Genomic DNA, 72,089 nt, shown 5'->3' with positions numbered 1-72,089 from the left:
ATTATTGAGAAGAGTGTTATTCAGTTTCCACGTGAATGTTGGCTTTCCATTATTTATGTTGTTATTGAAGATCAGTCTTAGGCCATGGTGGTCTGATAGGATACATGGGACAATTTCAATATTTTTGTATCTATTGAGGCCTGTTTTGTGACCAATTATATGGTCAATTTTGGAGAAGGTCCCGTGAGGTGCTGAGAAGAAGGTATATCCTTTTGTTTTAGGATAAAATGTTCTGTAGATATCTGTCAGGTCCATTTGTTTCATAACTTCTGTTAGTTTCACTGTGTCCCTGTTTAGTTTCTGTTTCCACGATCTGTCCTTTGAAGAAAGTGGTGTGTTGAAGTCTCCCACTATTACTGTGTGAGGTGCAATGTATGCTTTGAGCTTTACTAAAGTGTCTCTAATGAATGTGGCTGCCCTTGCATTTGGTGCGTAGATATTCAGAATTGAGAGTTCCTCTTGGAGGATTTTACCTTTGATGAGTATGAAGTGTCCCTCCTTGTCTTTTTTGATAACTTTGGGTTGGAAGTCGATTTTATCCGATATTAAAATGGCTACTCCAGCTTGTTTCTTCAGTCCATTTGCTTGGAAAATTGTTTTCCAGCCTTTCACTCTGAGGTAGTGTCTGTCTTTTTCCCTGAGATGGGTTTCCTGTAAGCAGCAGAATGTTGGGTCCTGTTTGTGTAGCCAGTCTGTTAGTCTATGTCTTTTTATTGGGGAATTGAGTCCATTGATATTAAGAGATATTAAGGAAAAGTAATTGTTGCTCCCTTTTATTTTTGTTGTTAGAGTTGGCATTCTGTTCTTGTGGCTGTCTTCTTTTTGGTTTGTTGAAGGATTACTTTCTTGGTTGTTCTAGGGCGTGATTTCCGTCCTTGTATTGCTTCTTTTCTGTTATTATCCTTTGAAGGGCTGGATTCGTGGAAAGATATTGTGTGAACTTGGTTTTGTCGTGGAATACTTTGGTTTCTCCATCTATGGTAATTGAGAGTTTGGCCGGGTATAGTAGCCTGGGCTGGCATTTGTGTTCTCTTAGTGTCTGTATAACATCTGTCCAGGCTCTTCTGGCTTTCATAGTCTCTGGTGAAAAGTCTGGTGTAATTCTGATAGGCCTTCCTTTATATGTTACTTGACCTTTCTCCCTTACTGCTTTTAATATTCTATCTTTATTTAGTGCATTTGTTGTTCTGATTATTATGTGTCGGGAGGAATTTCTTTTCTGGTCCAGTCTATTTGGAGTTCTGTATGCTTCTTGTATGATCATGGGCATCTCTTTTTTTATGTTTGGGAAGTTTTCTTCTATTATTTTGTTGAAGATATTAGCTGGCCCTTTAAGTTGAAAATCTTCATTCTCATCAATTCCTATTATCCGTAGGTTTGGTCTTCTCATTGTGTCCTGGGTTACCTGGATGTTTTGAGTTAGGATCCTTTTGCATTTTGTATTTTCTTTGACTGCTGTGTCGATGTTCTCTATGGAATCTTCTGCACCTGAGATTCTCTCTTCCATTTCTTGTATTCTGTTGCTGATGCTCGCATCTATGGTTCCAGATCTCTTTCCTAGGGTTTCTATCTCCAGCGTTGCCTCGCTTTGGGTTTTCTTTATTGTGTCTACTTCCCCTTTTAGTTCTAGTATGGTTTTGTTCATTTCCATCACCTGTTTGGCTGTGTTTTCCTGCTTTTCTTTAAGAGCCTGTAACTCTTTAGCAGTGCTCTCCTGTAAATCTTTAAGTGACTTATGAAAGTCCTTCTTGATGTCCTCTATCATCATCATGAGAAATGTTTTTAAATCTGGGTCTAGATTTTCGGTTGTGTTGGGGTGCCCAGGACTAGGTGGGGTGGGAGTGCTGCGTTCTGATGATGGTGAGTGGTCTTGATTTCTGTTAGTAGGATTCTTACGTTTGCCTTTCGCCATCTGGTAATCTCTGAAGCTAGCTGTTTTAGTTGTCACTGTTAAGAGCTTGTTCTTCAGGTGACTCTGTTAGCCTCTATGAGCAGACCTGGAGGGTAGCACTCTCCTTAGTTTCAGTGGGCAGAGTATTCTCTGCAGGCAAGCTCTCTTCTTGCAAGGCAGGTACCCAGATATCTGGTGTTCGAACCAGACTCCTGGCAGAAGTTGTGTTCCACTCACTAGAGGTCTTAGGATCACGTGTGGAATCCTGTGTGGGCCCTTGCGGGTGTCAGGCGACTCAGCTGGCAAGGTAGCCAGGGCTTGAGTGGAGTGGAAGGGGTTTGTGCCCCAGATCAAGCCCGGGTAGCCTGCTTCCCTATGTACCGCAGTCTCAAGTTCCGCGCGATTGGATTGGGGCAGGCACTGTGATCCACTCACCAGAGGTCTTAGGGTCCCGTGGGGAGTCCCGTGTGGACCCTTGCGGGTGTTGGGCAAGACTCTGCTGGCAAGGTAGCCCGGGGCTCGAGTCTCGAGTCGAGCGGAAGGGACTTGTGCCCCAGATCAGGCCCGGGTAGCCTGCTTCCCTATGTACCGCAGTCTCGAGTTCCGCGTGATTGGATTGGGGCAGGCACTGTGATCCACTCACCAGAGGTCTTAGGGTCCCGTGGGGAGTCCCGTGTGGACCCTTGCGGGTGTTGGGCAAGACTCTGCTGGCAAGGTAGCCCGGGGCTCGAGTCTCGAGTTGAGCGGAAGGGACTTGTGCCCCAGATCAGGCCCGGGTAGCCTGCTTCCCTATGTACCGCAGTCTCAAGTTCCGCGCGATTGGATTGGGGCAGGCACTCTGGTCCACTCACCAGAGGTCTTAGGGTCCCGTGGGGAGTCCCGTGTGGACCCTTGCGGGTGTTGGGCAAGACTCTGCTGGCAAGGTAGCCCGGGGCTCGAGTCTCGAGTTGAGCGGAAGGGACTTGTGCCCCAGATCAGGCCCGGGTAGCCTGCTTCCCTATGTACTGCAGTCTCAAGTTCCGCGCGATTGGATTGGGGCAGGCACTGTGATCCACTCACCAGAGGTCTTAGGGTCCCGTGGGGAGTCCCGTGTGGGCCCTTGCGGGTGTTGGGCAAGACTCTGCTGGCAAGGTAGCCCTTGAAATTTTTCTTAACATACTCTGCTATGGTTTTGATGGTTTGCAAGTCAAATCAAATTTTATTCTTTTATCAAGGCATTTATATATATATATATATATATATATATATATATATATATATATATATACCATTTCATAAGACTTAGAAAAATGAAGTGACTCCCTAAATTATCACATTGGCAGATAAGAGAAATTGAATTTGACCTAAATCTAAACTTTTAGTTTTGTTTTTAATTTATCTCTTATTTTAATGTGTGCACATGTCTTTTAGTGTTTCTGCATGCACAGGTGTTTTGCAGTCCCCAAAGAGGCCAGAATGACAAATCAGATTCTTATATCTGGTGTATTTGTCATCTGTCTGATGTGAGAATCTGTGATCTGAATGCAGGTCCTTTTATAGAAGAGTGAGTATCTTTAAACTCTGAGCTATCACTGGAATGCTGGGATTTTTAGGACTGTTTAAGGTGTTCAACAGTCTTCGGCACATGCTGTGATGACCAGTGCTTGTCTAAGAAGCTATACCATAAGGATAAACAGGATGAGAAAGAAATTAGGGAAACAACACCCTTCACAAAAGTCACAAAAATATAAAATACCTTGGTGTGACTCTAACTAAGGAATTGAAAGATCTGTAGGATAAGAACTTCAAGTCTCTGAAGAAAGAAATTGAAGAAGATCTCAGAAGATGGAAAGATCTCCCATGCTCATGGATTAGCAGGATTAATATAGTTAAAAATGGCTATCCTGCCCAAAGCAAAATACAGATTCAATGCAATCCCCATCAAAATTCCAACTCAATTCTTCACTGAGTTAGAAAGGGTAATTTGCAAATTCATCTGGAATAAGAAAAACCTAGGATAGCAAAAACTCTTCTCAACAATAAAAGAACCTCTGGGTGAATCACCATGCCTGGCCTCAAGTTGTACTACAGAGCAATTGTGATAAAAACTGCATGGTACTGGTACAGCGACAGACAGGTAGAACAATGGAATAGAATTGAAGACCCAGAAATGAACCCACACACCTATTGTCACTTGACCTTTGACAAGGGAGCTAAAACCATCCAGTGGAAAAAAGACAACATTTTCAACAAATAATACTGGCACAACTGGCGGTTATCATGGAGAAGAATGCGAATTGATCAATTTCTATGTCCTTGTACAAAGCTCAAGTCTTAAGTGGATCAAAGACCTCCATGTAAAACCAGAAACACTGAAATTTATGGAGGATAAAGTAGGGAAAATCCTTGAAGATATTGGCACAGGGGGAAAATTCCTGAACAGAATAGCAATGGCTTGTGTTGTAAGATCAAGAATCGACAAATGGGACCTCATAAAATTGCAAAGGTAAAAGATACTGTCAATAAGACAAAAAGGCCACCAACAGATTGGAAAAGGATTTTTAGCAATCCTAAATCTGATAGGGGACTAATATCCAATATACAAAGAGCTCAAGAAGCTGGACTCCAGAAATTCAAATAACCCAATTAAAAATGGGGTACAGAGCTAAACAAAGAATATTCAAATGATGAATACCAAGGACTGAGAAGCACTTGAAAAAATGTTCGACATCCTTAATCATCAGGGAAATGCAAATCAAAACATCCCTGAGATTCCACCTCACAGCAGGCAGAATGACTAAAATCAAAAATTCAGGTGACAGCAGATGCTGGCAAGGATATGGAGAAAGAGGAACACGCCTCCATTGCTGGTGGGATTGCAAGCGTGTACCACCACTCTGAAAATCAGTCTTTCCTCAGAAAACTGGACATAGTACTACCGGTGGATCCCTCAATACCTCTCCTGGGCATATATCCAGAAGATGTCCCAACCAGTAAGAAGGACACATGCTCCACTATGTCCACAGCAGCCTTATTTATAATAGCCAGAAGCTGGAAAGAACCCAGATGTTCCTCAACAGAGGAATGGATACAGAAAAATGTACTCATTTACACAATGGAGTACTACTCAGCTATTAAAAAAGAATGAATTTATGAAACTCCTAGGCAAATGATTATATCTGGAGTATGTCATTCTGAGTAAGGTAACCCAATCACAAAAGAACTCACATGATATGCACTCACTGATAAGTGGATATTAGCTCAGAAACTTAGAATACCCAAGATACAATTTGTAAAACGAATGAAACTCAAGAAGGAAGACCTAAGTGTGAATACTTCATCCCTTCTTAGAATTGGAAACAAAATACCCACGGAAGGAGTTACAGAGACAAATTTTGGAGCTGAGATGAAAGAATGGACCATTCAGACATATTATAAGAACATGTTTTTGTTTTAATCATACCCCTGCTAGAGCAAGAGGCAAATCAAGCTTGTCCACAGCACCTGACTATGATTTGACTTATGCTCTAGCAGGGGTGTGATTTTTCCAGTTGCAGATAGTTTGTCTGACAGTCTGGCTTTTGGAATTCTGGGTAAATTTAGAGGGCATATAAATGCTAGGGCTCTGAAAGGCTGCGTGAGTGCAATGTTGGGCTTTTGGTGGTTTGTTAAGTAGTCACATGCAAAGAAGAAGTAGGAAGAGATTTGATATCCTGATGGAAAAGTTCAATCTTTCTGCAGGGGACTTGATGACCCTAGTCAGTAGGAAGTAGTCTAAGGATACCCTTGTCTGATTTACAACCCCTGACTTTATTCAGCGATCTCTTTACTGTCCTTTCTGCCATTCTCTCTCTCTCTCTCTCTCTCTCTCTCTCTCTCTCTCTCTCTCTCTCTCTCTCTCTCTCTCTCTTGTTCTCTCTCTCTCTCTTTCTCTCTCTCTCCTCTCTTTCATCTAGTCTTAGAGATTTAAAAGATGGAGGAGAGAAAAACCCACAGATTAGTCAAAGACCAGTTACATTATCTTTTCAATGATGAATCCTATGAGATATATAACATAAGGATAAATCCAAACTCAAAAGAAGAATTTTCACTCTAAGTTGAGAATAAAAGAAGAAAAGATGCTCTTTTTTCAGATCCTTTCTGTCATGAACAAAAAACAGTACCATGTGGTCAGTAACCGACAATCTATGAATTGTTACAGCTCTGGATGCTCTGTCCTACAGTTGTCACATTTTATTATAAAATACACAATTGGCATGGTAGGTCAACAGTCTGCAGGAGAGAAATAGCTCCCAACATGGCTATGGTGCACAGCAAGCTATTTTCATTCAAAATTTGTGGTCACATAACCTGTGATTTTTCACTCAATGAGGAAATCAGCTAAGGATGTGTTTCCCAGAATGTGTACTGTCCTCCAAACTATGCATGATTATACTCTAGAAAGAGTAATTTAAGTGTTTTCTCTTCTCTTTGATTCATAGATAAGTCAGTTTGAAAGCAGATAAGCCTTCTGTCAGTTTCAGAGAACCTTCTTTGAAGGGCTGTCTACAAGAGGATGGCAGCCCTCTCTCCATATCTGTTGGGAAGCAAGAACAACTTTGACACCCAATTCTAAACTGAAACATTGCCTGCTACAATAATAGATGTATGAGAAATTAATTTTCCTTTGATTAAAATCAGTCATCTCATATTGGTGGTTAGCTCAGTTATGAAGTAGTGGTAGAATGAGCCACATGTGTGGCATAATATTTTTGTCTTCTCAGTTGAAGACTAGTCATTACATATTTGACAGCATGAATGCACAGGATTGTATCTGCTTAGTTATACAAAAGGATAAGATTTTTTTTTCTGTCCTTGGACTCCATTAGATGATTAATTGCTGGTGATGTGCTTTGCAGTCTGTTTTACTGTTTATCCAATCATAAAATCCAATCATCTTTTCTTCTCCCTCTGAGTTGACAGAAGATTTTCATTTTATTTTCACAACACTGGTAATATCTCTTATACACAGAGAATACTCAATGATTATTTCAAGCCAGAGACAGAAACACTAATGTGAATATATGTAATTTTGATCTATAGTATTCATTTTCCACATTGAGAGGATAGTAATTACATAATTGCATCTGAGTTTTCATTGATATCTTCATTGATTGATATTCATAGTTACTCTGATTGTCGCTTCATTAAGTCTGTCCTAAGTCAAGGACTGGCCCCAGTACCACACAATCAGATGAATACATATGCAAACAGGAGGCACAGCTCATCCCTGAATGGGCCTCTACAGTGGCTTGATGTAGGGATGCTCAACAGTCTCAGGGCTCATCCCTGCATCTTGCCTTGCTGTTCTGTACCTGTTTGCTTACATCCTTCTTCAGACAGAACATTGATTCTGCCCTCCAGAGCTGGCTTTCATTTCTCTGTATGGATGCCAAGTACTCTTTGGATCCTACTTGCCTCATATTGCTGGGTCACATACCCATGTAGCCAAGATACCGTTTTTAAGGCTTAGATTATTTTTTAAATTAAATTTTATTTTATTTTTTTACTTACTCACTGTCCTCTGCCTGGTCACCAGTCCCATAATCCGCCCCCTCTCCCATCCCCTTTCCAACTGAGTACTAGGGGCTCCCTGGATATTCCCCCCACCCTGACACATCAAGTTTTCTTGAGTCTAGGTGCATCCTCTTTCACTGAGGCCAGACAAGACAGCCCAGCTAGTAGAACATATCCCACATACAGGCAACAGCTTTAGGGATAGCCCCTGTTCCAGTTGTTCAGGACCCACATGAAGGTCAAGTGACATATCTGTTACATATGTGCAGGAGGAGTAGGTCCAGCTCATGCATGATCCCTGGTTGGTGGTTCAGTCTCTGAGAGCTCCATGGGTCCAGGTTAGTTGATTCTGTTGGTCTTCTTGTGGAGTCCTTATCTTTCCAGGCCCACAGTCCTTTCTCCTATACTTTCTCAAGAGTCTACAAACTCTGTCTGTATCTGTCTGAGTCAACTGTTTGAATGGAGCATCTCAGAGGACATGTTCCTGTCTTCATGCATGACTTATTATCATTAATTGTCTTGGGAATGGGTGCTTGCCCATGGAGTGGGTCTCAAATTGGTCCAGTTATTGGTTAAGGCTTAGATTCTTAATAGTTTTGATAAGTTCCCCTCACATTTCCAAGAAAGACCCAGAGTTCATTTTTCGTCATAATGATATTGTAGCATATTGAGAGGCTTAAGTCTAAAGTCACTAAATTATTGAATAGTAAATGTATCACAGCTAGGAACAGGTGTTTTGTACATATTCTTTTTTTTAACTTTATTTTTTATAGTTCAGTTGTTGCCTCCTCCCAATCTACCCTCCCACAGTTCCTCATCCCATTCCTCCTCCCCCTGTCTTCAAGAGGATACCATCCCAGCCCTCCCCATGCCCTGGGGCTTCAATTCTCCCCTTGAGTTGCTATTTAGATTATAAGTAGTGCGTGCACAGGTGTGTGTGTGTGTGTGTGTGTGTGTGTGTGTGTGTGTGTGTGTGTATGTGTGTGTGTGTGTTTATTTGACCAACTCCCATTAAGTATATACCTTTCTAAATAGAGCCTGAGTCAAATAGCCTCCAAACATAAAAACGTGTTTGTTTTCATGTAAAAACCCTGTCAAGTCCTTAGTAACAAATCTCAAGGAAAGGAAAAAAAAATAACCTCTAAACACAAGTCAAATTTCAAGGTATTGATTAAAAGAAAAACTTCAAAATAGATAGCAATCAAATCTAGCTTTGTGCAACCCTTGATCCTCCCACAGCATCTTGGTAGATTTAGAATTTGTTATTTTGTTTTCTACAGCTGGTAACACAAGCCATGAGTGTTAACTCTCCAATGGGGGGGTGGGTTGCTGGAAAGAGATAATTAGTATACAGTGTGTTTATATACATATATATGTATGGAAATGTCCTTATGTAACTCAGTGTGGTATAGCATGAATATGCATAGTGCAAATGCAAAAATGTAAAAACAAAGGCACAATTGGCAGTTGCTCTGTAAAAATTCTTAAAAGTATTTGTGAAAGTCTGAATTCTGTCACATATTTTGAAGGGAAACAAATCAATATGAGACAAAAAACAACCACACAGAATACCATTGAGTTCATTTGTATTCGCCAGATGGTTTTAGGTCAACAAAATCTCTATAGTAGGCTATGTGGAGCTGGGTCACCAGGTACCTTTTCTTTCCTCAATAACTGTAGTTATTTTCATCATTTTTTTAAAATTTAATCTTGAGCATTGCATGAGTATTGCATTTAAGAGACAGATTTGAAAACTCAAGCTTGGCCATCTTATTGTAGTATGTAATACTAAATTAAAATATATTAGAAATTCAGTTCAGAAATATTTTAGAGGAAATAACACAAGGTGTCCAATCAGGTTACAGCAGTAGACATCCAACAGAAAATGAACTTAGTAATTTTTGTAGAGAGTTCTCTTTGTCTCATACTAAATTGTTTGTTTGTACATGATGGTTTCTGATTTTGTGTTTGTATTTTTCTGTGTCTTATATTATATGTGTCTTAGCCAGGGTTTCTATTCCTACACAAACATCATGACCAAGAAGCAAGTTGGAGAGGAAAGGGTTTATTCAGCTTACACTTCCACATTGCTGTTCATCACTACAGGAAGTCAGGACTGGAACTCAAGCAGGTCAGGAAGCAGGAGCTGATGCAGAGGCCATGAAGGGATGTTACTTACTGGCTTGCTTCCCCTGGCTTGCTCAACTTGCTCTCTTATAGAACTCAAGACTACAAGCTGGGGGATGGCACCACCGACAATAAGCCCTCCCCCTCTTCATCACTAATTGAGAAATGCCTTTCAGCTGGATCTCATGGAGGCATTTCCCCAACTGAAGCTTCTTTCTCTGTGATAACTCTAACTGGTATCAAGTTGACACAAAACCAGCCAGTACAATATGTGTCTATGTTTCTTACTATTTTTTCTGCTTTAAATTGTTTGTGTTTTCTAAATATAGAGAAAAGTAAAGTATGGATTTTCATGGCTATAGAGCTAGGAGGATCTTGGAGGGAATGGAGGAGAAACCAAAACCATGATTAGAATATATTGTTTGAAAGAAACTTAATTTCAGTAAAGAAAAGGAAAGACTAAAAACGATGTGTTCCTTGTGCTGTGTTGAAATGAATTGGTAATGCATTTATATATTATGTTCTCCAGTTGTTGTCATCAAACACATTGGCAAAAACTAGTTACATGAGAAAGTCTTCACTAGGTTCCTGATTGCAGGTTACTGCTTATCACAGTAGGGAGTGGGGCAGTGGGAACCTGAAGCAGCAGAACAATCTCTTCCACAATAGAGATCAAAGGACTGTGACTTCTGCCTGCATCCCATCATCCCAGTGGTCAGCTTGCTCTTCCTCTTCTTCCAGTTCATGGTCCAGCCTTTGGCACCATGCTGCTCATGGGTCTTCCCATACTTTCATAGGACTTCATCATGATTCCCATCCAAAGTGATTCTAGACTTACCAAGCTGACAATTTTAACCATCACATAGTTGCAAAGCAATTGACTAAATCAGTGCTACACCAGGTGTCTTTCTAAGTCTGATAGGAGCAAGTGATGGGGGTGAAAGCATTCAAATGCTTAAAATAACTTACTTTTCCCTAATGGGTAAGTATATATTAAATGAGATAACTATATGGATTTGTTAGAGCCTGAGGAGATGACTGAGTGGATAAGGACCCTTGTTGAGCAAGGTATGGAGGGAAGGTTGGATCACTACCACTCAAAAACAAACAAACCAAACATAAACAAGAACGAGAACAAAAACCCCTCATGCCCTGCCAACACATGTAATCCCAGTGCTGAGGGCAAGATAGGGCACTGGAAAAGGAGGATCACAGGGCACACAAATAATATTGAGATGAATATACATTACAGCATGAATTATTCTTTTAAGGAATACTTTGTCCATATTTAATATTTTTAAAAATAATTGTAAGTAAGAGCAGTTACATATGGGAAATGTGTAAAAAAGTACACTTCAGAATCTAGCTTAAAATCCAAGGCTAAGGAAATGATACTAGTAACTCTATATACCAACTATTCTATATTTATAAGCAGCATTTAAACATCTAAGAAAACAAAAATCAGCTTATTTATAAGTTTAATGGAACTAATGTATAGAATTTACATCATCTCTTAAGATTTAGTTCAGTGATCAAGCAATTTAAATCATTTAAGACATTGGGTATATTAAATTTATACATTTATTTTAAATTTCAATTGAGTTTAGTTAAATTAAGTTTCAGAATGAGGCACCCATTACTCCCAGACTTTTAAAAGCATATACGAATAATTCCTGGACTTTGAAAGAGAATGATTCAATTTCTAAGTTAAACCATTATACAAAAATATTATTTTAACTTTTTAACTTAAAAAATGATTGGTACTTTAAGATATATGTCTATTTTCTGTACATAGACACTAACATCCCCAACACTGGGAAGCTTGCAAGGACCAACGGTGGTAACTGTGTTAGCAGGAAGCTCTTCTTCCTAGCCAGTCTCAAATGAAGACTCATCACTTTACAAAATCAAGCTTTCCTTTAGACATCCATCTAAAGAAACTCGGTGGGAGCTCAGTTGCACAGTATATACATAGCATGGTGAGGACCTTGGGTTCCATCTCCAGAATCTCACAGAATAAGAAGTGGTGCATCTGCTGGACAGAGGCAAAAACAGGAAGAAGAACAGTTCAGAGTCATCCTCAGCTACATTATGTGCTCCACACTTGCCTGTGCTAGATTCTCTATTGACACACAAAACAAAACAACACAACACAACACAACACAACACAAAGCAAAGCAAAGCAAAGCAAAGCAAAGCAAAGCAATGCAACGCAACGCAAAGCAAAGCAAAGCAAAGCAAAGCAAAGCAAAACAAAACAAAACAAAACAAAACAAAACAAAACAATATGTCTAACTAAGCTTAGCAGTACATGATTTGTGTAACAAAATTGAAGAGATCTCGTTGTCTACTGTGCCTTGCACTTTTTGGCTTACCTTGCTTCAGTTTTGTCTTCTTCAATCTGTATCCACCCCTCCCTAACCCACATCTCTGTGTTCTACTGCCCACATCTGTATCTTCTACTATAGCTATGGCATTAACATTATTACTTATTTGTACCCTAACTGGATGAATCGACACTGGCATATCCTGTTCGAATTCACTACACTAGTCACTAAGATACTAGTGATTTTTTCACTCAATGATGAATTTTATTGGGAGCACATAGTCAGAAGTTTTATTAATCGTTTTTTTTCTCATTTTAGTATTTATTTTCTTCTCTATACTAGGCAAGTTCCCTTGTTTGGTTGGTTTGTTATGTTGGTCTTTTATTTATGTATTATACCTCAGCCTTCTTTCTACTCTTCCCACCACCTAGTTATAGACATCCACGTAGAAAGTGCTTTGCAGTGTTTCTATTTTAGTTGTCAAGTGCATAATACTGCTATTGATGCAACAACATATATATATATATATATATATATATATATATATATATATATATGTATACACACACACACACACACATACAACATATATATGTATACACACACACACAGAGTGATGTAAGATATGTATGCATAGGTACCTAAACACACATATTTGGTCCCCTGTATCTTTAGGGTCTATTTACATATCCAACTAACTGCAGATCAAGAATATATTTGAAAAGATATTTCTAAGTATCGGTGGGTAAGAGTTCTTGCACCAGGATTTGATTTCTACATACAAGCATGTATGATAAATTTGTTTTTTAAAAAGCTGGGCATGGTTTCACTTATACTCATAAATACAGTCCTCCTGGTGCTGTGGTAAAGATGGCAGAATCTCCATACCTTGATGGCTGCCAGTCTCCCTCCAGGTCCAGTCGGGAATTCTGTCCAGAGAAAACAAGGAGGATCATGATGACAGAGGAGGACACTGGACATCTTCCTCTGGCTCCCATACATAGGCACACACATGGATCTAAACATGCCTTACACACATACATGCACACATATGCACACATTCCATATTAAAGTTATATAAATTTTTATATACGTGTGCATGCACACACATATGCACATACTCATACTAAACTTATATATATATATATATATATATATATATATATATATATATAAAATCTCCTAATAAATGAATTAAAATAACTATTACATAGCAGTTATAGTTTATTAGAAGTTACAAGCAATATAGACTTGACTTAAGGCAATCAGAATGTGCAAAAGGTAATATAGAAATAAAAGTACATTTTATACAGTGACAAGCATGTAGAATATGGGAAGTGAATAAAAGGACAAAAGTCTTACTTTTCTCATTGAGCTCTAAGTTTTAAATATTCATGCTGATAAGTGTTTTGTGCTGTGGTGTGGTGCAGTGTGGTGCGGTGGGATGTGGTGTGTGTGCATGTGTGTGTGTGTGTGTGTGTGTGTAGTTAATACTGTTGAACACATGATGATACTACAATGTGTATATTTCGTCTTGTATTCTTTTAGTGATGAACATTAAAATCATCTTCAGTGTCTCATCCCTACAAGCACTGTCTTAAGGATCATGCTCACTTATGGACTCTAGCTTCTAGGGAAAACTCTTTGTGATATATATGTTGGAGCAGAATTCTGGGGTCAGCTGAGCAACCATAAGGAATTTGAATCTTTTCAGAGTTTCTCTCTTTAGACAAGCACGTATGAAGTTGTACTCTAATAATAAACTAACGATTAACTTGATCTTTATTATTGACCCAGTATTATTTTGAAAATAACTATATGTGATCCTTAGTACTGGGAATTTCCTATTTTATAAGTTAATTTTTCAAAGTTTTATCAGGTGTGCTCATTCATTCATCTTTGTGAACAGTGTCTGTTATTGAACAAATGATTAAGCTCATATCATTAACATATATTACATTATATCATTATATTTTAAGGCCATATTTTATTACACTGGATATCTGCTTTCTATTTATCATTGTACCTTACTACTTATTCATAAGATATACTCTTGTTTTTGAAGTTCTCATGACAAATGAGATGATGGAGCATGCCATAATTCACTAATCATACACTGTAGACAACCAGATTGTTTCCAATTGAGCTGAAATTACAATAGTTTGTAAGCCACCTGCCATGGGTTCTGTGAATCAGACTCTGGTGCTCTGAAAATAAACAAAATTGCTCTTAACCTCTAAGCTATCTCTCCAGCACCCAGTTTTGTTTTTAAATTTTTTTAATGAATTGTCAATGTAGTTGAAGAGTGACAAGTATATGGGGATCCAGGAAATAAAAAATACTCTGGAAATTCTGATGCAATCTATTTCACTAATTGTTACCAAATACTTGCTTGGTGGTAGTTACTGAAACTTTGAATATAAAATATAATGGTTGAGTGAAGTTTTGGAGCCCAGATGAAACCCACATTAAAAATGAAAAGTTTCAGGTGCACAGAGGTTCAGTGTTTTCAATAACATAAGAAAGAGCTAAGATTATCTGGGATTTATTTCAGATCACCTAACCCTCCATCCAAGAACCTTTTCACAACTTTTTCTCATTATTACTGTTGCAAGGAGGGGCCTTGGTTCCCAGAGGCAAAAGAAACTTGAGCAGAAGTGTGTGGGTGAGATCAGAATTCTGACAGGTTTTCCTATCTGAAATTGCTCACACCACTTACTGTGTAGATTATCTGTAGGATTCCTCTGCGGACACAGTTTTCAAAGAAGAAGGGCTAATGCTGTTCCAATCACCTTTGCTCAATGCAGGCCAAAGCCTTGTCTTGCCTCAAATTTGACTTTCTTTCACCTTTGCCAAACATTAAGAAATGAGAAAAGAATTTGGAGATGTCTGAAATGAGGAGAGGGTTAATAACAGTGGTGTTGTTTTTCTCTGATAACTGTCGAGCACTGTCAGTCAGATCGACCATCGTTAAACTTTTATGTCAAGAACAGTCTATCTTTTTGAGTACTTTAGGGAGGACCAGACAAGCAAGAGATCATGCAGAATCAATAGTTCCTTTGCTGTGTCATCTTCATTCTGAGTGAGACACACAGGGAGGTCACCAAAACTGGCAAAAATCAAAACCCTCAAAAAATGTTAATTGGGTCTTTGCTGGTTATCACCCAAAATCTTTTGTATCCAAGTTCTTTTGAAATTAAATGAATAAACTGCACATGGTTGTAGTTTAGAAAGGAGGCTTTTTTTAGAATGACTTTTTCACAATCATTTTTTTTTTCCTTACTAAGTTTGAAAAAAAATGTGCTAACTTCTAATTGGGGTAGCATTTGATGTATTTAATTATTTCTATTTTTATTTGGAGAGAAAAGAAACAGAAGCTGACAAAATAGCTCAGTGGATAATACAACTTTCTGAAAAGCTTGAGAACTTGAGTTTGATTCTTGGACCCACAAAGTCAGAGAGAAGTCCAACTTCAGGTGTAGTTGTCTGACCTCCACACATGCTTTTTGCATGCACCCAACCCTACACACAAACACACACACACACACATGCATACCCACACAGACATGAACACCCACACCCACACACACACACACACACAAATGTTCACACACATACACAGACTTGTACACACATACACACATACAGAGATACACACAGATGCATACTCAATGCACACACACATACATACAGAGATACAAACACATATACAATACACACACTGGTTCTTAGGATGTTGGTTCCTAAATTCTGTTTGTGAGTGCTTGCAGGAGCTTCAGACACATGTAAAAACATGTATGACTCTACAAGGGGTAGAGACACAATATAAAGTACAGGCACATCTTAGACTGTTCACAGAAAAACATTTAAGCTTACTTTAACTACAAACTAGGATGAATGAGACAATAACTTATATTAACCCCCACCCCTCAAATCTCTATGTTGAAATTTCAGTAATTTCTGTTTAGTAGGTATGAATTTGTGTCCGGGAATCTTCATTTTAAAAGATAATGATAAAATTACTTGTAAATCTTCACGCAGAAACTAAGGTTGAGAAATACAGTCTTGAAAACTAAAGTGGAATTTTAGAGTGCCAGAATGTGTATTCAAATAAAGCTTACAAGAGCTTGCGCTTGTTTTTTTTCCCCAAGCAGATTACTTTGTGACATTTAGACGTTCGCCACAAAATGGATCTGCTCTTCTTTTATTGTCATAAGCCAAAGTATCAGTTCCTCAGAAATTAATTATGGAAAAATAATACCCTCAAAGAAATTAAAAAGAAAAAGGTCCATCCTTCGAAGAGCTAATACAATATTTCAATGAGAGTGCTGTAGTGGTGTCTTAATCAATGGCTTCTTCATCTCAGAAATTGCTTTTTGTTTGTTTGTTTCTCCTTGATTGCATTCATGTTCTTTTATTTTTTTGTTTTCCTTTTTTGTCTCCCTCTTTATTTCTTTTTGGGTTTTTGAGACAGGGTTTCTCTTGGTAGCAGCCTCAGCTCTCCTGGAACTCTTGTAGACCAGACTGTCATAAAACTCATAGAGATATGCATACATCTGCCTCCTGAGTGCAGAGATTAAAGGCATGTGATACCATGCCTAGCTTTTTCATTACTTTTTTTAAAATAGAAAATTCATACACTACATTCTGATAATGGTTTCCCTCCCAGAATTCTTTCTTGATTCTCCACACATCTCTACTTATCCAACCCCATGCCTTCTCTGTCTCTCTCTTTAAAAAACAAACAGGCAAATACAAAATACCAAATGAACCATCACACACACACACACACACACACACACACAAACACAAACACCACAAAACAGAAAACTATAATCTAAAAGCAAAAGATAAATAAGAATTAAAAAATGTACTCAAACAAGGCAAGATGAGAAACAAAGTATGCAAAATCACCATTGAGTTCCTTTTGACTTGTCCATATAATACTCCATTTGTGAACTTTCCTGATATGTGGTTAATAAGGGAGACTCCATTGGAGAAAACTAATTATTCCTTTGCAAGCACTTGTCAATTGGAGATAGCTTCTAGATCAGGGATGAATATCAGGTCCATATCTTCCTCAGTGCTGGAAACCCATGTGTCTTGAACTTGTTTAGGCCCTGTGCATTCTGCCATAGTCTTTGTGAATTCACAGGTGTATCAATCCTGATGTGTCTGGAAGACACTACTTCATCAATGTCCTACGTCACTCTGAGCTCTTACACGCTTCTTGATGCCCTACTTCACCTCAAGCTTGTACACTCTGTCTCATATCTCCCTGCATTCTGAGGGGAAGAATGTCATCTTTAGAACATCTCCTTTAGGACAGAGTGTTTCAAAATCTCCCAGTCTGCATGGTGTCCAATTGTGGCTCCCTGTAGTAGTTTTCACCAACTGCAAGAGAATCTTCTCGGATGAAGGCTGAATGAGTCCCTTATCTGTGGGTGGAGCAGAGTGTTCCTAGGAAGCACTTAATTGCTGTGTTCCCTTAGCAGAACAAAAGTATTTAGTTCTGAGTTCATCCCAGGCCCCAAAGATTTTGACCAAAACAGTGTGTCAACATTTGGAATGGTCTTCCTTGTAACACCTCTCAGAGCAATCTACTGTGCTTCTTATTCTTCTCTCAGGAGCAACTCACTTTAGCTAAAATATTCCATCAATTTTCTAATATGCGATGTATATTCTATGTATTTCTCTTTTCTGCTGCTTCGTACATGCTGCCTTATCTCTAATTTTAATTCTCATTAAAAACCTATTAAAACTTTCTATATTTTTATGCACCCTAACTTTGGTTGTTTATGTTCCTGAGACAGTTGTCTAAACTGGCCTCTGTATATGGCATGCAGCTATTATACTTCAGTGTTGCATTTTGTCTATATAAACATAAGTATATATTGTATATTATAGGTATATATCCATGTGTTTTATTTGCTTACTTGAGGAAGGCAAATATATGTTGAGACAGCTACCTTCCTGTTGTATTCACACTTATAATTTCAGTACCTTTGCTGGATAGGCAAAAAGAAGTGTTCAATGAAAACACAAGAAAGTGATTAATTAATGTATGAATATAATGATTATATAAATGGATATTTTCTGCTTACAGTTAATATTTAGATAGCACAGCTTTCTGTGGAGCAAAAACTAAATAAATAAAACCCCTCATTTTTACTTGGACGAGACATGAGTGATGATATTTCCTCAAATCAACAGCATAGTCAGCGCCTTCACAGCCCAGCTGGGGATTTATAAAAGAACTATTTGTTTCAACAGCAAATATTTTCTGCTTGGGAAGTGTTAGTAGATCCCGAGGCGTAAACACACACATTGGCATGTTGGAGAGGTTTTGTCTGTAATGTTGTGTGTGTGTGTCATGATTATGGGACTTGTTATGGCAGGTGCCACTTTGCTTAACAAAAGGTGTTTAGGGTGCTGGGATTCACTGTGGAAATATGTACCCATAACAATTCTGTTTTTTTTCTTTTTTTTTTTTTAATTTTGGTCAGGGTATTTAATGGCATTTGGCAATAGTCTGTGTCTATATAAACTATTTAAATCCACACCAAACTAGACCCATGAACTCTTAATGTTTCTGGAAATTAGAAAAGGTGGTTGAATGATAGATCTGATACATAGTTACTGAGCTAAAGTCATTCTAAAGTGTTTTGTAGAGACTGACATTTGTATGTGTGTGGGTGGGCGGGCAGGGGTCTATCCTAGCAACATAGACCAGAGAACAGACACATGTACTGTGATAGGCACTGGTGACGACATAAAGAAAAGTTAGTTTTTAATAAAACTAATTATCTGAACATTAGTCCTGTTGTATGCAGAGAAGTAAGTGCTGTAGGACACACAAAGGAGAGGAACATAATCACTTATTTATAAGACACCGTGATAGCAATTTTTCATTTCAGCAAATATGGTGGCACACTTCTGTAATCTTAGTACCAGTTGCGACCCAACATGGATGCAGCAACTGTCACAAGGCATCACTCTATGATAAAGAGATCTAGGTGATTAATTATTGCTGAGATGGAGAATCATTCTTCTCTAATGGTAAGTCCCCTGCTAAGTTATCTAATCCCAGAAGGCATCTCTAAATACATATATGCACATATGCAACACTAAGTGAATTCCTCAGTTGTGTGTTTGTGTGTGTATGTATGTTTGTATGTGTGTAAAACAGTAATGAAAGAGGTTGTGCAATTGAGGAGTAAGGGGTACACAGGAGAAATTGGTGGGAAGAGAGGAGAGAGGTAAATGGTATAGATACAATATTCTCATATGAAATTGTCAAATTAAATGAATGTAAAAAGAACTAATGATGAACAAATAACTTCAGAAATAGTTTGAGGGTTTTTAGTTGAATCCATGTATAAGAAAATAAACTAGATCCATAAGTAACAAGCAACAACACAGAGTGGTGGGTAGTTCTTCTATCTTACACTATCCACCCTTTCAAGTCTAGAGTTCGGGGCTTGCGTGAATAGTAACTTGAACTACCTTGTTTAAATGGTTCCTTGGACCCTTTTGTTATGTAAAAAGTCACAGGTTCTTATACATCTGTTATAGTAACTTACAAGTAACTCAGAATACAAATGTATCTAATAATTTTTTGTTGTTGTTATAGAGCAGACAGTCCTGATTTTATGTAATGAAATGCATTGTCTCATATTGGGGGTCACTTTTAGAGAAAAAGATGCATTTCTAAGATGTAGGTTTTGGCAGTTTCTAGTTTGGACTTAGAATTGGATATCTCCTGAGATTTGGCTGGATGAGATATATGTTTTTCGCCTCTTCTGAAGAGAGGAGGAGAAATAAGAAAAGGTTCATCATTGGTCTCCTGATAGTGGTAATGCTTGAATAGTGTCACCGTGAGCAGAGGAGATTGGGCCAGCATGCACTAGACTGTTCCACTACCAAAAGTACTGGCATGTAGGTGGAGAAAGTGTGCAAGACATAAAAAGACTGGCAATGCTTCTCATAGGAGAGGCATCATGACAACAGGCAGAAGTTGATCCAGAATTTAAAAGTCAGTCAACTGACTCACTTAAATTCTGCTCCAGTCCCAGTGAGAGGTCATCCAAATGAGAAAGTAGTGATATCCAGCAGTGAATCAGTAGATGGAGCTGTTAACTGATACTGAGTTATGCTGCAGCTTTGGCTTCCCTGTTAGGCCCCATGGTGATATAACAGCGTTTCAGGATAGAAGCCACTAATGTAATAATGACTTTAAATGAAGAACAGCCTAATGATCAGGAATGTGGTGAAAATCAAGTGGTAAATATGAGGAATGACCAAAGTGTGGTTTTAGAACATGTCTGACTTTAATGTGTATGTAGGTAGGTATATTGTGTGTGTGTAATTATATGTGTGTGTGTGTCTATATATATATATATACATATATATACATACATACATACACATATATATATGTGTGTGTGTGTATTCTCATATGGGTTTAGTTGATTGTGTGTCCATATTAGTGTGTCAATGTATGTGTACAAACATGCAGATGCACATATGCATATGTGAGTATATGTACCCATGTGTGTGTACATATGCCTGTATTTGTGCATGTGTGCATATGTACATATGTGTGCATGCATGTGTGCCCTTTACAGGTATTCTAAGATCCTGAATTTTTATATGTCAATTCATAACTGAACTAGTTTTAAGCAAAGCCTAGGTCTCACACATAATTATGGTGATTCCTTCTTGTATTCAGAGCTTGAAACAATCAAATAGTCAATTCTTCCAAAAGTACCTTTAACATGTCCTAAAGACTATGAGACTATGGAGCATCATGACTCAATATTCTGCTTATTTTCAGTTTTAAAGGGAAGTGTATGCAGACATCACGAGCCTTTTCCTCACTACTTGATTTTAACAGAACGTGAACCATTATGGGAGAAGCCTTTTTAATTAGAAGTTTGGTAAAGTTGGACAAAATCTTAAAAAAAAAATATATATATATATATATTAAAATGTGTACTTTTATTTAATATACAAATTATCATAACATAATATCTGCAAAACAAGGATAAGAATGTGGAGTTTGTGTCAATTATTATATATCACAAATATATATTTATCTCTTCATAATATATTAGAGCAAAGTAACATGTCTGTAGACTAAGGTGGGGATGTAAATGGACAGAATATGTATCTATAAGTTTGAATCCTTGGAAGCATTTTCATTTTCCTCTCCATTTAGAACTAGATTATATTTATATTTTTGCATGAAAATGTTAAGGTTTATTCATAATATTTTTCTAATTTCTGCAGGAAATATCAACAATTAATAAGAGTTTATATTAAACAGAGATCCTTTGCTGTGTCTCTCCTTTAGTTTCCAGGTTGACTTTAGAACTCCCTGTTGGTTGTGACAATGGCTTGGGTGGGAAAGACATCACCTTGGTAACCATACAACCTTTAGTGGATTGCTGTTCCTATGGCAGGAATCAAGTGTTTAACATGATGACTTTCCTAGCTGTGGATGAAGAACCTAAGTGTAAAGCTATTTTAAAAACTTAAGCTGTAGGAGGAGTTTATTTTATCTTCTAGAGAAGGATTGCATTTCTTGTTTGCATTTTATTCATTTACTAATCAATCACTGCTTCAATTAATAATGTATTGGTCAAAGAGAAGACAAAAAGGTACAAACACCATAAAGACAGAAGTACAAGACATGGAAATAATTGAATGGGATTATCTGTGATTATTCTTATATGCTAAATTTATTTTTTTAAACTTAGTGGAAAACCCAGTAGGAGTAACTCTCTGCTATGAAGAGAAACCATAAGGATTAACTCATTTGAGAAATAACGCAGAAGAAAACTTTCAATTTTACCCTAATGCAGAAATACCCTACTAGCTGCATATGTAGCAGAGGATGGCCTAGTAGGTCATCAATGGGAGGAGAGGCCCTTGCTCTTGAGAAAGCACTATGCCAGGGCCAGGCAGCAGGAGTGAGTGGGTTGGGTGGGGATCAGGGAGAGCAGGGAGGGGATAGGGGGTTTTTGGAGAAGAAACTGGGAAGAGGAATAACATTTGAAATGTAAATAAAGAAAATATCTAATTAAAAAGAAAGTATCTGTCTGTCCTTACAATGTGAAAAATTCAGTTATAGTAAAGCCTTCCAGCTCCCTGCAGGAAAGTGGCGTTCAGGCCTCAATTCCATTCTGAAATCTGTATGGGGACCCCTGGAGCCATCATTGATCAGAAAATGATCACTGTGACCAGTTCTGGATTGAGAATGACATCTTCAGGGGTACAGCTGTCCTATCAGGGACTCATGCTGTCCTGAGCTTTGTTCTAGAAGAGTTACCAAATTCTCAGTGGGAATCCAAGAAGATCCCTTGAGGCAGAGATGAAGAGTCACCCCTGGGAAATGTGTTAATGGGGTTCCCTATAACAAAGCTTTGCTGCTGGAGAGCTAGCTGGGTGTTCATTCTAGATGCCTGTGTCTGTTTTCTGCTTTGGAAATAGCCTTTAAACATCTGCAGTAATTTACTGGTGTGAATAACTTCTTCTGTGATGCTGTCTTTTCTCATAAACCATCAGCAGGCTTTTTGGTCGGTTAATTTGCTGTCTCAGAACTACCTGTATTTCTATAGGAAATGTTGCCCAATACTAAAGGAAAGCAGACTCCACATGTGACTCGTGCCTGGTTATTTTGCTCTTTCTGCTCCTATCACATTCCAGCTTTGCAGTTTCCATATTTGAGCAAGCCAAATTCATCTCTTTCTTATGGGTAAATTGCACTATGGTCCCCTTTGCTTTGATCTCCCTTTCCTGTAGATTTGTGTGACTCACCCTCTGTCAGTGAGCCTGGTGCCAGTTCTTTCACCACATCTCTCACCTGAATAATTGTATTTTACAAGCTGTTCAAAGCACTGACCACTCCAGTCATATGGTGATTCTACCACCCTGTTGGAAATTTAGCTCTGCCTGTCTCTCCAATTATTTTATTTGCACACTGGTATGATATTCTATCTACCACAAAAATTAAGGCTCTGTGAATTTAGAGATCATGTTATTAAACAGAACCCTTATACGTATTTTTAAAGTTGTCCTAAATGAGGTAACTCTCTATATATTTAATCCTACCCTCTAGGAAGTATTGCTGGAAAAAAATACTTCCTAAAAGTAATCCGTCCTGATGTTCGCTGTGGTTCTCAACCTTACTAAGGCTGTGATCCTTTAATACAGCTCCTTATGCTTTGATGACCCCTGTACTGGCTGGTTTTGTGTCAACGTGACACAGCTGGAGTTATCACAGAGAAAGGAGGATTAGTTGGGGAAATGCCTCCATGAGATCCAGCTGCAAAGCATTTTCTCAATTAGTAATCTAGGGGGGAGGGCCCCTTGTGGGTGGTAACATCTCTGGGCTGGTAGTCTTGGGTTCTATAAGAAAGCAAGCTGAGCAAGCCAGTGGAAGCAAACCAGTAAAGAGCAACCCTCCATGGCTTCTGCATCAGCTCCTGCTTTCTGACCTGCTTGAGTTCCAGTCCCGACTTCCTTTGGTGATGAATAGCAACGTGAAGAGTAAGCTGAATAAACCCTTTCCTCCCTAAGTGCTTCTTGGTCATGATGTCTGTGCAGGAATAGAAACCGTGACTAAGACAACCCCCAACCATAAGATTATTACAAAAGGATCATTTGACTTCCCCACCCCTGCCAAAGGAGATCAACTCAAAGGATGAGTAATACTAATAGAAATTAACCAGTCCTAAGAATCACATTAGAAAGATCATGTGACCTTATACCTGGTATATGTCCATGCACTGCTCCTGTATCAAATCTCATGACAATGCAGGGAAGTGGAAAGAACCCCATTTGTAAAGATTTCTCAAGAGTGTAAGCAGCAGAGTAAGCAATGGAGAGGGATGATTTCACAGCTTGAGGGCAAGTCAATATCTCCTGTTACTTGTAACTACTACTTCTCTGCGTATGGTATGTGCCTTCAACAGACTGCCTTGGCAGAAGTTATTGCCTTCTGTTTTAAAGGGACTCCTGCCCAGACATCTCAGCATTCGGAGGAAACTCCTTAGTCCACTCATCCCATTGTCCTCATGTCCCATCTAGGGAAGCAGGTCACTGCACAATTAAACAATAGAGGTGCAAGGCAGAAAAGAGCAATTTTTTTTTTTTTGGTTTGTTTTCCTTACTCTTATTCTGCTCATGATGAGCATTCAAGATTTCTGAGCTCTTTTGAAAATCAGCATCTAGAAATTTCTCCATAAATAACAATCCTCACAAAATTCTACCATTTTTACATGTTTAGTAAATGGGTTTCAGAAAGTGAGGTGCATCAGATTTCTCTGCCTGCATCTAATTACGTGATATATGCATGAAATATAATTTCCTTCAATTAAACCCTTCAGCAGACTATTGGGGAAAGAATACTTGATCTGCATTTAAGACAGTCTATGGAGTGCTGTAAAAGAGGTTGGTGACAAATCTATTTTTCTCCCCAGTGATGTTACATTTAACTAAGTGGAAGAAATCATAAAGGATTGCACAGATTATGAAGCTACTAACACAAATCTTTCTGTGAATAAGTCTGAGTCTTAGAAATATTCCTTATTCTTAGTACTCAGTTTTAGTGGATGTCAATCAAATCAATGAGACATTTTCATTTTCCTCAGATTACCTGTGGATGTAAAATTGTTTGAGAAACAAAAACATTTTAAGGAGGTAAATTATGAAAGAAAGACAAGCCAGCATATTATTCAGAATCATAATAAATAAATGCAGACTTCTTTTGGTTCAACCTTCCTATCAAATTCATATAACTTATATATATCCCTCTATATTTCTCTCTCATTTTTCTTGATTCTAAATGAGTCAAGGTTTTGATCCAGACACACTGCTGGCGTACAATTGGGAAAATGATGACATAATTTAAAGTGGATATACAGTATTGAATTATCTAGCTATTGCAAGGTGCAAGGTAGTGCATGACAAGCAGCACCAGAGTTTCAGGAGTTTACAAAATTCAGATTTATTTCCAATTTCATCTGCTACATGAAGACTCTATCTGGACTCATCAGTGTGCACATCGGTGAGATGCTATGGTTCTGATGGTTCTGGTTGCTTGTTTGTATGGAACTAAGTTCCAGCAGCATTGCCTTTTTCCCAGTGGTCATGAATGACTCTACCACACAGGATAGTCCTCTCATTTAAATCTAGAATACTAGGATGTAACAACACTGAGAAAGACCAACAACCAACTTGTGTACAAGTCCCAGAAACAGTTCTATAGCATATCTGCTAAAAATGTCCAGTGATTTGAAGCAAATAGAATTCTCATACTTACCATCAATTGTTGAACAAGTAATGCCAATCACCGTGGGAAAAGAAAAGCTGGTGCAGGAAATAGGAAGAGTAACTCCCATTCTCTAAGTATGTGGGAAGTGGCAAATATAGTTCACTCCTTCTCAGAGGAGCAAACCCCAGTCTTTGGGTTGCTGACACTCATTATCAATTCCCCTTGTAGCCCCCATCCCTTTCACTATTCCCAGATGTCAGTACATATCTCCTTCTCTTCAAAACACTTCAGTGATTCTTCTGTAAATTATATCACCCGATCTTATGCCTATAAATATTGCCTGTATCCTCAGAACTATCCGAGTTACATTTGGTAGCTCAACTCTCTCTTAAAGTCTGAACTTGTAGGACAAGGTATCAATTCAGTCACATCTATTGTAAATCCAAGATGCATCTTAGCTTCAATGCGTTTGCTTCATTTCAGAGTGCTACAACAAGATGCTAGGGTAGGTGAAATAACTGAGAGGAAGTAATTACTCATAGCAATAGAGACTAAAGAGTCCAAGATCAAGGTCACAGCACATTGGGTGTCTGTGTGGGAGCCGGCTTCCTAATCCATAGATAACCTCTGCTCATCCTGAAATAACATGGTAAAAGGCATGAGAAAGCTCTCCAGAGTTTTCCTTTTCATGGGCATAGATACCCTATGAAGGAAGGCTCCTTTTTCATTGTTTTACCACCTGTTCATCTACTTTATCAGCCTTCTAATACCAATCCACTGAGGATTGTGGTTTCAGTATGTGAACTCAAGGGAACAAACGCATAAAGAGTGAAGCATGCTGGGTAGCTAGCTAGACATTAGCATACTTGAGGGCTATTGGTACCAGAACCTTTTGTTTATTGTCAGTGGACTATAAAAAGACGGAAGCAGTTGTATGTTAAGGGACATTCAGAGGTTAAAACCTGAATCATTTTTCTTGCCAGGGAAAGGAAAATGATCTCTGGTGCTGACATCATAGCTTGACGTGCCTGAAGGATGGTTAACAGACAACTATTTGTTTTGGACTTTATGGAATCCTTAACCAATAAGACCATTTTGTAGTAAAAATGTATCCTAGAAAAACATTTTATGAAATACAATGCTAAGCTGATTGCATCTTGTAAATGTCAGTGAGATTCCAAAAATTCCTTCTGACCCTTTCGACAAAACAAAGACCATAAACGGGATGCGAGTTTTGCTATTCTGGCTTCCGTGATCTGACCATCTAGTATGTGAATCTGGGGTGTCTTCTCTACAGGCCTCACTTCGATCATCTGTGAGAGTCCACAAAGATTCTTTGAGATGTACACTGCCTTATCTTCTGCATTCTGTGTCTCTTCTGAATTCTTTCAACACAGATTAGGAGAATGGGAGTAAGACAGGATCCAGACAGGGTTCCATGATGTGAATCACATTCTGCCCTCGAACACATCCATTACATTCTATCAGCCCTAAGTATTAACTTGTTCTAAATGACAACTTTAAATTCTAATGTCCCATATCTCATCTAAATATCCTTAAATTGTATAGGGATAAAACTTTGGGATAGCATTGAAAATGTAAACGAGGAAAATACCTAATTAAAAAAAATCCATGATACAGCCAATATTAAAGAAAATTGCTTTCCAGTTGTCAATTTGTGAGGATAAACAAGCCATTTCCAAAATGCACTAGTGCGACAGGAACTGGGTACACACCTCCTTCTCAAATGGAAGACATAGGAGCAGAGAAGTAGCTTAAGACCAAACTATAAGGTAGTGTCTAAGGTAAGACTTGATTTGACTCCTTTAGACCTCATGTTGTTTAGACCCCAATGTAGTACACAAATTACAGTGATAACTAGTGGCATAAAGAACATTGGGAAGAGGGGAGCAGATTTAAGTCATGTATGCATTGGAAAGTAGAAAACAAACAAACAAAAACCAAGCAAACAAACAAGGCATTCAGTGATCCCAAGTTCATTTATGATGTACTGACATGTGCTTTACATTTAAATGGAGAAAAAGTATATTGAGAAGACTGCCAGAATGAATAATTAAGTAGACAGTCAAGTTGTTTGGTTAATTAGTGTTTAGTTTGGGTTCTGATAAAGTGGCCCAAAGAGATTGTTAGCAGTCATTGCAAAAGGACATCAGTTGGTTCTGAGAAGATAACTCCTATTCCAGGATGAAGCCTAACCTCACAGATGGTTAGGATTATCCCAAGTGTATTCTGTCTGATGGGCTTTTTAGTTCCTGGAATCAATGCTGAATGAATGCTCTGGTTTTTCAGTCCCTGGAATCTACCCTATCTAGGGCCCTTGCTCTGTTAGCCTTTAAATTGGTAGGGTATGTATCAGGTATCACTGGTATCAATGTATATAGTCATTGTCATACACATGTAGAATCAAGGAGTTTCATCCAAAGGGAAGGAGATACAAACAAAATAAGGCAAAGATAGTGGGCTTTCCATCCACCTCTGGTACCTTGTGTGCCCAAGTGAGGAGTCTGTGCATCTTAGCATAAGCTTCTACATGAAGCACCAAGTTCAGTGGGCTTTCGTTGCAATACTCTTTGAAAGTCTTCAGGAGTTAGTTAAATATCATAAATCTTGATAAATTACATTTCCGGCCACTGTTATCAAATAGATTCTTTTGTAGTTTGGAGACATTTTTCTACTTATACACAAGACAAGAAATCTCCTGAAATCAATACCAGAGCTTCCCACATTTCCTGTCTGTGTGGCTCAAGTATATTTGTGTCTAAAACCAAACATAGCAACGGAACACCATGCTAAATAAAGTTTAGAAGTTTTAAAATTGAAGATCAAATGAACATTGTTCCCCCTAAATGCTTAAAGCCTTTCCCTTTCATCTCAGTATTTACTGCCCCATGTTTCCTTCATGTATAAACCACAATACAAATCCTGTGTCTGTCACACTCCTAAACATCATAGATTCTGCATTGTGAATGCCATTGCCTTTTTGGTTCAAAATTAAATACCTCCAAATGCTGCTCTTATTGATGAAGGAAAGAGAAGACCCTATCTGCAAATGCTTTAATCATTTACGTGAATTTCGTAATGAAAATTCAAAAGGCCTCTGGCTCCGGTACTGTTTACTGCTGAGCATTCAATTTCAATTGCATGCTTCCTAACCACACTGAAAACGCCCACGTCTGAATTTCCATTTCAATTTCCCAAGCTTGATAACTTGGAGTTATATTCTGAGTCATTTTTGAGCCGGGCAAAGGAGATGCACAGTCTAGAAATACTAATAATGTTGCTTGAAACTAAAGTTAAAATTTATTTAATGATATTTGAAAAAAAAATGCTTCCACTAGAAACAGGTGAGGCATAGTGGATGATACCTGGGCTTGCTAAAGCACAGAGTGTCTTCTCAAGCTTAGTGCACAGAGAAGTAAGGTATTAAATGCATGACTTTGGTTATTCGCATTTAGTAATCATTATTGCTTATTTTGGACCTTTATGACATTGCTCAGCTTTGGATATCACAGTAATTCCATCTGCTTTCTACTCTTTATTTTAGAATTTACCAATAAAACACAGCTATATTAAGACTTGTTTTATTCTGCACAGGACAAGGCCTGTTTTAAAACTGGCAGAGGTGGAGAATTCATCTCATATGTTTTGCTTTTATGTGATATTATTAGTATAATACTTTAAGTGAATTTAAATCTTTTTCCTTTCAGATGTAATTATCCAGGGTACTATATTTTATTAGTAAATCAGAAAAAAATATTTCAGGCATATAGGGATACATAAGAACTTGTTTCTATACTTTCAAAGTCAACTACTCATATTCTGAAGTTATATAACAAAAACAAGTCTGAGATATATGTCTGTAATATATGTATGAGTATGCATATATCTGTATATATATATAACATGTACTATATATTTGTGTGTATATATGCATATTTATTTGTATATATATGTGTATATATTCACATGGGCACAATATATGCAAATATTTTTCGATATTATTTATTGAATAATTTTCATGTTTGTTTGAAAAAATTGATAGTTACAACGTTAATGGATACCTGATTGTCTTGTGTGAAGTATAACATAAACTGTATTTACTTAAGTTGTTTATTTACTAAAAGTAGTTTACTAGGTATTTGAGAGTAGGCCTGGTTGTGGAAAGTCTTGCAGCCAGGTAGTGTTGGTGAATGCCTTTAATCCTCATACTTGGGAAACAGAGGCAAGTTTACTTCTTTTTTTTTAAAATTTTTTATTAGGTATTTTCCTCATTTACATTTCCCAATGCTATCCCAAAAGCCTCCCATACCCACCCCCCACTCCTCTACCCACCCACTCCCCCTTTTTGGCCCTGGTGTTCCCCTGTACTGGGGCATATAAAGTTTGCAAGTCCAATGGGCCTCTCTTTCCAGTGATGGCCAAATAGGCCATCTTTTGATACATATGCAGCTAGAGACCAGAGCTCCAGGGTACTGGTTAGTTCATATCGTTGTTCCACCTATAGGGTTACAGTTCTCTTTAGCTCCTTGGATACTTTCTCTAGCTCCTCCATTGGGGGCCCTGTGATCCATCCAATAGCTGACTGTGAGCATCCACTTCTGTGTTTGCTAGGCCCCGGCATTGTCTCACAAGAGACAGCTATATCTGGGTCCTTTCAGCAAAATCTTGCTAGTGTATGCAATGGTGTCAGCGTTTGGACACTGATTAAGGGATGGATCTCTGGATATGGCAATCACAAGATGGTTTATCCTTTTGTCACAGCTCCAAATTTTGTCTCTGTAACTCCTTCCATGGGTGTTTTGTTCCCAATTCTAAGAAGGGGCAAAGTGTCCACACTTTGGTCTTCGTTCTTCTTGAGTTTCATGCGTTTAGCAAATTGTATCTTATATCTTGGGTATCCTAAGTTTCTGGGCTAATATCCACTTATCAGTGAGTACATATTGTGTGAGTTCCTTTGTGATTGGGTTACCTCACTCAGGATGATGCCCTCCAGGTCGATCCATTTGCCTAGGAATTTCATAAATTCATTCTTTTTAATAGCTGAGTAGTACTCCATAGTGTAAATGTACCACATTTTCTTTATCCATTCCTCTGTTGAGGGGCATCTGGGTTCTTTCCAGCTTCTGGCTATTATAAAAAAGGCTGCTATGAACATAGTGGAGCATGTGTCCTTCTTACCGGTTGGGACATCTTCTGGATATATGCCCAGGAGAGGTATTGGGGGATCCTCCAGTAATACTATGTCCAATTTTCTGAGGAACCGCCAGACTGATTTCCAGAGTGGTTGTACAAGCTTGCAATCCCACCAACAATGGAGGAGTGTTCCTCTTCCTCCACATCCTAGCCAGCATCTGCTGTCACCTGAATTTTTCATCTTAGCCATTCTGACTGGTGTGAGGTGGAATCTCACGGTTGTTTTGATTTGCATTTCCCTGATGATTAAGGATGTTGAACATTTTTTCAGGTGCTTCTCTGCCATTCAGTATTCCTTAGGTGAGAATTCTTTGTTCAGTTCTGAGCCCCATTTTTTAATGGTGTTATTTGATTTCATGGAGTCCACCTTGTTGATTTCTTTATATATATTGGATATTAGTCCCCTATCTGATTTAGGATAGGTAAAGATCCTTTCCCTATCTGTTGGTGGTCTTTTTGTCTTATTGACAGTGTCTTTTGCCTTGCAGAAGCTCTGCAATTTTAAGAGGTCCCATTTATCGATTCTCCCTGTACCCATATCTTCGAGGCTTTTCCCTACTTTCTCTTCTATAAGTTTCAGTGTCTCTGGTTTTATGTGGAGTTCCTTAATCCACTTAGATTTGACCTAGTACAAGGAGATAAAGCCAGCCTGGTCTATAGATCAAGCTCCAGGACAGCCAGGCCTACACAGAGAAATCTTGTCTCAGAAAAACACAAAAAAATCCAAAAAATCCAAACAATCGATATGGTATAAATGACCTTAGTCCAAGTGCCCCCATCTAGACATCTCATAACCACATATAATTCCACCTCCAGAGGATATGATTACCTCTTCTGGCTCCCAAGGACAGGTATGCACCCCCATGCACCCCCACATATACACAAATAAAATACATTGTAAAAATAGTTTCCTGTTAGAATCCATTTTGCTAATGGTTTCATTTGGATAATTTGTTTAACAATATTCTCATCACTACATACAAAGTTTTATATTATTTTAGAAAGAGATTTGCTCTGGGAATGATTATTTAAAACATTAGTTGTGGTATTATTTCTTGATAAATTTCTTCAACATTGTTTCAAATATAGCTATACTTTGTATAAGTTCCCCCATTCTTTCTTATAAATGGAGTTGCTAGTTGCTCGAGACATAGACAATACTAGCCAGCATTATTAGATAGTATAATTAAAATAACTTGATTTGACATTCTTCTCCTAATCTGTCTTTCCATATTTTATAAGAGAGCTTCCTCTTTTCCCATGACTGTATTTATGTATTTCCTAAGAAGAATTAGTGAGGCCCAGGCACTTTTTGTGTTTTCTGCTATAAATTTAAGTTGGTTTTTTGTTTGCTTGTTTGTTTGTTTGGTTGGTTGGTTGGTTTTTGTTTTTTCTACTTCAAATACTTAAATTATGTTTGAGAAAGAAGAAAATACACAACGTGTCTTAGGACTCTAAAGTATTTTGATTCTATCTTTCAGCATGTGTTGAGTTAAAAACTACATGAACTCATTGATTAATTTATAAGGATAAATGTATTCATTATTGTGACTTAGTCAATATATTTGTATTTCATTAGGAAGTTACTCAAAGTGTGAATTAGAATAATTTCCCCCAAATTAGTCATTGTTCTCTCTCTTAATTCTCTTTGAAAGCCCAAATACTCCTTACATTCGGCTTGGCCATGTAACTTGCTTTGGGTGAGGCAGTAATAATACATATCACAGAGGTAGAGAATCCTGGAACTCGAAAGACTGAGTCTTGCCTTGCTGCCCCCAAGGAAACCATGAACACCAGTAGTGTAAGTACAGAGGTACCCACTGGCCATACCATAGGTGATTATGCAAACGAACTCCCAGCCCCGTGTAGGTGTTAACATTTAGTCAAATCATTCCATAGGTTACTGGTGCTGAGCAATGTTAGCACAAGAACCATCCAACCATTTCAAACTCACACTGGAAATCCACAGCATCTTGAAACAGTAAATGACTCTTGCTGCTCACCCGCCTCAGTTGGCCCCCCTCAGCCTGCAGGAGAAATCAGGGTCCTGATCAGGTGGGAAGGAGTCAGTGAGAAATGACAAACAAATAGGGACACAAGGGAGTGTGTTGAATCTGAATATAATTTGTCAAATTGAGCATCAGACTTTTAATACAGAAGGAAATAGGGAAGTTAGGTGACACATTGGCGAGGTACAATGAGGTTACTGGATGATTAATGACTCTAACACAAAACAGAGGAATGCAAACATAAAGACTGGCAGGAACTGGGCAATAAAACAAGTGAGACAAAGTCAGCTCATCTAAGGTCAGCCATATTCTTAGAAGCCAAGTGTGAGGTCTTTACACTCCCGGGGCAAGAGCTTTCACACCCAAGTCATGGTTCTAATTAGGGAGTTCTGCTCTAGCTAACCTTCTCATGAACAATGCAGCATTCTAAATGCAGCATTCTAGTTCCTCCTCAAATCACAGCCAATCTACTTCCTGTAAATTCCTGTATATGTGAGTGGCTTGGCTTTTATCCTAAGTGATTGTGTGTGGGGACTTTCTACTAATAAGTAATGTAGTCTGCCATACATAACTATAATAAGAATTCTAAACTTGCTTTGCTAAGCTTGCCCTGAGATTTCTAACTCTATGTAGAAGATAGTTAATGCCTGATTTCTTTCACTATCTCTCTTACAATACTAGAGGCAATTCTGAATGTCACTGAATAAGTAACATTCTTACTGAATTCCAAACACAGGGTTGGCTTAAGGACTACCTAGGGTATTGGTTAAGGCCAGGAAGCAAAGTACAGTTTTGCTTAGGTATTTGGCAAGTCATTGATTGGAGGCACCTATAATAAAACAATACTGAAAGAGAGCACACAGATCCATTATTCAGGATGCCATGGTTTCCAGGAGACTAAGTTTCCATAAACTTTTTGCCTTGGGACTGTGTCCAGGTTTCTAGTTCTGTCATGCGAGTCACTACTGGAGTGGGTGTAGCAGACTCCCATTTTTGCCCTTGAGGCTTTAGATGTTTTGTTACACAGAAAAAAAAAAAAAAGCAATGGCATCTCTGGGTAAATTAGTAAATTAGTTACCACAAGAATATAGTGCTATTATAATGTCAGGATTGCATATTTATATTAAATATGTATTCATGAGTGACTTTCAAAACCAGACTTCAGTATCTTTATGGTGTTTACAGGAGACAAAAAGGTTTTATGTAAATCCTTATTTTTTTTCTTTTTTTTTCCATTTTTTATTAGGTATTTAGCTCATTTACATTTCCAATGCTATACCAAAAGTCCCCCATATCCACCCACCCCCACTCCCCTGCCCACCCACTCCCCCTTTTTGGCCCTGGTGTTCCCCTGTACTGGGGCATATAAAGTTTGCAAGTCCAATGGGCCTCTCTTTCCAGTGATGGCCGACTAGGCCATCTTTTGATATATATGCAGCTAGAGTCAAGAGCTCCGGGGTACTGGTTAGTTCATAATGTTGTTCCACCTATAGGGTTGCAGATCCCTTTAGCTCCTTGGCTACTTTCTCTAGCTCCTCCATTGGGAGCCCTATGATCCATCCATTAGCTGACTGTGAGCATCCACTTCTGTGTTTGCTAGGCCCTGGCATAGTCTCACAAGAGACAGCTACATCTGGGTCCTTTCAATAAAATCTTGCTAGTGTATGCAATGGTGTCAGCGTTTGGATGCTGATTATGGGGTGGATCCCTGGATATGGCAGTCTCTACATGGTCCATCCTTTCATCTCAGCTCCAAACTTTGTCTCTGTAACTCCTTCCATGGGTGTTTTGTTCCCAAATCTAAGGAGGGGCATAGTGTCCACACTTCAGTCTTCATTCTTCTTGAGTTTCATGTGTTTAGCAAATTGTATCTTATATCTTGGGTATCCTAGGTTTGGGGCTACTATCCACTTATCAGTGAGTACATATTGTGTGAGTTTCTTTGTGAATGTGTTACCTCACTCAGGATGATGCCCTCCAGGTCCATCCATTTGGCTAGGAATTTCATAAATTCATTCTTTTTAATAGCTGAGTAGTACTCCATTGTGTAGATGTACCACATTTTCTGTATCCATTCCTCTGTTGAGGGGCATCTAGGTTCTTTCCAGCTTCTGGCTATTATAAATAAGGGTGCTATGAACATAGTGGAGCATGTGTCCTTCTTACCAGTTGGGGCATCTTCTGGATATATGCCCAGGAGAGGTATTGCTGGATCCTCCGGTAGTACTATGTCCAATTTTCTGAGGAACCGCCAGACTGATTTCCAGAGTGGTTGTACAAGCCTACACTCCCACCAACAATGGAGGAGTGTTCCTCTTTCTCCACATCCACGCCAGCATCTGCTGTCACCTGAATTTTTGATCTTAGCCATTCTGACTGGTGTGAGGTGGAATCTCAGGGTTGTTTTGATTTGGATTTCCCTGATGATTAAGGATGTTGAACATTTTTTCAGGTGTTTCTCTGCCATTCGGTATTCCTCAGGTGAGAATTCTTTGTTCAGTTCTGAGCCCCATTTTTTAATGGGGTTATTTGATTTTCTGAAGTCCACCTTCTTTATATATGTTGGATATTAGTCCCCTATCTGATTTAGGATAGGTAAAGATCCTTTCCCAATCTGTTGGTGGTCTTTTTGTCTTATTGACGGTGTCTTTTGCCTTGCAGAAACTTTGGAGTTTCATTAGGTCCCATTTGTCAATTCTCGATCTTACAGCACAAGCCATTGCTGTTCTGTTCAGGAATTTTCCCCCTGTGCCCATTTCTTCAAGGCTTTTCCCCACTTTCTCCTCTATAAGTTTCAGGGTCTCTGGTTTTATGTGAAGTTCCTTGATTCACTTAGATTTGACCTTAGTACAAGGAGATAAGTATGGATCGATTCGCATTCTTCTACACGATAACAACCAGTTGTGCCAGCACCAATTTTTGAAAATGCTGTCTTTCTTCCACTGGATGGTTTTAGCTCCCTTGTCGAAGATCAAGTGACCATAGGTGTGTGGGTTCATTTCTGGGTCTTCAATTCTATTCCATTGGTCTACTTGTCTGTCTCTATACCAGTACAATGCAGTTTTTATCACAATTGCTCTGTAATAAAGCTTTAGGTCTGGCATGGTGATTCTGCCAAAAGTTCTTTTATCCTTGAGAAGAATTTTTGCTATCCTAGGTTTTTTTGTTATGCCAGACAAATTTGCAAATTGCTCCTTCCAATTCATTGAAGAATTGAGTTGGAATTTTGATGGGGATTGCATTGAATCTGTAGATTGCTTTTGGCAAGATAGCCATTTTTACAATGTTGATCCTGCCAATCCATGAGCATGGGAGATCTTTCCATCTTCTGAGATCTTCCTTAATATCTTTCTTCAGAGATTTGAAGTTTTTATCATACAGATCTTTCACTTCCTTAGTTAGAGTCACGCCGAGATATTTTATATTATTTGTGACTATTGAGAAGGGTGTTGTTTCCCTAATTTCTTTCTCAGCCTGTTTATTCTTTGTATAGAGAAAGGCCATTGACTTGTTTGAGTTTATTTTATATCCAGCTACTTCACCGAAGCTGTTTATCAGGTTTAGGAGTTCTCTGGTAGAATTTTTAGGGTCACTTATATATACTATCATATCATCTGCAAAAACTGATATTTTGACTTCCTCTTTTTCAATTTGTATCCCCTTGATCTCCTTTTGTTGTCGAATTGCTCTGGCTAATACTTCAAGTACTATGTTGAAAAGGTAGGGAGAAAGTGAGCAGCCTTGTCTAGTCCCTGATTTTAGTGGGATTGCTTCCAGCTTCTCTCCATTTACTTTGATGTTGGCTACTGGTTTGCTGTAGATTACTTTTATCATGTTTAGGTATGGGCCTTGAATTCCTGATCTTTCCAGAACTTTTATCATGAATGGGTGTTGGATCTTGTCAAATGCTTTTTCTGAATCTAACGAGATAATCATGTGATTTTTGTCTTTGAGTTTGTTTATATAATGGATTACATTGATGGATTTTCGTATATTAAACCATCCCTGCATCCCTGGAATAAAACCTACTTGGTCAGGATGGATGATTGCTTTAATGTGTTCTTGGATTCGGTTAGCGAGAATTTTATTGAGGATTTTTGCATCGATATTTATAAGAGAAATTGGTCTGAAGTTCTCTATCTTTGTTGGGTCTTTCTGTGGTTTAGGTATCAGAGTAATAGTGGCTTTATAAAATGAGTTGGGTAGAGTACCTTCTACTTCTATTTTGTGAAATAGTTTGTGCAGAACTGGAATTAGATCTTCTTTGAAGGTCTGATAGAACTCTGCACTAAACCCATCTGGTCCTGGGATTTTTTTGGCTGGGAGACTATTAATAACTGCTTCTATTTCTTTAGGTGATATGGGACTGTTTAGATGGTCAACTTGATCCTGATTCAACTTTGGTACCTGGTATCTGTCCAGAAATTTGTCCATTTCGTCCAGGTTTTCCAGTTTTGTTGAGTATAGCCTTTTGTAGAAGGATCTGATGGTGTTTTGGATTTCTTCAGGATCTGTTGTTATGTCTCCCTTTTCATTTCTGATTTTGTTAATTAGGATTTTGTTCCTGTGCCCTTTTGTGAGTCTAGCTAAGGGTTTATCTATCTTGTTGATTTTCTCAAAGAACCAACTCCTCGTTTGGTTAATTCTTTGAATAGTTCTTCTTGTTTCCACTTGGTTGATTTCACCCCTGAGTTTGATTATTTCCTGCCGTCTACTCCTCTTTGGTGAATTTGCTTCCTTTTTTTCTAGGGCTTTTAGATGTGTTGTCAAGCTGCTAGTATGTGCTCTCTCCCGTTTCTTCTTGGAGGCACTCAGAGCTATGAGTTTCCCTCTTAGAAATGCTTTCATTGTGTCCCATAGGTTTGGGTACGTTGTGGCTTCATTTTCATTAAACTCTAAAAAGTCTTTAATTTCTTTCTTTATTCCTTCCTTGACCAAGGTATCATTGAGAAGAGTATTATTCAGTTTCCACGTGAATGTTGGCTTTCCATTATTTATGTTGTTATTGAAGATCAGTCTTAGGCCATGGTGGTCTGATAGGATACATGGGACAATTTCAATATTTTTGTATCTATTGAGGCCTGTTTTGTGACCAATTATATGGTCAATTTTGGAGAAGGTCCCGTGAGGTGCTGAGAAGAAGGTATATCCTTTTGTTTTAGGATAAAATGTTCTGTAGATATCTGTCAGGTCCATTTGTTTCATAACTTCTGTTAGTTTCACTGTGTCCCTGTTTAGTTTCTGTTTCCACGATCTGTCCTTTGAAGAAAGTGGTGTGTTGAAGTCTCCCACTATTATTGTGTGAGGTGCAATGTATGCTTTGAGCTTTACTAAAGTGTCTCTAATGAATGTGGCTGCCCTTACATTTGTTGCGTAGATATTCAGAATTGAGAGTTCCTCTTGGAGGATTTTACCTTTGATGAGTATGAAGTGTCCCTCCTTGTCTTTTTTGATAACTTTGGGTTGGAAGTCGATTTTATCTGATATTAAAATGGCTACTCCAGCTTGTTTCTTCAGTCCATTTGCTTGGAAAATTGTTTTCCAGCCTTTTACTCTGAGGTATTGTCTGTCTTTTTCCCTGAGATGGGTTTCCTGTAAGCAGCAGAATGTTGGGTCCTGTTTGTGTAGCCAGTCTGTTAGTCTATGTCTTTTTATTGGGGAATTGAGTCCATTGATAATAAGAGATATTAAGGAAAAGTAATTGTTGCTTCCTTTTATTTTTGTTGTTAGAGTTGGCATTCTGTTCTTGTGGCTGTCTTCTTTTTGGTTTGTTGAATGATTACTTTCTTGGTTGTTCTAGGGCGTGAATTCCGTCCTTGTATTGCTTGTTTTCTGTTATTATCCTTTGAAGGGCTGGATTCGTGGAAAGATATTGTGTGAATTTGTTTTTTGTCGTGGAATACTTTGGTTTCTCCATCTATGGTAATTGAGAGTTTGGCCGGGTATAGTAGCCTGGGCTGGCATTTGTGTTCTCTTAGTGTCTGTATAACTTCTGTCCAGGCTCTTCTGGCTTTCATAGTCTCTGGTGAAAAGTCTGGTGTAATTCTGATAGGCCTTCCTTTATATGTTACTTGACCTTTCTCCCTTACTGCTTTTAATATTCTATCTTTATTTAGTGCATTTGTTGTTCTGATTATTATGTGTCGGGAGGAATTTCTTTTCTGGTCCAGTCTATATGGAGTTCTGTAGGCTTCTTGTATGATCATGGGCATCTCTTTTTTTATGTTTGGGAAGTTTTCTTCTATTATTTTGTTGAAGATATTAGCTGGCCCTTTAAGTTGAAAATCTTCATTCTCATCAATTCCTATTATCCGTAGGTTTGGTCTTCTCATTGTGTCCTGGATTACCTGGATGTTTTGAGTTAGGATCCTTTTGCATTTTGTATTTTCTTTGACTGTTGTGTCGATGTTCTCTATGGAATCTTCTGCACCTGAGATTCTCTCTTCCATTTCTTGTATTCTGTTGCTGATGCTCGCATCTATGGTTCCAGATCTCTTTCCTAGGGTTTCTATCTCCAGCGTTGCCTCGCTTTGGGTTTTCTTTATTGTGTCTACTTCCCCTTTTAGTTCTAGTATTGTTTTGTTCATTTCCATCACCTGTTTGGATGTGTTTTCCTGTTTTTCTTTAATGATTTCTACCTGTTTGGCTGTGTTTTCCTGCTTTTCTTTAAGGGCCTGTAACTCTTTAGCAGTGCTCTCCTGTAATTCTTTAAGTGACTTATGAAAGTCCTTCTTGATGTCCTCTATCATCATCATGAGAAATGTTTTTAAATCTGGGTCTAGATTTTCGGTTGTGTTGGGGTGCCCAGGACTAGGTGGGGTGGGAGTGCTGCGTTCTGATGATGGTGAGTGGTCTTGATTTTTGTTAGTAGGATTCTTACGTTTGCCTTTCGCCATCTGGTAATCTCTGAAGCTAGCTGTTTTAGTTGTCACTGTTAAGAGCTTGTTCTTCAGGTGACTCTGTTAGCCTCTATAAGCAGACCTGGAGGGTAGCACTCTCCTTAGTTTCAGTGGGCAGAGTATTCTCTGCAGGCAACCTCTCTTCTTGCAGGGCAGGTACCCAGATATCTGGTATTCGAACCAGACTCCTGGCAGAAGTTGTGTTCCACTCACTAGAGGTCTTAGGATCTCCTGTGGAATCCTGTGTGGGCCCTTGCGGGTGTCAGGCGACTCCGCTGGCAAGATAGCCCGGGGCTCGAGTGGAGTGGAAGGGGTTTGTGCCCCAGATCAAGCCCGGGTAGCCTGCTTCCCTATGTACAGCAGTCTCAGGTTCCGCGCTATTGGATTGGGGCAGGTGCTATGTTCCACTCACCAGAGGTCTCAGGATCCCGTGGGGAGTCCCGTGTGGGCCCTTGCGGGTGTTGGGCAAGACTCTGCTGGCAAGGTAGCCAGGGGCTCGAGTCGAGCGGAAGGGACTTGTGCCCCAGATCAGGCCCGGGTAGCCTGCTTCCCTATGTACTGCAGTCTCAGGTTCCAAGCTATTGGATTGGGGCAGGCGCTGTGTTCCACTCACCAGAGGTCTTAGGATCCCGTGGGGTGTCCCGTGTGGGCCCTTGCGGGTGTTGGGCAAGACTCTGCTGGCAAGGTAGCCTGGGGCTCGAGTTGAGTGGAAGGGACTTGTGCCCCAGATCAGGCCTGGGTAGCCTGCTTCCCTATGTACCGCAGTCTCAGGTTCCACGCGATTGGATTGGGGCAGGCACTGTGTTCCACTCACCAGAGGTCTTAGGATCCCATGGGGAGTCCCATGTGGGCCCTTGCGGGTGTTGGGCAAGACTCTGTTGGCAAGGTAGCCCGGGGCTCGAGTCGAGCGGAAGGGACTTGTCATTTTTTTTTTTCTTGATAGAAGTAAAGCCAGTGTCAAAAGAATCCACTGTTGCATGAAACGTCTAGTCATTATGGCATTATATTTTGTATTATGTTTAGTAAACCAATCCCTCACTAACATAAAGGAGTAAAACCATGTTAAAGTAAGTGACAATCTGTATATTAAGAGAATGTGAAAGAAATTGTTCTCTGGAGATGTCACTTGCATTCAATTAATGAGTAAAGCAGTATTGATGTGTCAAAAACTTCCATTTACCATTTCATGATTAACTTCCATGTATCAGAATGCAACAATGCACAATTTTAGCTACACATATGTCTGTAATCCATACACTTATCTAGGTTAAGGCAGGAGCATCATGTGTTCAAAGATTGCCTAGCATCCATGGCAAGTATAGATGATGACAAAGATAGAGATAGATGATTGATAGGTACATAGATATTGATAGAGTTACATATCTCATTCTCAATCTAGATCTAGGTCTACATCTAGATAGATGGATGGATGAAGAGATAGATAGATAGACGAATTTTTGTTATTATAGTATTGGGATTTGAGGAAGGGTCTCTGTCTTAGTTTTGGTTTTATTGTTATGGATAGACACCATGACCAAGGCAACTCTTATTAGAACAAAATTTAATCAGGGCTAGCTTACAGGTTCTGAGTTTCAGTCCATTATTGTCAAGCCATGACAGCAACCAGGTAGACAGGGGACTGGAACTGCTGACAGTTCCACCTCTTGTTTCAAAGACAGCTAGGAGAAGACTGGCTTCCAGGTAGCTAGGATGAGGATCTTAAAGCCAACACTCACAGTGACACACTTCTTCCAACAAGGCTATACCTCCAAATAGTGATAATCCCTGGGCGAAGTATATTCAAACCACCACAGTCTCTTTGGCATTCACAACTACAAAGATATAGCTGTTTGTAGAACATGTGATGGTTTATAAGTCTAACAAAATAAAATTGTCAAATTAAAAAAGAAACACTCTCTTATTTAAAAAAATACTTCCTTAGGTAAGGATTGTAAGTGTAATTCTTTGAAAAGTAGTTGACTACTGTTACATTTTAATGGGAATGTGGTAGAGCAGGAAATTTGCCAAAACATGTGCTGAGCAGATTCCAACATTTGCAGATTTTTTTCTAGATGATTAACAGCCTTTATCTTTTGTATCCCCTCACATAGCTCTGCACATGGGCTGATGAAGAAGAAAAGCTCAAAGAAGAAGCATACAGCTGGCTCACTTCATGGTCAGTACATCAGCATGCCCTGTGGCTTTTCAATTCCTTCCTTGTAAGCTCCATCTTGAATCCCGTGACTTTCTTTTTATTTTTTTTTCAATTTTTATTAGATATTTTCTTCATTTACATTTTGAATGCTATCCTGAAAGTCCCCTATACCCTCCCCCACCCCCTGCCCTGCTCCCCTACACACCCATTCCCACTTCTTGACCCTGGCTTTCCCCTGTACTGGGGCATATAAAGTTTGCAAGACCAAGGGGCCTCTCTTCCCAATGATGGCCGACTAGGCCATCTTCTGCTACATATGCAGCTAGAGACACGAACTCTGGGGGTACTGATTAGTTCATATTATTTTTCCACCTATAGGGTTGCAGACCCTTTCAGCTCCTTGGGTACTTTCTCTAGCTCCTCCATTGGGGCCTTTGTGTTCCAAACATGACATAAAAAGCTACAATAAGACCAGGAACAAGCCACTACATCGTGGCCAGATGAAATTACCTAATAGGAGGAAAAAGATCTCACAAGATGGCAAAAGTGTCAGGAACGGCACGTGCTCCCATTCTTAAGATTACCACAAGAACATCAAGCTATTCAAGCATAATGTACATATAGAGGGCTAGGTCAGATCCTGACAGGTTCCCTGATATCTGTGAGCCCCCATGAATTCAGGTCAGTTGATGCTGTGGGTCATTTTCTCATGGTGCCCCTGACCCCTCTGGCTCATCTGATACTTCTTTCCCCTCCTCTACAGGACGTCCTGAGCTCCACCTAATGTTTGGCTGCGGGGCTTAGTATCTGCTCCCATCAGTTGCTAGATGAATTCCCTCTGGTTGTCTTGATAATGATTCTGCTGGACCATGGTTCCAGAACACTCTGAAGATTGGAAAAACTATAGATCAAAGGTTTTATGGCTGGGTTTGTATTCTAATCCTTCCACTTGAGGTTTTGCCTGGTTATAGAAGTTAGCTGATTCAGGCTCTGTGTTCCCTATTACTAGGTGTAAGATAACTTATTTCAGTTCCATCCAGGAGGTATTTTCAAGGACTAGCCTTAAAAAAAGCGTTCATTCCATAAGCAATTTAGACTTTGGTTGTGCCGAGATGAAAGATGAACTTTTTATTTTGAAGGTTCCCTTTTAAATGGCTATTGTTATTTTGTAAGTAATTAAATTTATTAGATAGTTTACTAGCTGTTCAGACCCTCCAGGAATTAAAATATGTATCTAAAGACAGGAAAGATGGAAGCAATGATATAGAACATCCTTCAACATCCTTCAAAGATGCTACTCAAAGTCTTCTCAGATTTACTTGAAGATCAAGAACATATTTTTGCTCTAAAAAATGGATTAACTTACAGTGCTTCAAAGAGCCACAATGTTCTCTTAAATTAAGGTTTAACATTTATGTGTATTTAATGATCAGATATCTTATTTAATTAATTTTAATTACAGAATATTATGTGATTAAACTGGTGGTCAACCATTCTCATAATTGCCAAATGTACATTTCTAATTGGATTGAACAATGCAATTTAAATCACTGACCTTTAAGATTTCGTTAGGTCTTTCTTATTCTCTTTATATCAAAAGTATATTAACAATTGTTTAAATAACTTATTCTTACTTGATATATTCACTGTAATAAAACATCACTCTTAAAATTAATTTGTTCATTTAACCAAATATTTAGTTACCTTTAAAGTACCTTTTAACATTTATTTAATGATTATTTTTTAGCATCTATCAACAACTCAATTACTATTATTAATTTACGCAGTGAGGTGCTTTTAAAAGTATATTCATTTCATATTAATAAATTGGATTTTTCAATCCTCATCAAATTACATTTTTTGCAAGGAATGTATGTGAAGGACAAAAGCCCAGGACCTACTTTGCTAGACTGAGGTGTCTCAAGCTGTTATAGATGTGTGTTGGCAAGATACACACACACACACACACACATATATATATATATATATATATATATATATACACACACACACATATATATATGTATACACACACACACACACACACACACACACACACATATATATATATATATATATATATATAAAGAAGACATAATTACTGTCATCTTAAGATAATTGTATTGAATCTCAATTCAAACCCAAAATAGATGCAGTCTCACATTTGATTTTGCCAGACATTAAATTTACATAGTTATAGAAAATCCAATGTTGCCATAGGGACTCAATGTTAGAAAAGTTAATTTTTGAAAAACTTTATTGCAGTTATTAACACGAGTAATTTTCTTTGAATAAACTGTAAATGCTGAAATGTGAAGGTATTAATTGCCTACTAAGACGTAGTGAATTAGGTGAACTAGGTGAATGGGATAATTAATAATATGTATTAATGTATAAATTTCTAATATATATATATGCATATATGTATTGTGTTTATTATATATATGTATATGTATAGTGTTTATATTTTGCAAAACATAGCCTATATCTTTTTTCAAGGTTCAACCCTAATCTGCAAAAAAAAAAAATTATGTAATTATTGGCATTGATAAGGAAAATAGATGCCAAATATGACTGAAGTTTTTTTGGCCTTTAATTGTCAGGTGTAACTATGTGACTGTTATAAAAGATAAATTTGGAAACACATCATGTTAATATAATGTGGAGTTATATTATATTGATTATTGCAGAGAAATATTGGTGTGACAGATAATTGGAGAGCTCCTTTCCTGGAGTGGTCTTAGAGGTGTATGGTTATTGTATTTGCATAGGCATTATCTGTAATTTTTTTTGAACTGCTTCACATATTATTTAATTATTCTTGGTTTTTAGAGACAAGGTATTGTTCTGGAATCTGGGCTGCCATCAATCTTTTCATTGTCCTACCTCAGCTTCTCAAATTCTTAATTACAAATGTGTGCCCTCCATACAGAACTACAGTTCTAATTTTAAACTAAAGAAAAATTCTTAGGCTGGGCAGTAGTGGTGCATGCCTTTAATCCCAGCACTTAAGAGGCAGAGGCAGGTGGATTTTTGAGTTTGAGGTCAGCCTGGTCTACAAAGTGAGTTTCAGGACAGCCAGGACTGCACAGAGAAACCCTGTCTTGAAAACCAAAACCAAAAACCAAACCAAAACAAAACAAAACAAAAAATTCTTAGCATTGTAATATGTTTACCCAATTGTATTTTCCTTCTTTTCTTTTCCCTCAAATTTCTCTAACTTTTAAAAAAAATTAGATTTCTTGAACCAACTTGAAATGAGGGGTAGAACATAACAGAACCCGAGGCATAAAAGAAAGTCAGAAATACAATGCATTCATAGAGATCACTACCAACCATCAGAAGAGGTGCAAATAAATGACATTTACTATTTCTCATGAAACTCACCAAACCAAACCAAATTAGTGAGAGGAAGGACAGAACTTGAACAAATGGAACAAAGTAAACCAAGAAGAAGATGAATGTCAGGGACAGGTTCTTGTTAGGTTCCACTATCAGTGAGCATGTGAGGGCTGGGACCAGTGTTAAGAGATGTAGAGAGGCAAGGATGTTGAAATTCAACAGAAGGCATTATGGCATGGGTAGGAAGAAGCAAAGGGTTTATTGTGCTGTTGGACAATAAGGTGTCTGTAGGAGTTGCCTGTTCCCTTTGTGTTCCAAGAAGATACAAGAAAGGACTTTTTAAGATTTTATCATTTTAAAAAAGGTCAATGTTTTCATTCATTTTAAGCATTGGACAGCTTAAGTGCATTGAAATATGTTCAATTTATAAATAATTATAATGGTTATTATACATCAAGTTTAAATAGGTCCAATTAAAACAAAAAACAACCCTTTTCCCCACTAACATAAGCGTACAAAACAAAATCAATTTATTATTGTCATTTGGAAATATTACCAACAAACCTCACTGCATCGTTGATCATTTCCCTTATGCTCAGAAAATAGCATAGACTTATATAAAGTGGCTGAGATAATATTCCAAGGGATGAAGTGATGATCCACTTCAATTCTTCCTCTAGAGAGTAGCATTTTATTTAAGTACTTGTTTAATACTCTCTTCTGAATAATTACCCTTTGGCAAGTACACTTGTACTCCAGCAGTTTTCCACAGAATGCTACTTTGCATAAAGTTACTGGGAGAGATTTCTAAAGTCCTGATGAGCAGTAGATCTGCACTGTGTTTCATTGTAGCAAGCCTGCTATAACATCATTTTTTATCATTATAAACTTATGACCGATGTTAAAATGTACTAAGGCAAAAGAAATTGTTCTAAATAAATTTTGATATGCTATCAATTATAAAGTGTATCAATATTTAATGGAACATAAACTTTTTTCAATTTTGGTTTTAGATATTTTCTTCATTTACAATTCAGATGCTATCACAAAAGTCCCTTATACTCCACATTCTGCTTTCCAACCCACCCAAACTTTTAAAAAATGTGTTAGAGATGCAGTAATCTACAGTTCCAGCCACATAGATAGTCTTTAGTTTCCTAGTAGTCACTATGACCTAAGATATGAATAAAAGAAATAAGAATAATTTTAACAATCCACATAATGAAGGCAGTTGTTTCGAAAGTTATCACTTCAAGCAGGTATTCAGTATCAATAGTATGCTAGTGGTATATTGGGCATCTTGTTATTGTTCTAAGTTCTTGAGATATGATATGTAGCCTGTACTCAAGGCTGAGCTATATCCCAATGCATCATGGCCTCAACTACATGTTAATAAAAAAATTACTGAACACAGCAAGCAACAGTTCAGTTTCATCATCACATGTAGCTATCCAGCGGCTGAGGACAAACTGGGTACCTGAAAGGGGGGCTGGAAATGAAAAAGGAATGGGGTGCGAGAGAAGGATAAAGCCAATACAAAGGTTCTGATCAAGACTCAAAGTTTTAATATTCAGCACTATATTTAAATAAGTAGAGCCCACAGACCCATTCTTTGCTTGAGCTGGATTCTGTTGTTTTGTTTCAGCTGAATTATGTTGCAAAGCAAGCTCAGCAGACAATCTACTCCTGCGGGAAACTGCAGGTGCAGCAAGGTGGAAGACTCTACCTAGGTCATTAAGGTCCAACTGTGGCAAACACTTAAAACCTATTTAGCCTTCTTAAGGACAGGGGAAGGGCACAATCACAGAATGTTAGAGAGTGATAGCCTGGGGGAAAATAGAAGTCAGATAAGACCTAAAGGAGATACCACTAACTCATCCTTCTGTATTGTGATCTGTTCCTGTACATGATACCCTTCTATCTTTGGAGTATATTTATTCAGAAAACTGGTTGATTTGAGGGATTTAAGCATCATGTTAATGTGCATAAAAGTTTCTTGATACAAGTTAATATAATAATCTATACTTACAAAGCCGGTTAATTTGCAATAAGGTTAGCTTTGGCAAGTCAAACTTTTAGACACTAGAAAAAAATGTCTCTTGTAGACAGAATCTAAATTTTAAAATGTTTTCATTGAAAATGTATAGTAAAGTCAGCTTCCATAAGGTGTAATTTGTACCCCGCATCTGTTTAAATATTGGAAACAAATTAAGATAGGATATTAATCAGGGTTCTCCTCAATAACAGAACATAGAGAATTAGTCTGTCCATTCATAGAAGAGGTGTTTATTTGAATGGCTTACACGCTACAATCCAGCTAATTCAATAATGGCTTCGTATAAATGGAAAGTGCAAGAACCCAGTAATTCCACGAGGGATGATCTCAGCTGTTCTCCAGTAGATGCTGGAAACAAATGAGTAGGCTCTAATACCAGTGAAGAAATTGACTTGCTAGTGAGCTGAGACCAGGCAGACAAAAAAGCAAAAACATGACAAAACCTTACCCAGGCTCCCAGGAGAAGGCATGGCCAAGTGAGAAGTGAGTTTTTCCCGCTCAAAAGATCTGGGTTAAAGTTATGTCTTCCTACCTTAAAGATTCTTATTAGAATTAGATCTTCTGCCTCCAAATTACACAAAATTCCTTATAAGTGTGCCTTTCACTTTGGATTTCTAGTTAATTACAGATGGAATCAACTTGGCAACCAAAAATACCCATCACAGATAATACCCCTGACATTTATCCTGGAAATCCACATGGTAATTCTTTATTCCTCTGTGTGTGTGTGTGTGTGTGTGTGTGTGTGTATGTGTGTGAGTGTGGTGTGATATAAGTGTGATTGATGTGGATATATGAGAGTTTATATGTGTGTATATCTATTATATATTTAAGTACCAACAAATAGACTTCAGAAATGAATAATGAAAACAGAGATAAAATAAGGATATGGCAATGATATACTTTTAGTGACTATTTGAGTATACAGATCACGAGTCTGGATCTTGCTGGTAAACAAGACTTTTCAGTGCCTGATAAGTGAACCTTTCCACAGTTACGTTTGGGACTTGGCAGATTTCTGAAGTCCAAAACCAGTAGTTTCCTTTCAAAACTGTCACAGAATTTTCTAGCTCTAGAGTGAGATTTCTAGGTATCTAACAGTTAATAATTCTCTCTGACTAGATGAATCATCCCTTGATGCCCCCAAAGAGCTAAAGGGGTCTGCAACCCTATAGGTGGAACAACAACATGAACTAACCTGTACCCCCGGAGCTCGTGTCTCTAGCTGCATATGTATCAGAAGATAGCCTAGTCGACCATCATTGGGAAGAGAGACCCCTTGATCTTGCAAACTTTATATGCCTCAGTATCAGGGAACGCCAGGGCCAAGAAGTGGAAGTGGGTGGGTGGGGGAGTGGGCGGGGGGGAGGGTCTGGGGGACTTTTGGGATAGCATTTGAAATGTAAATGAAGAAAATACCTAATTAAAAAATAAATTTAAAAAAAAAAGAAAGGATGAGATTATTCAACAGTAAGCCTCCAAGATGACAATTATGTCAGGGGAATAAAAGTTATATATACATAGTATAGTTCAAGATTTTGTGTTTTTAGAAGATTTCTGAATATGTGACTGTGTGTGTGTCTTTGTATTTATGTGCGTTTCTTGTGCATTTTCTCTGGCTCTTTTTCTTCTGTTGGTTTTGTCCTGTTTTAGTTTGCTTGATTTAGTTTCATGCCGTTGTATTTTACTGTTATTGTTTAGATGACTATTTGCTAAAGAAAGAAAGGGTATGGTTTTTGATGGAAGGAGTGAAGAAATCTAGGAGCAGTTAAAAGAGAGGAAAGATATTCAGAATATATTGTAAAAAAAAAGTCTATTTCCAATAAGAGAATACTATAACAAAATTAAAATGTTTTTCTGGCTATGTGTTCTGTATTTGTTAGACATTAAAATACTATTTCTAATATTTTGCTTATTAAAATGTCTTTTATGAGCAAATTCTAATAGTATATTTTCTGATTAGTGATTTTTCTCTTATCATAGCAGCTATGCCTACCACACATGGCTGCTCAAGTTCAAGCCAGCCAAAATTCCAGCATAAATGAGGTGGGGTACTCTTCCGGTCTCACCCTTAACCAAGGAGCTAATACCAATGCTAGTTACTGAGGTAGGGAATGAGAGAGGACCACTCTTTTTGAGGATCTTCCCACCATAGAGTTCCTCTTGCTGCAGTGGATGGCATTATACTCATCTTCTATTTAGACTTAATGCATTATCCCAAAGAAGAAGGGGGAAGAAGATGGTGTAAGTGGAAGAGGAGGAGACAGAGGAGGAGGAAGTGGAAGAGGGAGAAGAAGACATGTAGTCGAGAAAGGACACACTGTACCTGAGAAGTGAACAAAATAAATGTAGACTGATAAGATAGTTCATTATATTTGTGTATGAAAGTCTCAAGAATCAAGAAAAATCATAAAAAAGCAGCATGTTTGCATCCTAAATTATATGTTAATATTCAGATCAGATTTGCTTTTTGTATCTTATTCTAAATCCATGTGTGTGTGTATATATATATTTATGTGTGTATGTGTGTGTGTATATATATATATATATATATATATATATATATATATACATATATATATATATATATATATATTTATGATATATGTATGCACACCAGACACACACACACATACATACACACAAACATACACACAGATGCTTATCACACAGATCTGTTTATCACATGTGTGCCTGGTGCCCACAGTTCCTAGAAGATGGCATGGGAGCCATGGAATCTGGAGTAAAGATTGGTCATGACCAACCATATGGGAGCTGAACTCTATCTTTTGGAAGAGAACACAGTACTCTTAATTGCTTAACCATCTGTCCATCACTATTGTGCCCAGTCTTTCAAAACTAAGGTAAAGATACCTTTAAAATAGTATATTATCTATAGTGTCATAAAAATAGTATATTATCACCCTTATTTCTTTGCATTATGTCCATTGCTATAAATAATATATCTCCTTTTGGGAGAATCCTTGTAAGAATACTGGTTCATTTCCAGCAGCTAACCTGCCCTTCAATATCACAATGTCATTCTAGAAAGATAATGTCACCTTGAGGCATCATGTGTGTGCCAAGTCTAGCTATACTGTATTTTTTAAAGGAATTTTGGCTTATTCTGGATCTGTAATTTTCCTGAAGAACTAATTAAATGTGACAAAGACTTAAACTGTTACATTAAAATAAAATCAGGAGGCTTGTTCCAAGAATAGGCTAACTCTTCCTCTCTCAGAATCCATTGAGTACCCATAGCTCTTCTAGTGGGAGTAGGGACTTCTGATATCTGCCTTCCCTCCCATTTGTTCTAGCATGTCAATTGTAATTTTTCAGCTCTTGTTTTGACAATCAAATTGAGAATTCATAAATGGGTGTACCTTTTTTCATATATAGGAAACATTAAATTATGGCATATGTTCTGGTCCTGTCACTCTTGGAGTCTTTCTACTACTCACTCTGGAATGTTTTCTGAGCCTTAGACAGTGACTGTGTAGTAGAGCTGGACATCTCATGGTCAGTTGCTCTCAACATTTTGACCAGTTGTAGCTCTCTGTGTTTTTTTGTTTTCCTGTTGCTATGATGGAACACTGATCGGAAACAACTTAGAAGAGGCAAGAGTGTATTTGGCCTGTATTTCAAGGCCATTACCAACTGTGAAGGAAAGCCAGGGCAGAAAATCAAAGTTGGAACACTGTTTGCTGGATCTGTCTCTGGTTGTCTCACATGCTCATGCTTTCTTGCACAGCTCTGGACCTCCTATATAGGGATGGCACCATACACAACAGAACTAGGGCCCCCTTCATCCACTAGGAATTCAGAAAATTCTCCACAAGCCTGCTCACATGTTCATCTGACCAAGAAAATTCCTTACTTGAGGTTTCTCTCACATGAATCTAGGTTCTGTGATTAGTTGGTACACTTGGGTTTTGCAGAAGCTGGAGTCGGCCTCTTTGTTCTTATTCATTAGAGCAATATTATCCATCTGATCAGACCCCAGGTCTGCTTTTCTGCCCTGTTGCTTTTCTCTAGCGGCCTCTTGTAGAATGGTGTTGGGTTTGACCTACTGTAAAAGTATCTTTGTGTAAAAGCAGCTGGGGAGGTCCATGAGTGCACAGTGAGGCTCTATTATTTTTTATGGGTACAACCAAGCATTGTCTACAGTAGTGCTCTCAGTATATGAGCCATGACTGACAGTTTTATGTCCAGATCTTTATGGGTCTGGAGATCTTATAGATAAATAATTTTATTCGCTGCCAAAGCTCCCTTGGCGATCATTAGGTGTTCTGTGAGTCTCTGCAGTTTCCCTCAAAACCACATCAGAAACCAGTTGTAGAATAGTCTTGATTGACTTTTCCACTATTTGATTTTATTTATCCTCCCTGTCTCTTCTCCATCCCTGTCTTGGCTTCTATAATTTTCTACTATTGAAACATGACACAGGATGCAAATCACATTTATTGGAACAAAGTAGGGAAAGTACTTTTCTCAGATAAAAAATTGTAATGAAAATACTTAAGAAGAAAAATAATCACAGAAACAATTTTCCACAAACAATGACAGTCTTAAGCTAAAATAGCAACAAAACCTCACATTGTAGACTAAGGCAGTTTATGGCATTTTTTACACAACTTATTTGCAGGTTAAATTAATTTTCTAGAACATGGCTCATTAACATTTTTAGTGTTTGCCATATTTTAAAATAATATTGTTGTGTACCATTGGAATAAAATTAATAGTGCATTAAAATGATCTCACCTTAAATCAGGGACAGTGTTCTGTAACGAGAATTTGCAATTCCCTAGTGACTTTTTTTTCCTTTGCTTCGAAAAGAAAAAGCTTCAATATTAAAATGATGTATGAAGGTGGATGGAAATTTATGACCTTAAGTTGCTGCAAATCATTTGTATTGATCTGTTTTGTTTCCATTCTACTGAAGCTAATGGAAATCATTTGTCACCTGGCTTGTCCCAGATGATTTGAAAAAAAAGAGAGAAAATGAAAAAAGAAAGAAAAGAGAAGAAAAGAAAAGAACAAAAGAAAACAAAACCCAAGATCACATGAGTCCATTTATCAGACTTGCTGATGGTTTGGTACAAGTGTGCTTATGTCTGCAATCCCCAAGATACATTCAATTTCTAGTGAAGCAGGGGATATTAGTTTGTAGTGCTTATAACCTAAAATAAATAAATGAAATACTTATGTGAAAAAATGTATAATGGAATATGTAGAATAGTTTAATAAAATGGTAAATAAGTACTTACATTTTCCGGCCAAATATGCTATGTATAAATAATATGTAATAGTTTTTATGCCATAAAAGCTAAAATTTAAATATAACATTTGAATTCAACTTTGGTAGTATTACATAGCAAACATAAAAGGAACAAGACCAGTAAAGCAAGACAAGCTGACTCTGAGACACATTCCTTTCAATTTTTACTTTTCTTTTTTGGCTGTCTTGAAATTTTCATTCTGAGGATAAGGTTTTGTTCAAATTTATTTACAGGAATAGGAAATTCAAGAAGGGTCTTTATGCCTTTTATCTTCATGAGTGGTAGGAAAAGTCAGTCATAAGAAGTAAACTTTATTTGACTAATTTTCAAATTCTCATAAAGTTTTTCCTCCTGTACTACTTCCTTTTGTATTCTAAAATTACAAGAAACTGAAAACAAAACAATAACAGAAAAGAAAAACAGAGACAAATACAAATTTGACTCGCTAATAGTGCTTAATAAAAATGTAAGTATATCTTATATATACTTCTCTTTACTATATCCCAAGTTGTAGATCTGAGATTAAGTCACCCATATGTTCCACTGAGCTGATCCCCACTCAGTCATTTGTTCATTCCACACACCGTTCCATCCCTCACAATTAAGGGATCTCATGGAGATACAAGAGTAGCTACAGAGCACTCTACCCAGAGGACACAGCATGAAGAAGGGATTTCTAATGGCATTCAGTAGAACAATGGAATGTATCATAATGTATAACTAATATATAGAGAGACAAACACTGCTTACAATATCTGGAAACTCTTGGGGAAAAAGAAGGAAGCAAATGAAGCTGGAGCTTATAGATGTAAGGAAAGTCCTGAGTGCTCAGACCAGTGTGCAAATATGTCAGACCAATGTAGGTAACAAGTCCTTTCAGGGCAGATGGTCTAGTATATCTGAACATTTTTTAAAGGACATGCACAAAGCTGGTTTTCTATTAATATATAATCTTATGCATTTGGCTATTTTGCTTGCCTTTATGAATGTGTCTGATGACCCTGGATGTCAGAAGACAGTGCCTGTTCCCCCCTTAAACTGGGGTTGCAGATATTTGTGAGCCATTGTGTGAATACTGGGAACCAAACCCCACATTTGCAAGAGCACCAAGAGCTCTGAATCATTCTTCATGATGAGAAGAGGGGTCCTGGAAGAGCAGAAATGCCTTTAAAATGAAAGGAATCACATATTTAAATATTTTACAAGTAAGAAAAAAGGAGAGTAAATAAAAGACAAATCTACTTATTTCATGACCAACAATCTAGATATACTTTTGTGACAAATGCCTAGTATACTTCAGAACATATATCGAACATTAGCTTCCAATAGTTTGTTATTTAAATTGGGAACCATGTTAAATTATTGCTTTTTGAGCTATGTCTACAAGTGATGCTGCACTTCTAAGTCTATTGATAAAGGAAACTGCCCTGAATCCTGTTTAATATTAGGCATGGAAATGGATTTTGCATGTAAAATGCTAAAAGATTAAGGTTGTGTTACCAAGAAAGATACTAAATATTTCAAACTAATGGAAACAAATAGATGAAATTACACTGACTAGACCAATGACAGAGTACCAATAATCAATAAATTGATCAAGATACAAACATGAATGAATAAATGGGTAGGAGATTATTTAAAAAAAATTATGACAACAGATATCCCCAAAGGACAATATGTAGTCAATGCATACTTATCCTTAAAAGCAAAAAAACAAAAACAAAATCAAAAATAAAAACAAAACCACTTCCACACACAAAAGAGAGTATAATCAACAAAATAACAAAAAATTTCTTAAACTAATATTTAGGAGCTTGACAATTTATATTTGATGAATTCTGAAGCAACTTGTTTAAAACATGACATGATATCTGATAAACTAGAATTCATAATTGGATTGATTTGCTTATATAATTAATATATATTTTGTTGAAAAATTCTCTCGAGACACATAAGCAGGGTGGAAGATAATACAAAAAAATATTGAAAGTGTTTGTAACAAAAGAACTTAAGTATGTGAGCCAAATAATATAGTACTCTTTTAACTATATTATAGGCTTAGTAGACTTATACTAATTTATAAGAACTTATTAAAAGAAAAATTTACTTAGTAAATAAGAGTAACACTAAAAATGTTGACTGAAAACTGGCATAAGCAAAGATATTTTCCTCAGAAGTCTATTTTGCTGGGTTGATGCAAAATCACAAAAGCCCCCAAATCTCTTTTCAGAATTCATGTGTATGTTTATTTAGGGATGCAAAAAAACCTACTAATCATGTTGTTTAGAGAAACCAAGAATAGAATGACTGCTGAAAGCACATGCCATTTCTTCTGATCTGCCTGGTGATATCTAACATCCCTAGATTATTGGCTTAAACCGACACCAAGAATACTCCATTTCCTGAAATCCTGAATGCATGTCAGGTGGGATGGGCCTCCGAGGGCTTCTCTGGACAGCTTTGTTACCTCAGCAGCCTACTTCATTGCCCTTTTTGTGCATCACTCCTGCCTAGTCATTCCCAAACATTTCATAACTGGAAACAGTAAAGAGATTTTTATATGGAGAAAATGGTGTAGCTGATGGTGTCAGAGAGGTTAATTGTTCGTTTTCTTTCCCATTTGTGTTCTTTTATTTCCAGTGTAAAAAGAGAAAGGCTGTTTAAACCATTGACACAAGTTAGAATTCATATTACCAGTTGTCACTTTTCTACAAGAAAAACACTGATCGCTGCCTTTCTCCTATTTAACATATTTATTTACCACACTCTATGAGTGCTTATCTTTGTATCTCTAGAGTTTCATAAAAACAAACATGTGTTTTCTTTTTAATATAATATGAAATTACATATTTTAATTATTAGTTTTAGGGCTCCATATTTGTTAGTTAAGATATATTCATTCTGAAAATACTGGTTTTGTCTGAATTTGTTTTCACACCAAAATAAGAACCTCACAAAATAATTGAGATGTTTCATTTCTAAATTTAAATAATATTGGGGCTATGAGGCTTGTCTTAGAGGACATGATCTTGGGGAGAAAGCTCTCAAGAAGATTATCTTGAGCCCCTTCCCCCACCAGCCATGCACAGGTTCTTACCCTCCCTTTTGAGACTAATACTTTTCTCATTCCTTATCTGTCTGTAAGATTATATTCTTATATGTTTAAGATTATGCAATGATCTTGTTTATAAATAATATACTATAAAGGTATATATATATATATATATATATATCAGGTTTTTCAATAAATTATCACATATATAATTATATTTATTTAAGACTAAGATCAAGAAATGGAATGATACTAGTGTTCAATAACTTCCATTTTGCTTCTTTTTAACACATCATACTCCCAAGTATAACTACTATTCTATACAATGTATGTATATTTTCACGTGCCTCTGTTTCTTATATAAAAAGATGTCAGGGTAGGAGAGATGGCTCAGTATTTAAGAAAAATTCCTGCTCCTTCCTAGGACCAGAGTTTCATTCCCTACACCATATTTGGCAGCACACAACTTCCTGGTAATCCAGCTCTAGGAGATGCATTGACTCCAGCAATCATTGAGCAACTGTACACAGGGACATATAGACCCTGCCCTCACATAAATAAAAGTAAACTTTATAAAAGAAACATCCATACTTTTCTTCCTATTTCTACTTCTTCCATGTGATATTGAGCTCTTTTTAGGTTGTTTTATTGTACTTGTGTGTTTGTTTTGTTTGGTACATGGTTTTAGATTGTTCATGATACTGTTCAACATCAGTAGGAAAAAATGTGTGATTCTCAATATACTTATTGTCTTATTTATGCTTATAGATTTATTTCTGTCATCTACTGCTTTTTTTACAGTATAGAATAGGGTTTATTTATGGCATGGGGAGGGGAGTTGAGAGGGTAGCAGAGGCAGAGAAAAGCCGAGAGAAGGAGAGAATAGAGAGGGAGGATGCTGGCCATGACTATGTGGAGAGAGGGCAGAAGGGAAGGGGAGCAAGGGGGCAAGATCTAAGAGAGAGGCAAGAGTGTAAGAGCCATCTACTGCTTTTATGTCATGCTTTATATTTCTCAAAACTAATCATTAAGTTTTTTGTGCTCTTTACCTGCAGATCTCCCAACATAGAATATTCCCAGAGTGAAAATATACTATCTTTTTCTGGTGTTTGTTTCTGCCAATTGGGTCATAGAGTGCAGTGGTGGAGGCTCCTATAAATGTCAGATTGTAGATTGAGCAGTCTTTTCTAGTCCCTAAAGGCCCAGAAATGGGGCTCTTTGAAGTTGTGCTGAGATGAGTTCAAACACAGTTCACACTACAACTAGTCCTCCAACTAGAGTGCCCTACAACTAGACACTCCACAGTAATCATGTTCTGCTCCCAAGTGTCTGCTACCATCCCAGAATGAGCATCTATCCTAAACCTCTATCCAGCATATTCTAGCCATATCCAGGTACATTCTTATTCTATTGGGACAGGCTAAGGAAGAAAGGTCTTTAGGGCAAAAATTTTCAGACTCATGGTTAAATTGAGACTAGCCAACAGATGTTCAGCGACCTCTGATGTCTCAGTCTTCCCTCCCTCCCCCTCTCTCTTCTTTCCTCCCTTCCTTCTCTCCCTCCCTGTCTCCTTCTCTTCATCTCTGCCTTCATCATTCTTTACTTCTCTCCTTCCTTCTGTCTAACCTATGTATTCAATGCTACATGATTTTCTCTAAGAATGATATTTTATGATGTTAGTAACTGTGCTTTTGGGAAGATCTGTCAAAGGTAGAAATATTGGAGGATAAAGGCTCTTTCTTACCAAGGTGGAAAAGTTTGCTTAAGCTATAACACCACTGTGGGATGCAGACAGAGAAATGTAATATTTACAGATTGTCAGTGACTCCACAAGTGCTATCTTACATCACTAGATATATGCGTGTGCATTTTAATCACTGTTCTTCAGAAGTTGTGATGGTATTGATTTTGCATAAACTCTTTGAGGAGATTCATTCTTTCATTTTGTCATCTGCAAATACTTTGAATCACATTTATGTATTCAGATAAACTGTACATTCTTGTAGTAATATCCTAGTACCCATGTGGCTCATTAATTTTGTTTGTCCATTTGTGATTCAGTTTATAATGGATGCTCAATTAAACACATAAATCAATTTTGAATGAGATTATAGACATGGATAAAAACCAACATAAAGAGTCTACTCCTCATGAGAGATTGAGATACCATTCAATCCTGTCTCTGAGCCTGAGAACATGTTACTTATGCTTTTTAAAGACATAGGATATGATATGTCATGCAAAGTAGAGTCTGTGGTCTACACAAGGTTGCTGAGTAGAAATGCACTAAAAGAAGTGAGTTGTCAAAGCTTATGTCAACGTTAGGTAGGCAAAGATCCTGGTAGATCTAAAGTATCTCATAAATGAAAGTACTCAGCTTCTCCTTTTGCTGTTTTTCCCCCTCATCATACTCAGAACATGTCCTCACCCAACCTGCAACATGGGTTCGAAGTCTTATGATTTTTCAAACATCTGAAATGACAAGACCACAGTCAGAAGTATAATACCTAACATCCTAAGGACTAGAGAGAACCAAGAGAGATGGAACTGGGATCAGTTAAAGTGCTTCCCTGATGGATAACTGTCCACTGTTCTTCTAAGAAGGTAAGTCCACTCCATTTGTTACCATTGCCAAGTTTATATTACTCATAGATGAACTGATTTCTTGGTATGAGGAATGTGGCTGTACTATTGTGCAACTAACAGTGGAATTGGGGCAAATAAAGCAAGAGGATGGAAGAGTTGAGGGGGCAGTTGTGATGAATAGTTTTGAGATTTACCTGTAGAAAATTTACGTCATAATGCTATTGGACATTTTAGTACTAACATAAATGCAATGAAGCAATCTGCTGTAATGTTGACTTACATTTTTGTATTATAGCAATTTTCTATAATAAAATTTTATTGAGTGAATCTTGACAGCAATAGCAAAATAACCATTTTTCTTGAGATTGCAGCATCATTATTGATTGAAGTTAACTTGACAGTTGTTTACAGTGAGAGTTATTTTGCCCTAAATAATATAGTTATCACTTTTTATTAAGACAAATTGTTAAGTATCCACTTGATTATTGATTTATGCTACAATGTTAAGAGATTAATTAGGAAGAAAGAATTACCTATCATATAAAAACCTACATTTCAGGATGCAACATGTACTTATATGTGCATGTATGTGTGAATTTATATTTGTATGCTTTATATAATTATAATTTGTTGTGTTTAAGAGTCACAAAATAGTTCTATTTTTAAAGAAAGACAGAGAAACATAAGGAAATCTACCTACTTGTCTCAGCTATTGTGAAGTTAAAGATAGCATGACAGGTGGTATTGACATAACTCTAATATAGAATTTGATCCATTACTGATAAAGCATAGCTAAGAAAACTGCACATTTTTCATTATATATGTGTGTACATATATATATATATATAATATGTATATATTATGTAATACACACATATATGAATATAATATGTGTATTATATACATATTAAATGCATGTAGCATATTTTATATATTATATCATATACATATATAATGTATATGCATTATGTATTTATGTACATACACACATATATGTATATATATGCATGTATATATGTAATATATGTGTAATATACACTGTATATATTATATCTAAGTTGCTATCTTCTGTTCTAGGGAAAAAAACAAAGAGAAGTTCTTGTATTAAAAATCATATGACATTGGAGCCAATTTGACACATTTCTAAAGTTAATAAGTATAAATAAATAATATAATGAACAGCAATCCCTTGGCAGGATGCAATTATTGCATCTAGGTTTTGTTGTATAGGGCATTGGACCTAGGATAATGTGCATAGGGTTTGTAGTTCTATCAATGAGCTACATTTCCATGAGTTTCTTTTATACAGTTTTAATTTTGCAATACAATATTACTAGGTTATCCAGCACTGCCTCCAATTCCTGAGGCTTTTTAGGACTGTACCACAAGACACAACTTAGTGATGCTCTCTTAAAGGTTACAGTATTCTGCTTACCTGTAAGAACAACAAGAGAATCACTTGAACATTATTGAAAATTTATATAAGAAACAGAAAGAAAAAGGAATAGAGGAAAAGAATGACAGAGACAGATCTAGACAGAAAGAGGCAGAGATTTTAAGAATGATTAAGAATGAGATCTAGTGAAATGGTTTATTGGGTAATGGTGCTTGTCTCCAAGCCTGGTGTCCTAAGTTTATCCCCTAAGACCCACACTGTAGGAGAAAATCGTTTTGTGCATGCTGTCCTTTGACCTCTGCATGTGTGCCATGGCATGTTTTCATGTAAACATACACACACCCTACATATGTTCAATGTCACATGTTTATGTATGTACACACATATTGCATGTGTGTCATGGCATGTTTTCATGTACACACTCACTCCCACACACACCACCATCACCACCATCCACACACATATACAACTGCAGTAAATGAATATTTAAAAATTTGGTTAGAACAGCATGTTATAGAGAGACCAGTGAGAGAAGAGGTCAGAGAATTACCAGAATATGACTGGGAAGACACCAAAAGAGGTATAAGGATTCAAATGAATCACACTGCAGAAAAAAGAGGTGACTCTGAAAAAAGAGATAATGTATCAGACTTCTGTTCAGGATGACAATTTGTGTGTGTGTGTGTGTGTGTGTGTGTGTGTGTGTGTGTGTGTGTGTGTGCTGTATGGCTTTAGGGAATCACCTCAGAATTGACTGATAATGGAAAAGGATCAGATATAAAATCTGATACTTGAGTCAGAATTAGTTACTTGGACATTGTTCAAATTCAAGGAACAAACAAAAATTTCAAAAGTGCACATGGAGGTCTTCTTCCTGTAAATAACTTCTACCTCTATATCTTCAGGCTTCCCTGTACATCCTAAGTAGTTACACATACGAAAGATCAAATGGAGCAGGGAACTTGCTAAGAAGAGATTCACAGGGATACAAAGGGAGAGTGAGACAGGACAGTGCAGGGTGAAAAGGAGTAAAATTATTTGCATACATGAAAAGATGAAAAAACAAAATAAACAAATGAATAAAAAACCAGAAATGCCTGCCAAGTATGAGATGGAGGGATAGTTTCTAACCATAGGAGGCCAAGAATTGCAAGTGGTCAACAAGAAATTACTAGTTAGTCAGTCTGGTATATCTTGCAGAGATAGGTTGCCCAACATTGCCTGAGCCTATTTGTTTATCTCTCAGCTTGCCCTTCAGCCTATAGGAGCCTTTCAGGACCCCCAAGAGCACCATGCATCCCCATGGAAACCTTCACAGTCCTCAAAAATGACTAGCTTGGGAATCTGTTCCAACAACCCTATCCCAGTCAGAACCACTCACCATCCCAGTACAACTGGGACACAGCCCACAGAGTAAAGTCTACTTGTGGCACAGCCAGCAGAGTCTGATATCCTGAGCTCCATTGCCTTTCCCTTGGCTTACCCCATCTTCCCAAGAAGTCCTGCTGCTATTGGAATCATCCAGCCAACACCAGGGAAACCTAAATGCCAAACGGACAGCATAAGAACAAAATCAACAAGACCCATGGTAATATGGCAGTATCAGAGCCCAGCTATTCTGCTACAGCAAGCCCTTGATATCCAAATGAAACTAACCAGTACCCCGGAGCTCTTGACTCTAGCTGCATATGTATCAAAAGATGGCCTAGTCGGCCATCACTGGAAAGAGAGGCCCATTGGACACGCAAACTTTATATGCCCCAGTACAGGGGAACACCAGGGCCAAAAAGGGGGAGTGGGTGGGTAGGGGAGTGGGGGTGGGTGGGTATGGGGGACTTTTGGTATAGCATTGGAAATGTAAATGAGCTAAATACCTAATAAAAAATGGAGAAAAAAAAGAAGACAATTTTAAATCCAATCTTATAAAGATGATAGAGGTCTTTAAAGAGGACATGAGCAAATTCCTTAAAGAAATAAAGAAAAATACATTCAAGCATGTATAGGAATTAAAATATGAAGCAAACAAGTATAAAGAAGTACAGGCAAAACCAATCAAATAGGTAAAAGATAAGAATAAATCTGCCTAAAACTTGAAATGGTAAGTAGAAGCAATAATGAAAACACAAACTGACACAATCCTGGAGATTGGAAACTTAAGAAAGAGAACAGGAACTACAGATGTAAGCATCACCAACAGAATACAGGAAATGGAAGAGAGAATTTCAGATGTAGAAGACACAATAGAAGAAAGTGATATATCAGTCAAAGAAAATGCAAAATCTAAAGAATTCATAATATTAAACATCTAAGAAATTTAGGACACTATGAAAAGACTAGATATAACAATAATAGGAACAGAAGGAGGAGAAGATTCCAGTTCAAAGGCCCAGAAAACATCTTCAACAAAATTATAGAAGAAAATTTTCTTTACCTAAATTAAGAGACACATATAAAGAAACAAAAACTTACAGAACACCAAACAGATTGGACCAGAAAAGAACATTCTCTCACCAATACTAGTCAAAACACTAAATATGCAGAGCAAAGAAAGACTTGTAAAAATTGTATGTTCACAAAGCAAACCTCACCAGATACAAGAAGATTGAGATAACCCCATGCACTTTTATCAGATCAGCATGGATTAAAGCTGAACTTTAACAACAGAAACAACAGAAAGTCTACATATTCATGGAAACTGAACAACTCTGCTCAAGGATCAGGGAAGAAATAAAGCAATTAAAGACTTTCTACAGATCAATGAAAATGTAGGCACAACATACCCAAACTTATAGCACACTATGAAAGCAGTGCCAAGGAAAAGTTCATATTACTGATTGCTCTCAAAAAAAAAAAAAAAAAACATGGAGAATTCTCATGCTAATGAATGAAAATTACAACTAAAGACTCTAGAGATAAAAAGAAGAACCAAATACCAAATACGCCCAGGAGGAGTAGACAGCAGAAAATAATCACAGTCACAGTCAGGGCTGAAATTAATCAATTAGAAACAAAGAGATCAATATAAAGAGTCAATGGGACCGAGAAATGGTTCTTTGAAAAAAACCAACAAGATAGATAAACCCTTTGTCAAACTAACTAAAAATCAGTATGAACAGTATCCAAATAAACAAAATCAGAAATTAAAGGAGACATAACAACAGAAAGTGAGGAAATAAAATTCCAATCTTCTTCAGAAGGGGAAACAAAATAGATAGTAGAGTTCTATGGAAAGAGGTAACTGGGTAGAAGAGGAGATAAAGAGGGGAGTGGTGGAAAACATTAGTAAGGCGGGCAGGGGAGATCTTGGGGAAAAGGGCAGTCTCTAGTACATCCCAGAGACCTGAGATTGAGGAAGTACCAGAGGGCCCATAATGGCCACTCTAGCTGAGACTCCTAGCAGTGGAAGATATGGATCCTCAAGTGGCCACTTCCTGTAGCCTGGCAGGATTCCCAGAGGAGAGATAAGGACAGCAAACCACCCACAAAACCTTTGACCCAAAGTGTGTCCTGCCTACAACAGTGCAGGACAAAGATAGAGCAGAGACTAAGGGAATGCTCAACCAATGACTGCTCCAAACTGAGATCCATCCCAAGGGCAAGAACTAATCCTTGACACAATTAATGATACTCTAACAGTCAATGGAGATGCAGAGACTCACACTCAAACATTAGATGGAGCTCAGTAAGTCTGGCAGAAGGGTTGGGAGAAGGATTGCAGGAATAGAAGAGGACAGAAACTTCACAGTTAAACCAATGGAGTCAAATAACCTGGACCCTTGGGGACTCACAAAGACTGAATCACCAACTGAAGAGTAAGCATGAAGTGAAATTAGAACCCATGTACATATGTAGCAGATGGTCAGTTTGGCCTTCATGCAGGTACCCCAACAATTGGATGAGGATCTGTTCCTGAGCCTGTTGCCTGTCTGCCTTTGGATCCAGCACCAGAAATGGACCACTTTGTTTGACCTCAATGGGAGACCATGTGCCTAGATCTGAGTGACTTGATTTGGGGGTGGAGGTATTGAGGGAGTGACATTCAGAGGGAGGCTTCCCCTTCTCAAATAGAAGAGGAAGGAGGAAGGAGGGGAAGACTTGCATGAGGTGGTATTGGGAGAAGATGAGGGGCTGATATTGGATTAGAAAGTGAATTAATAAATATTTTTAAAGAAATAATAACAAATTACAGTGTAGATTTAATCAGGATAAGATCAAGGAGTGAGAATCACAATCATGTGGGATGTGACCATATTGATAGTGTGACCGATACATTTTGGGATTCACTAGTAACTCATTGAGTAGCACTTCAGTCTGCATGCCTTTCATCCCAAGCCTCTAATAAGGAGACTGAACTGCACACCAAGCATGGAACAATAGCTGAGTACTTCCTTACAAAGTTCATGTTGTTTCAGTCATTGGTTGCTGAGACCCACTTCAAACACCAGAGATGAATATAATAAGTATGTTATTATAGGGTGACAACTTAAGTGTTAGAGGATGAACTGAAATGATGCACCAAAAGCAGACAAAGTGGCTCCAGCTTGATGATTCAGTTGCAAAGTCGCTTACCACCACGCCGGACACAGTTGGAATCTATCAGATTCTATCCTGGGGAACCAGTAAGTTTATTTGACTTACTGAATGCGGGTGAGGGTTATTGGGAGAACATGTGAGACCTCAAAGCATCTGCACTGGAAAGTCTACAATAAGCATGGATGATTGAGTCTCCTTAACTGTATAGATGGAACCCCCTTTCAACCAGTCTTGCATAGCCTACATCCATCAACATCTCCCTAAACCCTGAGACCAGGTCCAGTTAGGGCAACTGTGTACAAATAGTTAGGAAGAATAGCTGGACTCCTGGCATATAGTCCAGTGATCATCCTCAATCCTCATCTGAAGAAGGAATGACAAGCCTAGTTGTAATGGAATCTTGCAAGAAGGCATAGATGCTTTGTTGAAAACGGGGGCCATTTTGCCCAGAGGAGCACATCCTACAACAGTTATATAATGTATCCTAATCACAAAAAACCCCAGCAGACATCATGATGACTTTTCAACAGTCATCAGAAAATAGAATGATGCTGTCACAGTGATTTAAAGAAAAAAGGCCATGGTGACTTAGTCCCTGAAGCAATGATTCCTGGGAAGCTGTTCTAGAACTCACACATTAAAATACATAATCTATTCACACACACCACTAGAAATTTATACACACTGTATAATAGACCCACTGTTTCCAATGTGTTTAGGGCTTTATAATTAAACGTTTTTTCTTCCAGCTGATGCAACTGACATCATTTAGAAAATGATTTTATTTCAACAGTAAACTGAGTTGAAAATGGCATCGACCATGTCACATCTTCTTCTACAAAGACCAATGCAGTAATTACTTTTCTAAACAGATGGTAAGAAAAATAATTTGCTTAGAAGAGGATCTCTGTTTGGCCTTTCTGTGAGCAAACTATTGGTATTAAAATCTAGTTACAAGCTCATCTTCAGTGACTGAGAACTTTGGGGTGGTTTAAAAAGCAATTGCCATTACTTTGGAAATGTATAGTAATAAATTATGATAAACTATAAACAAAGGTTAATAAGATGTTGGATCAACCAATTAATGCAAATCTTAGGCACTCTATTTTATTGGACTCCACAGAATATTTTATAGACAAATGTGCATTCTCTTTTTGAGTCTGAGCAGTGTCTTGTACCGACACCCAACTATTCTGTGGCTCCTTTACATTTGATGGGAAACAAAGCTGAGATGAGCTTAGACAAATGGGTATTATGATACAAAATATGGTTTGCTATGACAGGGTAACATGATTCATTGTGTTTTCCTATTTTGAATTCACAGGGGGATGCTGAACATCTCTGAATATAAACATGGAAACCTTCCATAACATCTGCTGCTAATTTCTGCCAGCTGAAAAGTGATAATGATGATGAATACTTTTGTTGATGATGTGGATACATTGGTCTAACTAAATTAACTTGCAGACTCAGGGCATATAATTGAAAACACATGATTTGTGGTATCACCTGGTTGGCTTTATGGGTAGTTACATATTTAATTGTTCCAATACGTTTAACTTTAAAAAGCTAAAAGGGTAAAATAAACCAGAATATTGGTATAATGTCAGGCTGAATATAGCTTGCTTATTTGATCATCATCAAATATTTTTGAAGGCAAAAATTGACTGAAAATTGTATACTTAAGATACTAACTTGCAATTATTGATGAAGGGTGGTGATAATTAAGGTTTTCAGCTAGCCTGAAACTTCTTACTGTTAGCCTAATCAAGTTTTGTTTTATAGTGGACAAATAAATATATTTTAAAAGTATATTTGTAGTGGATTGAATGAGAATGGCCTCCATAAGGTTATATGTTTGAAGACTTTGTTTCTCATTGGTGGAACTATTTGAGAAAGTTTAGGAGGTATGTGTTGTTAGGAGGTATGTGTCACAGGGGCTTGAACTTAGAGATTTCAAGAGCCCATAGTACGTCCAGTCATAATCTCTGTCTTCATGCCTGGTGCTTGAATATTGGAGTTCAAATTATCACATATTTCCCCATTGCCATGCTTGATTCTGCCATGATGGTCATGGACTAACCCTCTAAAACTGAAACGCACCTCTCCCCTAGATTAATGCTTTCTTTGATAAAAGTTTCCTTAGTCACATGCCTCTTTACAGCAATAAAGCAGTATCTAAGACACAGTTGGTACCAAAAGTCAGTTATTGACCATGTTGTTTGTTGGAGGACTATGGAAGACTTTGAGAATTTGGACTAGAAAAGTAGTTGAATGCTTTAAGGTAGGGATTAATGGGTTATCCTAGTAGGAACATTGAAGACTGTAGTGCTAGGGAAAATTTGGACTGTGCAAACTAGCCCAATATGTTTCAAAGGTAATGAATGTTATTGGCTAGTCTAAAGAATGTTCAAGTGATATTTTGACAAATAATGTGGCTATCTGAGGTTAAATTGAAGAGTTTTGGGTTAAGGTCATGGGCAGAGGAGAGTTAAAGCCAAGTATTGACTGTGTGGTGTGGTTATTAATGATAATTCTTATGAATATCTATAATAGAAGGGAGTAGTAGGGCAAAGAGAAATAGGTATTCAGTTTGAGGAGAAAGGGTCCACCAGTAAATGCAGTGGTAGAGCAAAGTCCTCTTCTCAAAGAGTTAAAAAGTTAACAAAATGGAGTAAAGGAAGTGGTGTTCCCTGGTCAAGACCACACCAGCTAAGCTTCCTGTGTGTAGAAAGGAATTAAATGAAAGCTTACAAAGCAAAGGAAACCATCAGCAAATCAAAGATAAAGCAAATTCAAATCAAGGAGTAGATCCAGTTCTAGCTCCAGGAAGCAGAAGAACTTGCCAGCTTGTGGTGCACAGGTTTGGATTTATAGTCAAGACAGAGACTGGATCAAAGGGGTTGTGGACTCTTCCTCTGAGTTTAAAGAAAAGTGAGATCAGGCATGTAGCAGGAATGTCCATGTATGGAAACTGAGAGAGTCCATTAGTTAAAGCTGTGAAGATGAAACCTGAATTGCACCAGAGATGCCAGAGCCATGTGACAATTGACAAGGAGAAAACTAAACAAGTAGGAAATAGTTCAAGAGAGTGAAGTATGTTGCAGTCAGCAAAGATGGAATGGAGGAAGGAGCCTTCTAAGCTCTGACATCAGATACAGGGTTATAAGATTCAAAGTTTGGCCTGTTGTGTTATTTGTTGGTATTATTATTGTTAGCTTTGCTTTATTTTAATCTTTTTGTTTTATTTCGTTGTTTTGTTTTTTTGTTTGTTTGTTTGTTTCATTTTGTTTTGTTTTGTCTTTGGTCCAGTAGCTCTTTCCCATGTCCGTTTCCTTCCTTTGGAATGGTAATGTACACTCTGAGCCCCTATATGTTGGAAGCATATGGTCTGCTTTATTATTATTATTATCATCATCATTCAAGGGATACAATTAAGAGATTGCTTTGAGTCTCAAAAGAAACTTTGGACTTTTGAACACTGTTGAGACTCAAGGACTATGTGGACTTTTTGAGTGGAACTAAATGTATTTTTTTATTGTGATATGTCTGCAAGACTATGGAGGCCAGATAGTAGAATATGTTGGTTAGAAGGAAAATGATATCCATAGACTCACAGGTTAGACTACATCAGTCCTAGTTAGTGGAACTGATCTGGAAGGATTAGAAAGTGTGGTCTTATTGGAGAAAGTGTGTCATTGAAGGTGAACTTGAAGGTTTCAAAAGCCCACCCTAGGCACAGCCATGCTCTGTCTATCTCTCTGCTTGCCAACCAGGATATAAAGCTCTCAGCTTTTGCTCCAGGGGCTCCTGTCTGTTTCTTGCCATGATGATCACGTACTAACTCCCTAAAACTGTAAACAAGTCCCTATTAAGTGTTTTATTTTATAAAAGTTGCCCTTAGTCATGATATCTATTCACAGCAATAGAGCAGTAACTAAGGCACTATCTAAATTGGTGTTTTAAAATGAGCTAAGATGAAAAGATTTGAAATGAGTCAAACATAAGCCCATTATTCCTTATTTGGTCAAAGGGAGATAGTTGAAAGTTTTAACTTATTAATAAAGTTATTTCTTGGGCAATTTCAATATATAATCCGAATCTCATGTGGACAGTGAATTCTAGTGACTGTCTTCCCTCTCCCTCTCTTACTCCATCTCAGCCTTATAAACCACTCTTCTTGCTAATGGTTCATTTCCCAGATTCATGACTTCTGGAATTGTTTATTGAGCCATTTAGTTTACTGACCATTAGTGTAGGGCTATCCACTGTAAACTACCTTGTGGGTTCACTGGTTAGGAAACAACTGTACCTAGGTGGTGATTCAGTTGGTGTAGGTCATGAACTACAAAAAAGAAGTGCTAAGTTCTGCTTTCCTGGGTGTGAAAGCTAGAAAAGCATGGCACCGTTTTGAGTAGGGATGATTTTTACTGTGGCCTGTTTGCCTAACAGTTGTTTTATGGATATTAATCTGTGTTAAGGGATCATAATATATTTACCCATTGAAAGGCCTTGATTCAAAGTCCTTGTGATTTATTATTTAATCAAACATGCAACTCTTATTAAATATCAATTAACTGCATGTTTGGGGTTTATTTTATAGTTCCTCTAACAAATTGAAACAGACACTATTATTCACAGTGAATGTTTTACATCCTTTTTTATTTTTTTATAATAGCATAAAGGAAAAGGTGTTCCTAGCAGAGTACCAGATGGGGAATGGAAACTTTGAAAGGCAAAAGGCAGAGATTCTTCCTTTTAGGAAAATGTTTTTTTCAGAGGTTCAATGAAACCTCATGCTAAATTTCCTTTTAATTATTAAGGTAAGAATGGTAACAATTTTATCTTTTCATTACGTACTTTGTTGTCACATATGTGGTTTTCAGCATCTGTGCGTGTTGGGGGATGGGTATGTGTGCAGTTTTATGTGTGAGAAGGATGATATATGTGAGCAGATGTGCATAGGAGTTGTAGGTTGGCTTAAATTATCACCCCCCAGGTACCCTCTCATCTTAATTTTCAGACACAGTTTCTCACTAAGACTTGGGTCTAGCCTAAACTAGACTGGCTGGCCAGCAAACTCCAGGGATCAGCTTGTCTTCTTCTCTTCTGCTCTGAGATTACAAGCCTGTGCCACCATGTTAAGATTCTTCTACATGGGTGCTGGAGGTTGAACTCAAGTCCTCACACTTATGTGGAAAGTACTTTTCTGACAGAGCTGTGGTCCCAACTAGATGTGTTTGTGTGTGTGTGTGTGTGTGTGTATGTGTGTGAGAGAGAGAGAGAGAGAGAGAGAGAGAGAGAGAGACAGAGACAGAGACAGAGACAGAGAAAGAGATAGAGACAGAGAGACTGAGACAGACACAGACACAGAAAAAGACACAGAGCGACAGAGAGAGACTGTGATAATGCTCTCTCTGGTTTTTCTAGTATTTATAAATGTCTTAGTCAGGGTTACTGTTGCTGTGACAAAACACAGTGATCAAAGCAACTTGGAAAAAAATGGATTTATTTAGTTTATGCTTCCACATCACAGTTCATCACCAAAGGAAGTCAGGACAGAAATTCAAGCTGGTCAAGAACATGAAGGCAGGTGCTGACACAGAGGCCATGGAGTCATGATGCTTACTCACTGAACTGGCTGGTTTTTTGTGTCAATGTGACCCGAGCTAGTATCATCACAGAGAAGGGAGTATCAGTTGGGAAAGGCCTTCATGAGATCTAGCTGTAAGGCCTTTTCTCAATCAGTGATCAAGTGGGAGAGCCCAACCCATTGTGACTGGTTTAATCCCTGGACTGGTGGTCCTGAGTTCTATAAGAAGACAGGCTGAGCAAGCCAGGAAGAGCAAGAGAGTAGGCAAAACTCCTCCATGATCTTTGCATCAGTCCTGCCTCCAGGTTCCAGCCCTGCTTGAGTTCCTATCCTTCCTATCCTATCACTTCCCTCAGTGATGGGCAATGATCAATCTCCAGAAGCCTAAGCTGAATAAACCCCTTCCTCCCCAACTTATTATTATTTTTTTTGTACATGCTGTTTTGTCATAGAAACTAAGCCCTGATTAAGACAATGACATATCTTATTGGTGTTGGTGGTGGGGGAGTCATGATGGCCTTTAACATAACTGGCTAGTACCAGGGATAGTACTACTCACACTTAACTTGGACTCCCACTACTGATCACAAATTTAGAAAAAGACCTATGGCTAGAACTTCCGAAAGGATTTCTTCAGTTAAGGTGCCATCCTTTCAGATGACTCTAGCTTTCTTCAAGTTAACATCAGACATAAAAGCACAAGGAGTCAAACCTATAGTCATTATTTTGTAGTTATTCATGATTTAAATTCATCCCTGTCCTTTCTAGGATTCCAAATGTCCTTGTAAAGCTTCTTCTAGAAGCTTCTCCTGGGTTACTCAAGAGCTCAAGCTGGGAGCTCTTCAGTTATGGGCCAGGAGTTTGTTCACGATTGGTGAGACCTTAGTTGGCATATTTAACTTCTATGGTACTGAGGGTTTTTTTTTTTCAAGGATCTTATTACTATTCCTAATAAAATATATTTAGCTCTCAACTTGGCACACCTGGTAAAAAGGTACTTTAATTAAAGTGTATTTTGCATCCTTCTCTGTGAGGTGTTCTTTAATTGCTAATTGATGTGGGAGGGCCCACATCAGCCCACAGTGGGAAGTACGATGCCTAGGTTCCTGGGCTTTAGGTGTACATGAAAGGCAGTTAAGCAAGCCAGTAACCGGTGTTCCTCTGTGGTTTCGATTTCAGTTTCTGACTCCATATTTCTGTCTTGGCTTCTTTTGATGATGGTGTTGTGCCAGAAAGAGTTTGGGAAACACAAAAGACCACCAAGGAGCCAATTCTGATGCAATCACACTAGGGTCTCTTTATTCAAGCTGGAGCTTGTACCACAGTGCAGTAGAACGGGAGGATACAACCTTGAGTTGGGTTTTAGGCAAGCATTTATAGAGGCAAGAAGGGAGTATCGAGCCTGGAACATATTTTATTGGTGGTGGGGGAGGGGGTCATGATGGCCTTTAACATAATTGACTAGTGCAGGGAGCCAAAACATAAACTTAACTTCTGTTTTCCTCCTGATTGATAGTTGTTAGAAAGTGAAGTGCCAGGGACAGACTTGTAATCTGGAGATGCAGATTTGTTGGCGGAATAGCCTAGAAACTGATGCTAGATGCAGGTTTTGTTGGAGATAATTTGGAAACTGGTGCTAGGTACTGGCCTGTTAGTTCAACCTTAGGTCCAGTTTTCTAAAATGGAGTCTGAACCCAAAGGTTCTGGTCCCATTATCAGTTTGGTGATGCCATCTGTTTTAGACTACAACTTTGATATTGACTATAAGCAGGCTAGAGCAGCAATAATTCAAGTGTGGTGTGTGTTCTTGCGTCTTTAAATGTCTCACTACTGCCCCTGAAAAAGTAAGTAACAAAGAGTTCATCAGCTAGAAACTTGTAAATTTTGACATTGTTCTGACACCAAAAGTGAAATTATTCTCTTAATAGTGTTATCGTAGGAATCTATGTTTTTTTTTCTTAATGTTAACTAAAATTGATTCTCAGAGAGGTGGGGGTGGGAAGGATGATCTCCGCTGTCAGTTACTGAGAAAATCCAGTGAGTCTCCAGTCTTCTCTTTGCATCTTCTTGCTAACATCCAAAGTCATCATGAGCTTCAGTATAACCATCAAATTTAACTCGAACCACCTTTAAGGATCAATTAACCAGTTAAAGCTGCAGAAGCCAGAATCAGGCCATGTATGAATTAGTTTTGCAGAAATAATGGAAATGGGCCAAGAAAAATCCCAAAATCCAGCTGAGCATTTATTTCAAAACTATTTTTCAGGTGTTGGCTTGGCAATTCTCAATAACTCATTCAAAAATATCTATTATGTGTTCTTAAATTTAGTTGATGAGAATTTTATTAAGTATTTTTGCATCAATATTCATAAGAGAAATAGGTCTGAAGTGCTCTTTTTTGTTGGGTCTTTGTGTTGGCTAGGTATCACAGTAACTGGCTTCATAGAATGAGAGTGTTCTTTCTGTTTCAGTTTTCTGGACTGTTTGATGAGTATTGGTATTAGCTCTTCTTTGAAGGTCTGGTAGGATTAATTCTGCCCTAAAATTAATCTGGCCGTTGGCTCTTTTTTTTTTTTTTTTTTTTTTTTGTGAGGTTGGCTGGGAGGTTTTTAATGGCTGCTTCTATTTCTGGACTGTTTAGACAGTTTACCTGCTCTTGACTTAACCTTGGTATGTGATATTTGTCTAGAAAATGATCCATTTCAGCTAGATTTTCCAGTTTTGTTGAAAAAAGGCTTTTGTAGTAAGATCTGATATTTTTTTCAATTTCTTCTGTTTCTATTGTTATGTCTCCCTTTTCATTTCTGATTTTGTTA

General features: G+C 37.8%; 1 long non-coding RNA gene across 1 annotated transcript; it reads left to right on the top strand.

The window, feature by feature from the left end:
• Positions 1 to 32,835: 32,835 nt before the first annotated feature.
• Positions 32,836 to 65,287, top strand: Gm30853 (predicted gene, 30853). Its single transcript, NR_155764.1, has 6 exons — positions 32,836 to 32,874; positions 41,393 to 41,457; positions 42,200 to 42,350; positions 47,453 to 47,535; positions 57,581 to 57,769; positions 65,005 to 65,287. It is a non-coding gene; the product is annotated as a predicted gene, 30853 (long non-coding RNA).
• The last annotated feature ends 6,802 nt before the right edge of the window (positions 65,288 to 72,089 follow it).

Source organism: Mus musculus, chromosome 10 (genome assembly GCF_000001635.26).
Source record: "Mus musculus strain C57BL/6J chromosome 10, GRCm38.p6 C57BL/6J".
NCBI lineage: Eukaryota > Metazoa > Chordata > Mammalia > Rodentia > Muridae > Mus > Mus musculus.
Note: the sequence above shows the minus strand (reverse complement) of the source record. Positions and strands in the feature narration are given on the sequence as shown.